General features: G+C 38.2%; 2 protein-coding genes across 3 annotated transcripts; both read right to left on the minus strand.

Annotated features, from left to right (window-relative positions):
- Window positions 1–526: 526 nt before the first annotated feature.
- On the minus strand, window positions 527–35,136 carry GTF3C3 (general transcription factor IIIC subunit 3). Its single transcript, NM_001257564.1, is given in 18 exon segments — window positions 527–798; window positions 2,355–2,507; window positions 5,727–5,851; window positions 7,548–7,738; window positions 8,731–8,968; window positions 10,868–11,003; window positions 11,758–11,859; window positions 12,183–12,385; window positions 14,196–14,367; window positions 15,867–15,970; window positions 20,160–20,232; window positions 20,756–20,903; window positions 24,205–24,370; window positions 24,882–25,073; window positions 26,668–26,791; window positions 28,221–28,411; window positions 33,199–33,310; window positions 35,011–35,136. Coding segments are annotated over 18 exon segments (2,655 nt in total). The 5' UTR covers window positions 35,113–35,136; the 3' UTR covers window positions 527–675.
- A 3,964-nt stretch (window positions 35,137–39,100) lies between these two features.
- On the minus strand, window positions 39,101–47,986 carry C2H2orf66 (chromosome 2 C2orf66 homolog). Of its 2 annotated transcripts, XM_077955989.1 has the most exons (3): window positions 43,925–47,986; window positions 42,131–42,329; window positions 39,101–40,094 (listed from the first exon to the last, which is right to left on the minus strand). In XM_077955989.1, exons 1-2 carry the CDS (start codon window positions 44,096–44,098, stop codon window positions 42,150–42,152), a joined length of 354 nt encoding a protein of 117 aa, XP_077812115.1. In that variant the 5' UTR covers window positions 44,099–47,986; the 3' UTR covers window positions 39,101–40,094; window positions 42,131–42,149. The 2 variants fall into 2 exon arrangements, with proteins under 2 accessions (XP_077812115.1, NP_001177670.1); NM_001190741.1 differs by lacking the exon at window positions 39,101–40,094 and having other exon boundaries at window positions 42,150–42,329; window positions 43,925–44,098.
- Window positions 47,987–60,902: the final 12,916 nt, after the last annotated feature.

Consider the following 60,902-nt stretch of genomic DNA (forward strand, 5'->3'; position numbering starts at 1 on the left):
CTTATATTCTTTGTGATCTTGAAATGGAAGCCATGTCCTGTAATTGAACAAGCTCTTCTCTATTACCACAAATATAGATGAAGCATTTTTTTATTTGCCTTGGAGCAATATGTTTTGAATTAAGCCCAGCATCCCATGTTTCAGTTGAGGTAGCTAAGATACATGCAGGTGAAAAGTAAAAGACTAAATTATTTGTCTTCCACCTACGACATAACTATTTTAAATAATTTTCTTAGGTGCTTAGTTATCATGGTCATGACATCATCAAGAGTCCCACTTTGTCTTCCCCTTAATAATAAACAACCTCTGTTTATACGTATTTGAAAAACTGCCTCATGTGATACTGACAGAGCTATAGTATTAAATACAAAGCTAAAGTGAGTTAAAAATAGTGTATTCAACTGCAAGCTAGCTCAAAGGCTTATATGTCCATTTCAGCATTGGGAACAATTTCACTATAGAATGCGAAAGGAAAATGACAGAATATACAAATTTTTGTAGGAATAATTTTGCATGTATACCACAAGATAATTATTACATATTAAAAATAAATACAGTGTTAGGTAATTCTGAAATTGTCATTTCTGTTTTGGAGTTACGAATAATAAGCCCTGAGACAGAAGATACTGGTCCTCACACAGCAGCTGCCATTACTCCATTCTCAGTTGCGGTGCTTTATATAGAACAATAGGTATACAGAAGCCTTTGAGCCATTCCGGTATTCCCACTGCTCTGATAAATGAGAGACAAGTTGTAGGCAATATCTCTTCGTAAGTCTAACTGGTCAACTTCTATGCCCTAGGGAGAAAAAGATACCCTTATGTTTAATATTTCCAACTGTCAATCAGGACAATTTTATGGCAAATTAATAGTTATAAGTGTAAGTTTTCAAAAGCTATTAAAGCTCATATACTAAAAAAAATAATAAAACTATGCATATACCTTGGATCAATGCTGATTCAGTTAACAGTTATTATCAAATATTTTAACTGTCTAGCCAGTAATTTAAAGTCTCACCCACAAACTACAGCAGAATAAACGCCAGATGAATTTTGGATTTAAGAGTTAAAAAAAAAAAATCCATAAAAGAAAAAATACAATGGGATAATATAATCTTGAGTAGGAAAGGTCCTTTTCATGATAGCAAAAGTAGCAACTATAAAGGGAAAGATATGTATGACTTCATAAAAAACTTCTCTGTGTAAAAATAACATAATATTAAATGAACACCAATGACCAGATGGGAAAAAATTCCTATGCTATTATGGAAAGGCATATAAAGTGTAGGTTTAGGAGGGATACAACAAATTGACTACAATATTACCTCAGGGGTATTACAGTTTTTCCCACATATATAACAAAGCAATGAATTCAATGGAATAGATTAGACCTATGTTTCTAATCTTCCCCAATACAAAAACTTTGGGTCAACTAAAAAAAAAATCTGCAACAATTAAAAATGATACCTATAAAGCTCAAGTAACAAGATTTAACAATATTTATGAAATAACACTGTATAAAACAACCTTTAATAAACAACCTCTTAGGTGTATTTGAAAAACTGCCTCAAGTAATATTGACAGGGCTAGAGTATTAAATGCAAAGATGAATAAATGGTGTGAGTAAACAATAGTGTTTTTATACATATAAAAAAATGTATATATGAATATGCATATATACCTATTTATACATATACATATGCATATATAATATAAAATATGTATGACATACATATATAAATATGTATACAATATGTAAATAGTATATATATAAAAACAGCATCACTATAAAAATATATATTCATTTGTTTAAACTGAACAGTAATAGAAAACAATTGTGAGGGAATACAGGGATTATGAGTTTTTAAAGTTTTTTCTAATACAGTGCTATGTTAAAATATATTTAAAAATTAACCTATTTCAGGATTTAAAATAAAAATCAGACTTTAAACATAGATCATCATAGTACTGGCAACACTACCCTATCTTAAAAATAAACTACATTAATACTGGTCTTTCATCTTTATAAAGAAACATGTGAGTTACACTTGGAAACAGTCACAATATTCTTCAATATTCAGACTTTATGTCTACCAGTTCCTGTCTGTAAAGCATAGGAACTACCTTGGGAACTAAAATGCTCACAGCCACAAGCTGTATATGTTCACATGGTTGCTGGTCAAGTCTTGAGGCTCAGATGTGAAAGATCTAACTGTTGCTGAACATAATTACATAAATGTACTGAATAAGAGAAAATACATTTTAATATAGAAACTATTATTTACTGTCTGGAATTAGCTAACTGCACTTATCTACAGACAGATGAAGTGTCTCAGTTTTAAAAATGTACAATACCTCTACCACAAGTGGAGGGAGCTCCAGGGCCTTCTGGTAATAGTGGATTGCAAGATGAATCAGCCCCAACTGATGAAGGCCACGGCCCAAATTGTAGAATGATTCCTGGCAGGGCCCACGTAAACTGAGGTATCGATTAAGAAAGGAAAAGCCCTAACCAAAAAGAGAAAGATAATTCAATATTTCACTGATTTGACAACGACGTACTAGACCACTGCATTACTAGGTGCTGAAAATACAAATATTTTTTAAAAACATATCTGCTTAGTGTCCTATTACTGTATAGTATTCCGGTATAGTTAGGTGTCAACATTATAGCTCTTTTGAAGATGTAAGAATTTTTTTTAGCCAGGGATAAATATTCACAGAAAACAAAGCCAAACGTTACAACTAGCTACCAGAGATTCATAATCTACAAGTACACAAAACTTTTAAAAAATAATTTCAAGTTGGCTTGTGCTGTTATAGGCCAATAAACTTTTTGATGTGAGATTGATGCCTAAAAGCTTGAGCAAGATATAAAATAATGATAATGTACAAAGGTTTCCTCTCAGGAGCAAATTCACTTGAGTATACTTAACATTTTAGGGTAAATTTTACCTTTTATAAGTTACTTCTCAGGACTTTAATAACCTCTTAACCTAAAAAACTGGATTTTTTTTCTCCTGAAAGCTTCTGAGTCAAAGATTTATGGAGAAACTATTTCAGAGCACAGCTACAATGACGCTGACTCCCTGTGGGTCACACAGTCCAAAAAACAACTTGTTTCTTTACCTCTTCTCATATTCACTTTCCCTTTTAATACAGCTTCCGCTTTTATCATCCACTGAAATTACAAATTGCAAAGGTCCAAGAGTCCTAACTGAGTAATCAAATATATGACCAGATAATTAAGAATAAATCAACTAATTTATGAATATAGAATATAAAATGTAATTATTCTCTAGATGATCTGCTATATAGTTAAGTGGTCACAAATTTTCCTTTATAAATAGGTAAATAATAAAAATGAATTATTTAGGGGTAGTAATACTCATGGTCAGTATACAAATCATACTTTCTGCATAATAAAATAACCTATTTGTGTGACTACGACCTCTATTCCACTGAAACACACAGCTCTCTTAAGTACCAGCAGACTATCTGACTGTTAATTGCAAAGAAATATCAAGTCTTCATAGTTAAAAATGACAAGACAAATTTAAAGACAAAAATATGAGGAAAAAAGGAATAGGAATCTCAGATGAATTGTTGTAATGCAAATGAACCTCTAGGTCCTCTAATACAATAATGGAATTACTTGCTGCTCTTTAAGAAATGTTTAACAAATTCAAGGGGATAATCTGAAAGACTATTCAAATAATATTTAGTGATTTTAAAAACTAGACAATGTGGGCAACCACTTTACTTTCTAGATATGGTGAATTATCAAATTTAAAAACTGCAAAACAAATTCTATTGTTCTATTCTGTTCTGTTCTCCCAGATGGAGTCTTGCTCTATCACACAGGAGTGCAGTGGTGCGATCTCAGCTCACTACAACCTCCACCTCCTGGGTTCAAGTGATTCTCCTGCCTGACCCTCCTGAGTAGCTGGGATTACAGGCACACGCCACCACACCTGGCTCATTTTTGTATTTTTAGTAGAGACCAAGTTTCACCATATTGGCCAGGCTGGTCTCAAACTCCTGACCACAAATGATCCACCCACCTCGGCCACCCAAAGTGCAGGGATTACAGGTGTAAGCCACCGTGCCCAGCCAAAAACACACAGTTTAAATGGAAAAGAAAAGAGTTATTTTGACATTATGTTACATTTCCAACATTTTGTTATATTTCAAACATTTAAATCAAATTAATCACTAAAGGGCCCAATGTACTTACTGTCTATATAATATTAAATAAAGGTAGAAGTGAGGAAACATGAATGATTTTACTTTTAATACAATATAAAGGTAAGAAAGATAATAAACCATAAAAAAAATTTTTTTAGGTAGTGTAACAGAAAACTATAGTCTTGTAGCAGGAAGAAAGATAAATAAGAGAACAGTTTCAGAAACGACGCTATTTACAATAAAATCTGCTTCTCAGAAATTTTTATGGAAAATGTTTAACATACACAAAAGAGATTAGTCCAATGAACTTCCATATACTCATTACCTCTTGTTTCATCTCTACCTCCAACCATTTGAAACCTATTTAACTATAGAAGTAATTTGAAATTTAGCTTCCATATTACCTTGAAGTACATGAATTTTTGTCCTATAAAGCCCAAAAACTACATCTTTTACATATTTAATGAGTTAATCCATAAGATTTTCCTATCAATTTTTGCCAGAATTTTATGAGGGCAAGAAATTCCACCTGTGTACTTACTCACTGCTATGTCCCCAGTTCCTGGCACAAAATAAGCACTCACTACATTTAATTTATACACAATCCTACATTACTTAATACAGCAAATAGTATCCAATAAGGAAGAAAAAGAAGCTTTGAGGAAAAGGTAGATAGAATACAAAAAAGGAAAAATTTAGAAGTTTCTGTTTTTCAGGTTTTTAAAAAAACTTATTATAGAAATTTTCAAATATACAACAGTAAAGAGACCACCTTAATGAACCCATACCTAGTTTCAACTGTCATCACCGTTTTAATGCAGGCTTTATTTTAACCATTTTACTGTAAAAGAAACAAAAGCCCCTTACTAGACCCTGCAACTCCATTCGAGTCAACATTTTCTTTCCTTTCTCACCTATTTAATAAAAGACATGTCTATACCATATCATATTTTGGAAACATCAAACATACAAAAATGAAATCATAGAAATGTAAGTGCTGAAGGCAGAGTAGTGAACAAGACAGACAAGATTTCTGATCTCTTGGACTTTATACTCTTATTAGAAGAGACATGCTATTAAAGTAGATAACAAGAAACATAATTTGAAATTATGATAAGAACCACAAAGAAAATTTTAACAGAACAATTTGTTGGTGATGGTGTAAGGAAACAGGCACAATCATATTACTGGATGTATAATTATTTTGTTTAAACTACTTTAAGTGAATCTTCAGTACCTAAGATGGCTAGAGACCTTGAGACACCAGACATACGGAAGCCTGCCAGTGCATTCCTCCAGATTCTGCCTGTGTCTTTGTCCCTAAAGATCTGGCTGTGTACCTTTACTATATCGCCGTAGTAAGTCTTAACCATGAGTATAACTATGCGCTGAGTGCTGAACACTGGGTAAGTGCTGGGGACTCCCGTCATGTGTACTGAGCATTGTGTATTACTTTTGAAGCAGGATTTTTAAAAAAAAGTATTAAGTATATTCATTTTTAAGAAACAAATCAAGTAACGAGAAATTTGAATGAATTACCTGTACAATAAGAGCATGTCTCCGTAACACATACTTCTGAGATGCCATATGAATAAAGGTCAGGCCTATACAGAGGCTATAGAGAGGTTCATCAGGGTGAGTGCGAAAGGCTTGCACATACTGTCCTGGAAAACGAGCAGTGGTGTCAGACGGTGTGACAAGAACAGAGTTCTTTATTTCTTCAACACTTTTAAGGCTAAACAAACATTACTGATTTTAACATACATAAGGTAGACATTCTAAAATATCAACCAGAGACCTATTAATCTGAATTTTAAAACAATGTATAAAATATAATTAGAACAAGTTCCCCATGAATGTATGCTGACCATGAAGATTAATATGAGGAACTAAATTAACTTTTTCTAGGCACAGCTAGACATTTCCATGTAAAGTAATACTTCCAAAATAAACAATTTATCAGCTGCAGTCATTAAATCTATTTTATAACCTTAAATCTATTTTGAAAATAGAGGATGTGTGTTTTGGGGAACATTTTCGTAGAATCAGTTGATCTGTTTTATAAATTCAAATGTGGTGGATCATGGAGGTGAGAAGAGGAAAGCTTTGTTTTGTTTTTTAGACTACGGGTGTTGTTTTCCCAAATGTAGCAACTATTTTGTTTTTTCTGAAAAAGCTAAATGTATCCAATAACAGAATAAGAATTTGGGGTTTTATGAATTACATGTATTCCATATATACAATCATCTCTTGTCAAAAGCCTAATCATATGCAGTAGGGGAATTTAAGCAAGTTTTTCTCATAAAGGAATAACATATAGTGTATCACATATAGATGAAAATTTCTATTCCTTCTGGCTTCTATTCTGGAAGGAACGGCACCACAGAATCTCTAAGGCAGCAAAGATGGTACACTGCCGTTTGTCTGTGATTTTAACCTTTTGTAAAAGTTTCTAATATAGGAAAATAAAATATTTATATTTTCTTAATATAAAACAATTCCACAAAGCACACACAAAAGAGGAATGTTTCAACATCTGATGTTTGAGGTTACTGGATGAACAATGATAAAAATACTAGCCATACACAAGGAATCATGAAAGTATTAAATAGCCAAAAACCATAGTTTACTCATAAGAAGTAAATCTGGCAACACCAGCTTTTAGGCAGTCGGACATGCATGCCTAATTTTAAGTTTAAACATTTAGTTATTTTTCCACTTGTTTGCTGCTTTTTTTTTAAAGGAGACTCTGCAAGTAATACTTGTTTACTTCTGATTCCTTATTACAGAAATTCCTTATTATAAATGACTAATGAAGTTTCCTTGAGTTTAATTAGAATTAGTAAGCACTACATAAATAAACCTTAATATAGACTTATCTCCTAAAGGAATGAACTTTCAGCAAATCTTGAACACGTTTTGCATATAGCAAATTAAAATCAGGTGACAAAAGCATCCATAATTAACAAAAATCATTTTAAAAATAAATAGGCCTAAGAAGGGAGAACTGACCTTTAAAATGAATTTTATAAGACCTATATCAGCCTTTTACAACCAAAGCTTAATAAGAATAACAAATATTAATATTAGTAATTATTATCATTTTTGCTACTATATCCACTTACTATATGTGCCAGGCACTGTTTTAAGTTCTTTATATTGACTCATTTAATTTTCACAATAATCTACAAAGTAGGTCCAATTATTATCTCCATTTTAAAGATAAAGAAACTGAGACAGGAGGAGGTAGAATAATTTGTCGCAGTGGGGCTGCTAATTAACCCAGACAGTTCCACTCCAGAGGCTAGGCTCTTCACCACACTATTTATGCGCTACAAAGTCACGTGCCAGGACACTTACCAAGCGCATGCTTAAAACTACCAGATACAAATGCATTGTGTCCATTTAAGACACACAGGGCATGATTTTCTGGGTTTTTCAGCATCAAACGGAGACAGAAGCGATGATGTCGTACATCTTGGGAGTGCATGGTAACTTGATTGAAAATGTTCCAGAGCTGGGGTTTATTGACATTTTCCATTACCATTATCCTAAAATTGCAGGAAGAGGGTAAGGGAGAAAATAATGTAAAAATCTTCCTGATTTCTAAAAATGAAACCCTTCAGTGCTGTCCTACCAGCACTGAAATGTACCATCCTCTAACAAGGAAAAGCAGACAGTTTCAATCTATTTAAAGCAAAACTCTCCTACGCAATAAAAGATTTTTCCCAGAAAATGTTGCTTTAGTGTTTCTACATCTTATTTCTACTTTCAACAAAACTTTTAAACTAAAACAGAAGCAAGTGGTTTAGGTTTCACTTTTTCTCTCCTTGCCCACTATAGCTGCAGTACTGAATAGTAACTCATAATGATATTTGTCAGGCATTGGCCGGGCACGGTGGCTCACACCTATAATCCCAGCACTTTGGGAGGCCGAGGCGGGTGGATCACCTGAGATCAGGAGTTCAAGACCAGCCTGACCAACATGGAGAAACGCCGTCTCTACTAAAAATACAAAATTAGCTGGGCCTGGTGGCACACGCCTGTAATCCCAGCTACTTGGGAGGCTGAGGCAGGAGAATCGCTTGAACCCAGAAGGCAGAGGTTGCAGTGAGCCAAGACCATGCCACTGCACTCCAGCCTGGGCAACAGGACTGAAACTCCATCTCAAAAAGAATAATAATAATAATAATAATAATATTTGCCAAGCATTGTTAGAAGGCATAACAACTCCTTTAACCTTCATCATAACCCTATGAGATGGTAGTATTATGATAACCTTTTATAAGTGGGAAGACTGTGGCACTAGAGATTACCTAACTAGCCTAAGGTCACGTAGCCAGTAGGCATCAGGGCTGGGATTTGAACCCAGAAAGTCTGGTCCTAGAGTGCATCTTCTCATATACTGCCTCTTGAGAATCACCAATGAACTGAATTAACCAGTTTATTAATAGGACAGCCAAAAGTAAAGTAGCTTCTAAATCAAAGTACATTTACTTACTCTATTAAAGAATCTAACTAAAATAAATAACTGGGAAGTCACCTGATATAGTTGTATGCCTTTCTGAAATTTTTGTCCAGAATTGCAGCAGACAGACCAAAGTATTCTAGTTCTTTGCGTTTTTGCCTGTCATCATAAAATGAGTAATATTCCAATGAGGAATCTACAAGCAACTCAGCCTCTTGAAATCGGGATAGGTCACATAAGGAGTATATGGCCTTCAACAGAAGATTCCACCAGTCATCCTTTGTCAAGACGCTTGTAAGCACAGCAAATATTGCTAAAATGAGACCAATGAAAACCAGTTAGGACACTGCATTTCCAGAAATAGTATTAGAAAAATTCACATAATCAATTTTAAGATAAGCTTAATAACCATGAGCCTAAATTGTTGCCAGTGCTCTCTGGACAAAGATGAGAAAGGGTGGTTGCTTACACTCCTTCAATACTACCTCTTTCTACTCTGCCAGTTTAACCACCTGCATTCCCAGGCATCTGATTCGGACTTGTTCTCTACAAGTTCCAGCTAGTTCCATCTGCATTTCTCCATGCTAGCTAGGATATATCTCCTCCAGGGTAGAACAAGTGTACTTTCTATGACTGCAGTCCCATAGAGAAGTGGTCCCAACCTTTTTGGCACCAAGGACCAGTTTCATGCAAGGCAATTTTTCCATGGACCGGGGATGAGAAGGATGGTTTCAGGATAATTCAAGCACATTACATTTATTGTGCACTTTATTTCCATTATTATGTTGTAATGTATAATGAAATAATTGTACAACTCACCATAATGTAGAATCAGTGGGAGCCCTGAGCTTGTTTTCCTGCAACTAGACAGTCCCATCTGGGGGTGGTGGGAGACAGTGACAGATCATCACGCATTCAATTCTCATAAGGAGCATGCAACCTAGATCCCCCGCATGGGCAGTTTACAATAGGGTTTGCGCTCCTATGAGAATCTAACACTGCTGCTGATCTGACAGGAGGGGAAGCTCAGGTGGGAATGTTCGCTTGCCCACCCACTACTAACCTCCTGCTGCGCGACCCAGTCCCTAGCAGACCACGGACTGGTACCAGGGTTGGGGACCCCAGTGATAGAGGATTACATACATACAGGCATTCAAATGTTTGCTTAGCAAAAGACTTCAAATTCATACTTTGAGATTCAAGTTGTTATCTTTTTCTGATCTCAATTTTCTCTGCCTTAAAATGTCTCTTTAACAACCTCCTTCTCTTCCTTAGTTCTCTGTAAAAAGCCTCCCTTTTATAGCCCTTAAGAAATATCAAAAGCCATAAAAAATTTTACTGTCTTTGATCCAATAATTTTCCTTCTGAGAATCTATCCTAAACAATCAAAATATGGACAAATCTGTATCTATGAATATGCTCACTACATTACTGCTTATAAAAGAAAATTGTCAAAAGTGATCATATGCCAAAAAATAAGAAAATGATTAAATAAATTATGGAACCACTATCCAGTGGAATATTACACAATCCTTAAATATAATAACTGAAGAGAACAGAGCAAGATGATGAAATGTCTATCCTGGTACACCAGTGTAATGTGATCCTCACCATGATAAAATTTACAAAACAAAACAAAACCTTATGAGCCTACGAAAAACTAACCATGGACCTCCAGTGAGGAATCACTGAAAGAAAACAGGCAGATCACACAGAGAGAAAAATACAACATAAGAAAACATGGTTGAAAACACAAGCTGCAGAGGTAGAAGCTGTCGTCTTTTAAAGTTATATTACTTGAGACTAGGTCTCACAGCAACTTATTTTCAGAGTTTCTATGACTATTGCTACATTTGTTAAAAATTATTTCATAGAGAATGGAATATATATAAGTGAGGTCTCTGGACAAATAATCTATACTGTCATCTAATCTACACAAATTTCTTAAAATATATTTTCTTTTTAAAAAGTCAAAGTTTTGTTTTACTTCTTTCACAGGAAGATCCAAGCAGATGCTTTCCTTTGAATTTTTTTAACTTAAAGTATTTACATTTAGCCTTTCCTTTTTAACAATGAATGAGTTTATTACACGTGAGAGATTTAGATTAGAAAATCTCATTTTATTTGAAAAGGGTATTTTCAATTAATTACTTCATGAGTCTTTTTCAATTCAGCCAAATTTTATATAACATAATGCAAATGAAGTTATTACCTTTTGCATCACAATTTGCTGACTCTTGGTCATTGCTGTCTGATATTTTGTCTCTCGATACTTTAATAAGATAGAGATGCCTCTCTCCAGACTTGGAACTGGATATCAAACAAACTTGGGCTCGATTCATTGCTACCTGAATTAAAGATGAAAATTTCAGATTTTTTAAACAATAACTTTTTTGTTTAGAGACAAAGTCTTGTTATGTTGGCTCAGGCTGGATTTGAACTCCTAAGCTCAAGCGATCCTCTCACCTCAGCCTCCCGAGTAGCTGGGACCACAGACACACGCCACCATACCCAGCTCTAAATAATAATTTTTTAAAGAAAACCTATGGGTCACAGGTGCCACAAGACTGAAAGCTCCCTCAGTAAGAAAAAAAAAAACCAAATTACTACATTACAAAGCTAAAATTAGAATGAACTGACTTATTTTTTTCTTACCAAAGGAATTTTGGTCACATTCCTCACCTCAGAAAGAAAAAAGGCAATTCACATTACCATTATAACATGTATACACACACATCCCCAGAGACACACCCACAGAGCTACCTCCCTGCAAATAAGCCAGACTCAGAAAGAATATTAGATCTGGAAAATACTTTTGCAAAGTGAGTAATTTTGGCACATAGTTCTGTCTACAGGGCCAATATCTGATAGTCCTATAGTGCTCACTTTTCTAAATATGTACTAGGGAAGATTTTCACTTAAGCTACTGTCAAGAACTTTCAGTCATATACCAATAATCTCTAGCTTTTTTTTATCTTTCACTTTAAAAAGTTTGAGTTTAATGAAGTAAAACAATTATCAAATAGTATAAGCTATGTTTAAATGAAATACTAAACATTTTAAAAGTCAACAAGGCTAACATGAAGAAAGATCATTACCCACCTTTAAAAGCATGGCTAACATAGTAAGTAAGGTATCCACATAACCATACATTTTGCCTTGTGAAAACAATAGAGTAGAACGATGAAGCAATAACTTCAGCTCCTAAACAAATAAGCACATGATGATGAGCCTAACAAGATTCCTTTTCTATAAATTGTTTTATTTGCATAGAAACATTTTTAAAAACCAAACTTTAAAAACATTTGCTTTATGGTCTTTCACAATAATTAAGAGCCAATATTTTAAAAACTGTAATTTGTAATAAGTGGCTGAAACCTAATACTTAAAATCATTTTTCAAAAACATTGAATTTAATACACTAAAATAAAATTTTGGATATAAGCTGTAGAGACATCCTTAACTGAGGAGAAAGTTCTAAAATATAATGTACCACGAAAAACTTCCCTCTATGTGACATGGCCCACCTGCTGTGCAGCATTTGCATCCTGTGCTAAAGTATCTGGATCATACATTGGTTCCAGAGCTTCCAGGGCTTTCTCAGGCCGGCCCAGCTGCTGCTGAAGGGTAGAAAGTGAAATCCTTGCATCCAAATGGAGTGGGGCCAGATCAACCACCTTGCCATAGCTTTCGGCAGCTCGCTCCATATAGCCTAAGGCCTTTAAACATTCTAAGATGATGTTAAAATAAAGCATAAGTATGAACTACAGATTTGTAAACTGGCCAAAATTACTTTCCATTTTTAAAGAAATACAGCAATGTAAAAAATTATAACAAGAAATGAATGCGTATTTCTAGTACTTTAAAACTATCCCTAATCTCTATTAATCAGTCGATCTCTCATAAATTTAAATTGCTAAGGAGTAATCAGTGTATACATATAATTTAGGGTTCTGCTTTATTCATTGAGCATTACATTTTAAACACTGTCTTCACTGGCATCTTGAATGGTTACATAGTAATCAAATTGATTATTTAATTATATTATTTGCCATTTAGGTTGTTTCTAAACTTTTACTCTAATAATACTACAGTAAACATCTTCATATATATAAACCAGAGCGCACAATTGGCAGACCAGTGTAACCCACAGGTATGTTTTATTAGCCCATTTTACTTTAAAATAATAATTTCATTATTATGATGACCATCATCTTTAGGTTAAATTTTGATAATAAAGGAAGAACACTAATATGGATGGATCATCACAGTGACATTTCTTACATTTTCTCATTTTTCACTTTAAAAACATTTTGTTATTTTGTTATGTTACAAGCACTGAATTCCTCTAATTATCTTTCTTATATACTGATCCCAAATTTCTTTACAATTTTTAGATGACTGAGATTTTACCTTTCATTCATCTCAAGCCACATGGGCTCAAAATGGAAACAGCATTTATCAGAATCATGACTAAATAGGATGTTTAAAGTACATACTATTAGTAACACAGGAGCAGTTTCAATATCACAGCCCTAATTAGAAAGGCAATAAAAACTCAAATATCCTGCTCATGTCTTTAAAATTCAAATTTCACAAATAATGCAACTTTTCATGATGGTATTACATTTGTATTCATATTCATTCATCTAAACGGAAAAGTGTTATCTTAATCATTAAGTGCTCTCTTTCCTAGTTCATATCTATGATGTGAGTGCACTACTGACCCAAAATGCCAATCAATGCTTCTCTAGTTATAGACAACTTTCTGTCATCATATAATACTTAAGAGCCATTAGAATTTTCTGCCATCACACAGTATTTGAAACCAAAACTATTCGATTTTTAAAGCGTCTTTTATGTTGACTCAATAAGAAATCCTATTAGAATACTTTTTGCTTTCATGTAAGAGCCATTAGAGTTTTCTGCCATCACACAGTATTTGGAACCAAGACTATTCGATTTTTAATGCGTCTTTTATGTTAACTCAATAAGAAATCCTATTAGAATACTTTTTGCTTTCATGTATTTCTTCAAAAGATTTAGTCATGTTTCTTAAGCTATTTTTTCCAGTCTAAATGATTCACTTCAGATTACTATGGACTTAGGCACAGTGTAATAAATGGTTGATAAAACCCAATTTTAAGCATGTATGGCTCAAAGAGCATTGAAAAATATATTAATTTTTCCCAAAATAACATATTAAATCTATAAAAACTCTTCAAAATTAGGTTTTGCCCCAAGTCTGATAATCCTTTACTAGAAGCCAGAGCCTATGGTTAAGACAGGTTCAAGACAGGCATTTAAGGGAAATGAGTCCTTCTACTTCACTCTGGCATCATTAAGTAAATCGTTCCTCCAAAGCATTAGTGATGGGGAAATCACTGAGTAGCCTAGCAAGACAATTTAAAACACTGACTTTCAAAAAACTCCCCTGAAACCAGAAATACTTGCACTCTAATAATTATTACCATCTTGGGAAAGTAAGTTCTTGGCTGCTTATAAGATTAAAACTTCTTCCTCCCACAAAAAAGTGTTACCTGCATGACGAAGCCAAACTACTGCAAGGTTGTATCTTTCAGAGCAAACAAGAGCACTGAGGAGGGGAAGTGCAGAATTATATTCACCAACATCCAGAAAAGCTTCAGCAACATCTAGGTATAGGTCTCCCATATCTTCAGGATTCTGTTCTACTAGTGTTGTCAAGAGAGGCTAGACCACAAATAAAAGCCTGAAGTTAAACATTCATTACAAACGTGCACATCTATCTATAGGTTTTTTTCTCTTTTTTTTTGAGACAAAGTCTCTCCCTGTCACCCACGCTGGAGTGCAGTGGCACAATCTCGGCTCACTACAACCTCCGCTTGCTGGGTTCAAGTGATTCTCCTGCCTTAGCTTCCTGAGTAGCTGGGATCACAGGTGCATACCACCAAGCCCAGCTAATTTTTGTATGTTTAGTAGAGACAAGGTTTCACCATGTTGGCCAGGCTAGTCTCAAACTCCTGGCCTTAAGTGATCTATCCGCCTCGGCCTCCCAAAGTCTATAGCTCTCTTTTTAAACTACGTATCAGTTATATGAGGCAAGCTGAAAAGGAGCAGGGCTTAATAAAACCAGCTTTATATGATCAATTTTCTGTTCACTTCTGCATCTTTATTTTAAATAACTCATACCCATTGAACACATTTTGTGGATCTGTTTAAAGACAGGCATTGCAGGAACTAAGACACAGCTAATCTGTTTTGCTCTTCCTCTAACCAGTACAACATCCTGTGCCTCAGGGCTTCTGTGTCTGCTGATGTTTTTGGAAAGCTGTTTCCTTAGATATCCCCATGGTTTACTTCCTCACTTCCTTCAGGTCATTATTCAAATGTCACCTTTTGGTTTGTTTTTTTTTTTTTTGAGACAAGGTCTGCAATCTCTACCTCCTGGGCTCAAGCAATCCTCCCACCTCACCTCCCAAGTAGCTGGCACTACAGGTGTGTGCCACCACACCCAGCTAAATTTTTTGTATTTTTTGTAGACATAGGGTTTCACCATGTTGCCCAGGCTGGTCTTGAACTCCTGACCTCAAAAGATCCGCCCGCCTCAGCCTCCCAGTGCTTGGATTTTAAGTGTGCACCATGGTGCCCTGCCAAATGTCACCTCATCCCCTATTGAAAACTGCAACTTTTCCCTGCCCCCAATATTCCTTATTTTCCTCCTTTTTTTCCAGAACACTTATCACCAGCCAATGTCCTGTATATGTTATTTATTTGTTTTATTATCGAATCCCATTAAAACAAAAAAGCATCCCAACCCATGAAGGTATGGATTTGTATATTTTACTCAATACCTTATCCTAAGGTTTACAAAGTAGATGCTAAGTACTTTTTTTTTTCAATAATATACTTGGTCCAAAGTCAGCAAAAAAGAATAGCTGTCAGAATTAATGTCTAATTGTCTAATGACAATCTCAAATTGTCTAAAGACAATCTGAAATTATGATCTTTAGATTGTTATTTTAAAAGAAAAATAAATTACTGTAAGCCCAATTGCAAAACAATTTTAGTTTTCATAATGTATTCATACAAAATTATTTGATGCCTACTGTTACCTCCCTGGTTATTAAGAAATGTGAAACTCTAGGGTCAAGTTATAGTTTCTTGACATCTAAAGAAAACAGATGGTGCATTTGATCTCAAGTATCTCAAGTACAGATCTTGTTACATACGTTAAGTGGTTCAAGAATGTTGAGATGTACAAGGCAGACCATCAACTTCACTGTGATATCTATTGGCACACCATCAGGTATAGTGCAGGTGACATTCTCAGGAGCTGGGGAATACACAGACAAGAAGCAGTTCCTATATGCAAGCTTAAGATGTGTATCTTCTATGTAAGGCCTCATTTATTTCAATCAAAGCAAACGATTCTACAGTCAATTCTTAGTGTGGTCAACTCTACTAAGTTCTTATATCTCTCTGAGTCTGTCCTTTGGTAGCAAGTATGCTTCCTATTCTATTTCTAACACCTTATGTACTTATGTGAAACTTACTTTCACACCTTCTACTAAACTACAGAGAACTAAAATGACAAAAATAATGAGGATATATGAACCCTCTCTTTTTTTTTTCTTGAATTGAAAAGTCTGTTTTTAGTGTTCACTAGAAACAGGCTAAGAAAAGGATAAAATAATACTGTGTTATTTTCTAAAACCTCATTACAGCAAAATAATTTTTAAAGCCCTGGGAAATTAAAGGAATTTTTATCCACATTTAAAGTATTTTGCAAAGTCTAATAAATTCCAAATAAGTTTACATGTTTTTGCTTCAGAAAAACCTGAAGTATAAAGGACATTACAGATGTAGCGTAAGTGGTGAAATAAAAAAATTACTTCAAGAATTAAATAACTGTATCTGTTTTACAGAACTTGTCATATAAATTATAGTACAGCCAGTCTTCCATATCTTCAGGTTCCACATATGCAGATGCAACCAACTGCAGATCAAAAATGTTAAGGGAAAAAAATATATATATAATATATATGTGTATACATATAATGTGTATATATATATCATTAAATAATACAAACTTAAAAAGCAATATAGTGTAACAGCTATTTACATAGCATTTACATTGTATTAAGTATTAGGTTGGTGCAAAAGTTATTGTGGTTTTTGCCATTAATAAGTAATCTAGAGATGATTTAAAGTATACAGAAGAAGATACATAGGTTATATGCAAATAATACACAATTTTATATAAGGAATTTGAGTATCCAAGGATTTTGGTATGAGGGGTGTCCTGGAGCCAATCTCTCATGAACACTGAGGGGAGGCAATATAGATTGCCTAAAATTGCCAAGTTATAGGAGGATTTGGACAAGTTTAATTAAGAGACTGTTTTTATCACTGAGTTCTAGGACAATAACTGGTATCAGCAATCCAGTTGAGATATTTAGTCTGCTGAATGAGAGAGCAGAATTTACCTACCATGTAAATTTACTCACACTAAGCCCTGAGCTCCATGAGGACAAGAACCATGTCTGACTCAAGGCTGTATCCACAACATATTTCTTCTGTAGACAGTAGCTAAGGTCACCTGTCTAAGGACTAAACACAATGCAGTCATTTTAATGAGCCTTTGACTTTACTAAAATGGGATTCTATCTTTATCATGTATGGGTTCTATATTCCAACTGTATCACTTTGATTTTCTTTCTAGAAATGCTGTTTGCTAACAGTCTGAAATGCTGGTGTCCCACCAAAATACCTGTGTTGAAACCTAACCCCCAAGGTGAAGTTATTAAGAGGTGGGTTTTTGGGAGGTGACTATGTGGGTGGGATTAGTGCCCTTGTAAAAGAGGTCTGAAGAAGCTTGTTTGTCCCGTTTGCCACGTGAGGACACAGCAAGAAGGCACCATCTATGAGAAAAGGGCCCTCACCAGACACTAAATCTGCTGGTGCCTTGGGCTTCCCAATCTCCAGGACTGTGAGCAATAAATTTCTGTTGTTTATACATTACCCAGTCTAAGGTCTTTTGTTATAGAAGTCCAAACAGACTAAGATACTGTTCAATAAAATATATTTACGTGTTTTAACTTTCAGCAAGAAAAGTATATGAAATACTTTAAATCTCAGCATAGGCCTTAAAGATATAGTGTGTATAGATGCATAAGTCTAAACCCTGCTTTCATATCAAATCAGAAAGTAAAACTCAACCTTATGTTGAATACAAGATGTGTGCCTAAAATCAAGTGATTCAAGAAAGCTGAAAATGAAAGGACAAAGGTATAGCAGGCAGGTACAAACAAAAAAAACAGGTGTCACAATCTCAATATGAGACAATGTAGAATTCAGACCAACTATATTTAAAAAGGTAAGAAGGTCACTTAATAATGCTACAGGGCAGTGCTACTCAAACTATAGTCTGGGACCTGTGCAGGTACACAAACTGTTAACAGTTCAAACAGGTAAGTATGGAGATCGAGAGTAAGTATTTAGACACTTTAATGGCAATTTGACAATGCTAAGGAAAGTAGTATATATATTTATAGCCCCTACAGCTTATATATTATTAACTAACATTTAACAACACCATCTTTTAAAAAGCTTGTCTTTGTGTCACTGATACTTTGTTTTCCAGAACTCCCATTAGGTCTTTCATATTTAGAAGAATTTAAAAATGTGACCATCAACAGAAAATGCATAATCTACCAATAAACAGTCTCCTTTTTAAAAATGCATACTAAAAAACTACCTTTGCTCACTTTGGGGGATTTGTTTTAATTTCCTAGTCTTCTGGACATATCTTTTTCTTTAAAGTTATTTCATCAACTCTAAGCTGCCAGATTTCAGATGCACCATTATTTTACATACTAAAAAACAAAGAAGCCACTACTTAAACTCTAACTTGTTGTTGATTTATGTTAATATGTACCAGGAAGGAAGGAAGGGAGGGAGGAAAGTAAAATATATTAAACAACAAAATGATTATAGCGACAGTTAAAACTTGAACAGAACTTGATATTTCTCTAATATTTTTCAAAACAAAGCACAGATTTTTAACACAATTAAGAAAAATCTTAAACAGAAATTATGGCAGTAAAATAATAACTTAATTGGGCCTTGGCTTGTACCTAGGCCAGGTCCTAATAAAGTATCGAAACTGGCAAAGCCTCCTTCGCGTGCCCTAATCCATGCTTCCATCTGCAATTTCTACTCCTTATTCTACTCATTCACACCACCCTGATGATCAACAGCCCCAACCACAGACTGCGATCTGGTCCTGCTCTTCCAAGCAGAACTCCTACACCCTGTGACTCAGTCTGGATCACACTCTCCATGGGTATCTGCTTAAACTGGGCCTCTATAAACATCTTCTGATCCTTGTACACTGCCCTCTATTTTTCCATAACATCAACTTTGCTACAGAAATTATCACACAACTCTTAAACTGTATGCACTTCATCTGAACGCCTCTTCACCCCTCCATTTCCTTGAGAACAGGAAATGTCATACTCATCTGCGTATTCTCCACACACCCAGCAGTCCCTTACAAGAAACTTATTGAACTGGGTTTCCCTTCCACAACAACTGTCCACTTTAACATTTATCTGTCCCACATCTCACCTTGGGCCTTACTCTCTATGAATTAACACAGACTGGCTTGTGTAAGTGAATTACTACTCGCCATTAGGATGGATCATATTTTAAATAACAGTTTTTGTTTTTGAATAATTATGCCTTAGCGCAAAGGATTACATAATGATGGATTTTTAGGCATGACAGGCCAGGGAGAGAGCTGTTTTGAACCAGGCAGGACTCAGTACCAGCTCACTTGCCCCTTCCGCAGATTCCATCAAAATCCTCACAGGGTAGGGGTTGAAGGTACTATCCAGTAATTCTCTTACAAGAGCCGGGTTATATATTCTGCTCATAGAGATCAGTTTTGCTACAACTTGATATAGGGTCTTGAATGTTAGTATTTTTACAGAGTAAGTTAATGAGTATGGTACAAAGAGACTCTGCAAGCCACACTTAGGTATAACTTTCTAACCCAATCATTAATTACACATTTGAGTTTTCTAACAATGTAGGGTAATCATATTAGCTTCTAATTATTATATGAATGCTTAAGCTTAAAGCAGAATGTTTTAAATAAGAGCATTTTAGGTCCTATTTGAAAATCAAATTGCTTCAGTGTTAAAGGTTTTTGATAAACTTTAGTAATTTGTTTTCTTTCCTATAAAAATGAATGAAAAGGACTGTCAATGAAAAATGCCATGTTCAAATGGACATACTAAGAAATAAAAGGGACTCAAAACAAATTTTTTTAAAGATTACTTGCAAGTCAATACTCACAAGATATGAAATCTCTCAGAAAAAAATTCTTCTTGGGAAAACTTATTATGAGAACATTAACTATCAACTCACCACAGTATGAAATAAATTTTCACCATAAAACGCCACCTTATGACCAAGAGAGGATTATATACACTTTCCTAAGCAGAGGAAACTACAACCTTTATTCTCTTCTGAGGTGCCGTCTTCTGAAGTTTTTTTTTCCAGCACAATTCCAGAAAAATCTGTAATTACCTAAAAGAATGGGACAGAAGAAAGGAAATAGTTATGTATGAAAAACCTTTTCATGATGCGAAGATTTGTACAGTTATTTCAAATAATCCTGAATATAAAGATGGGCTATAAAAAGAAACTAAGTCTTCTAAAAATGAGAAACCCTGTGACACATTAACATTTTAATATCCTATTAACTAATGCAAACTCAATGAATATAACTTCTCTATATCAAACCAACCTACTTTCCCCCAACCAGCTTAAGAACCAAATCACAGCAATTCATCTGACTGTTGAGTCCTACTACCCTGAAGTACAGACATACTTAGCACCTGTGATAATGGCAATATTTTTTATTATGTAACTATACTTCATATTTCATACTGAATTGCTATAGAATCTAGAAATCACTTGTTTCTATATGGAGTTTAAATATATACATAATTTAATATATAACTAAAACGAAGAACTGCCAATTTTTAAGAATTTCTAGAACACAGAAACACGTTCAAAACCTAACAGAGAAACACATAAGCATTCCTACCTCCAAAGCTTTGTCATACTGTTTGTTAGAAATATATAGTTCAGCTGCTATGTTAACATCTTCCATAGAGACTAGGCCCTGGTGTTTTGAGAAAGCTTCATCAATTATGTTAATAGCAGAAGTAACATCATTGGCTTCATAGTAACTCCTAAAAAAAAAAGTGGCAAAATGGATGAATATTTACTTAATTCCAATTATAAAACTCATTTCTTTGCTTAGGCTATCTAACAATGAACAGTGATTTTCATTTTCTTAGAATTTGAGAGGAATGTATTTTCTTAAAATCATAATCAAAACTGATCCAGAAAAAATGTGCAGTGTCAGTAACAGTGTTATAATTTCAAGCATCTCACTCTCCAAAAGCTACCTCCTATCATTCCAGCTCATTCCCTCTTGTAATCCAATACCAACCCTTCTACCTCGACAGATCTACAAAGCATAGGTCCTACCACTTTTTCACCATCGCCTACACCCTGCCTAGGCTCACTTTCTTCCTTCTCCAAGGCCCAACATTATAATTATTCCTTTGCATACATCCTCAGTCCTCTTGCCCTGCTCTCCCTTGATCAAAATCATTCAATAACACCCCAAGCCTGGTTAAAATACAACTATATCTACTCTTCACCACCACCTGCCCAGCTGACCATGTCGACTGGTCTCACTCTAAATTGATGACCAATAGCCTCAAGCAGGTCCATGGTACTGATGAGCAGTATTACTAGTTACCTATTCAGTACTTCTCAAACTTGAATGTGCATATGGATCAACTGGCTATCTTGTAAAAATGCATATTCAGATCCAGTAAAGCTGGGGCAGGCCTAGATCCTGCATTTCTGACAAGCTTCCAGGTGATGCAAATACTGCCAGTCTGTGGGGCAGTAATGTCCTAGACAACTATTGACATCTTCTCTCTCTCTTCAAACTGCCAGCAGTCTCCCAGTCCTACTCTCAGTTGATGGCCTTGCTTGATATTTTTACCAAGAAAAGAGAATTAAATCAGAACATCCCACATATTTCCAGCACATCTACCTACCATTCTCTTTTTAACCTAATCCAATCAATTTTTCCTCTCCCCACTCTGCCAATATTTCTAATCTCCTTGTTGCTAAATCTGTCCATTCTCAATGCTCATTTTATGTGATCTATTTGCAGTATCTCACACAGATGATCATCCCTCCTCCTTGAAGTGCTTTCTTCAATTAAATTCTAGAACATCATGCTGTTCTCAGTCTCCTCCTACTTCATTGGCCATTTCCTTTTAGTCTCCCAGCTGTTTCTTCTTCCTGACTTGTAAACATTGAAGTGCCTTAGGGTTCAGTCCTCTACACCCTGTCCACCTCCCCAACCCACCCCTCATATTCAATACATCAGAAAATCTTGAGAGCTCAGCCTTCAAAATACATACATAATCTGATTACTTCGTACCAGTTCCTGCTGCTTACATCCTGGTCCACGTTACCATTTTCCCTTCTATGTATCACTATAATAATTTCCTAACTGGTCTCCATGCTTCTGCCCTTCCACTATTCAATCTGTTCTCAAAAGAGCAGCCAGAATTGATACACTTAAAATTTAAGTCAGACTATGTCACTTTTCTACTCAGAACCCTCCAGTGACTTCCAAACTCATTCAGAATAAAAGCCAAAGCCCTTACAATAGCCCAAAAGGGCTAAAGATCTATTCTTCTGATATCTCTCTGCACTGCTCCCCTTAATTCTTCAGCTTCCCTAACCATACTTTGTACTTGCTATTTCTTTTACCTGTGATACTCCTTCCCTGAATATCTGTTCTCGTACCTACTTCAATGCACCTTTAGTCAGTAGGACCATAAAACAGAGAATTAAGTCCTTCTCTAATCACTCTATCTAAAAATAACACACCCCCACCCCAAACATCAAATTCCTATCCCTTTTTCCTGCTTTATTTTTCTTCATATCACTTATCAACATCTGATGTACTACATATTTAGCTGTTTATTTACTGCCTCTCTCTCTCACTGAAATGTAAGCTATACAAGAACAGGGGATTTTTAAACCTTGCTCAACAGTAGATACCCTGGTTTCCTGTACAGTACCTAGTGCCAAAGATATATTCAATAATATTTCTGGAGGGAAAGTAGGGACCAAAGGGAAAGCCTAAACAGAAGTTACAGTGATAGAATTCCATGTAGGAAAGACCTCAATGGCAGTGGCAGAACTGACAATCATCACTCTTTCCCAAAAAAGTATTATATCTAATAGACGTGGAAAACCAATTTACTATCATAGGCCACCTAACATTTCACAAAGTCAAAGGCTACTGGACTAACCACTGTGACAGCTACAGATTTAACTAACAGCAAATAACCTGAGAAGACCCTCAGTGCTCATGGTATTCCATCAGGGATCAACTTAGGGTTGCCTTGCCTCAGCAAAATTCCTAGAAATGTTTTCTAGTAGTCCTATGCAACCCATCCCTGGGAGGGTAAGGGACAGTTTCACAGCTAAGCATCATTGTGATAAAGGCTGTGGAATTAATAGGGTCACCCCTAATGTACCCTGATGGAGATGGTTACTCCTAGAACAAAATATCATCTGATATCCCTAGAATAGAAAGCATATCACAAGGCATTACTCAGCAAAAATGTTTCCTACTTTGTTTTGCTGTGCAGCATACCTGAGAAGTAAATGCAGTAGGGTATATTTTAGAATAAAATATATATCACAGTCAATAATCTGCCAACTGTAAAAGAGAATTTTTATAGTCTTAAAATATATACTGGCTCAAGATAAAATAATAGAAGATCCCAAACCATTAACATTTCATTGGCAAATCTGCAATAAAAAACACTTTTTTAATTATTGCAAATATACACAATTTCGACTAAGTTTGGAAACCTGAGAACCTACTCATCCTTTTAGGACGTGTCCCATTTTTAAACCTCTGAGCACTTGAAATGTAACCTTATATACACAATTTTTCTAAGCAATGACACAGTTGACTTGGAAACAGAAAAGTACTGAAAATTCGGTACAACCTAAAATACAGGGCTGGGCATGGTGGCTCGTACGTATAATCCTAGCACTTAGGGAGGCCAAAGAAGAAGAAATGCTTGAGGTCAGGAGTTCGAGACCAGCCTGAACAACACAGCAAGACCTTGTCTCTGCAGAAAAAAAATTAAAAATTAGCCGGGTGTGGTGGTGTGCACCTGTAGTCCCAGCTACTCAGGAGGCTGGCTGACAGGATCACTTGAGCTCAGAAGTTCACGGTTGCAGTGAACTATAAACACGACATTATACTCCAGCCTGGGTGACAGAGCAAGATCCTATCTCAAAAAACAAAACAATAAAATACATAAGGCAAAACACTTCTTGAACTTCAATGAAAAGTACATTCTATTCCAAATATATGCTTTGATTTGCAAAATAAGATTAACAGCAGCAACTAGATATGTTTCACTCCAAACTTACTTTGCCATATCTCTAGCCAGCTGCATAAAACGTTCGCCATCAGATGGAGACAAAAGGTTTAAAATACGCCTATAACCATCCATGGCCATTTTATGATCACCCATCTGTTCGTAAAGGCTTGATCGCTCCCACAGATAACGGACATTAGTAGGTTCATATTTAAGAGCTAAAAAGAAAGAAATACAAATTATTTACCACAAAAAGGGGTGCATGGTACCTGGGTGTGATCCATCATCATCTCAGAAAATTTAATAAGCAAACTAATTCATCAATGAAACAAAAGGAGTTATTCTGAATAAATGTATTTTCATAGGAACTCTTGACTAGGTTTGATGTAAGACCAGATAGAATCTGAATCTCAACAGTAATCTTCTTCTTAATGTGGTCAATCTAGTCTGATGTTAATCCTCAAGGAACAGCTTAGAACCAACACTGATCTTAGTGGGAAACTGAAGGTACTATTCATCTACAAACTTTTGTGTTGTATTATCTCACAACACTCAAAAAGTCCCTGACAAACATGAGAACAGAGGAACCCCAAATACCTACCTCTAGAATAACAGACAATAGAAACAAATTTATCTCAGCCAAAATAACACTCCAGAGTAGCAAATACAATGATCAAAAAACCTACTATGTAACATCTTATAAAAGTGAGAAAAAAAAATTTCAATTACCTTTTGTATAGCAAAAAATAGCCTGTTTAATATTGTCTTGTTCCAGAGACATTTCTGCCAGTCTAACCCATTCTTCTGTGTCACTGGGATTTAAATGCGCAGCAATCAACTCAAACTGCAATGATTTTTCCATGTCACCTTGGTCCTCATATATCATGGCAAGAGTAGAGAATGGCTCATAAGCCAGAGGAGCTATAACAAATTAAAAAAATAAATTCCATTGGCTAAGAGAAGAGGCTTGAGTTGATGTCAATCCCATGGTTCAAACTGTGTGTCTTTTTTTAAATACCTAAACTCTTCAAATCACTCTAGCAGAATTATACAAACTGCTTAAGACAAGTTAAAATAAATGCTAGATTATATCTGCTTTATTTTCATACATTTTTAGCATTTTTAAAGCATTGCTTTCTCTAAGCAAGGTATAATTTCATGAAAATCCTAATCTCTACCACATCTTCCTCATGAAAATTCCCCTTTGCTCAGGATAAACATGGCTCGGTATCAGCAAGTTCATCCCAATAAACACCAGCCACATCAGTGGGGCTGAATCTTCATGATTTAGCTCCCACACCAAGGAGTATGGTATGAATGAACAGATGATCCCTAAGCAGCAGCTAAATGGATATCAAAGTGACTGGCTAATCTACATTTCTGAAATACTGTTTCTGAAACAAAATTCAAAGATTATGAGGTATTAAAGTCAACGATTTTTGTCAAAAACAACTATAAACTAAAATAAAGGGAACAAATAATACTGGAAAGTAGGAACCAAATGAAATATACTAAAGGAAAAAGTCTGTTTAATCTTAGGCAGTAGCCTCAAATTACCCTAATGAATAATCCGGGAAATTATAGTAAGACTTTTTTTTTTTTTTTTTTTTTTTTGAGACGGAGTCTTGCTCTGTCGCCCAGGCTGGGGTGCAGTGGCCGGATCTCAGCTCACTGCAAGCTCCACCTCCCGAGTTTACGCCATTCTCCTGCCTCAGCCTCCTGAGTAGCTGGGACTACAGGCGCCCGCCACCTCGCCCGGCTAGTTTTTTTGTATTTTTTAGTAGAGATGGGGTTTCACCGTGTTAGCCAGGATGGTCTCGATCTCCTGACCTCGTGATCCACCCGTCTCGGCCTCCCAAAGTGCTGGGATTACAGGCTTGAGCCACCGCGCCCGGCCTATAGTAAGACTTTTAAAAGGACCCTAGTCTAACCAAAAAGAAATGCCAAACTATTGAAAAGATGAAAGTTTACTGTATTACAGCTATCCAAACCACTCTGCAGAGCACAATTTGGCAACACATCAAGGAAAGAAAACAATAAATATAAGTAATTAGTTAAAAAAAAAACCACACTGAAGGTATCATTCAATATGCCCAAGACGCATCATTTAATTGAGAGATAAGATGACAAGTTTAAACTGTCTTTTACCAAAAAATAGATAACATAATCTAGTACTGCATGATCTAGAAAACAAAAGGAAAAAAGAAAGCTCTTCAAGTGGTTTTAATATAATGTATTTCCCATACTGACAATTCAAAAGTCTAAATCCTTCAACTGAAACATTTAAAAAAAAAAAAAAAAAAAGGTAACTGTGAAATTCAACAAATATTAAGGACATCTCATTGAATCATACTCTGAGATTTTCATTTTCTTGTGAAAAGTGGCAATTACCATTACCACAATCACCCTTAAGCTTCTGAACATATTTTCCAAATAGTACTGTGAAGTACTACCCTATTTGTTTTAAGTTAGACTATTAAACTGCTATTATTAATAAAATCCCCACAGAAAACACCTTGTCTTATGATTTCCATGCACATCAATATCGCTTCTTCACGTTCTCCTCGAGCAAAACGAATGTTGGCTTCACCCATGAGACCTCTCAGAGCTCTGGGAAGTTTACTCCGAGGTCTTTTCTCCTGTATGGAAGAAAAATGACATTTAGATTAAAATATAGTGAAGTCTTAGATTTCACTATATTTTAAAAATTAATTCCAACCATATTAATAAAAATAGAATATAATAAAACTGAAATTTCCCTTTAAAAATTTTCAGTTTTCGAAACTCAGAACTAAATAGTTGCAATTCCAATTGACTCTTTAACATTAAAATTTATAAAGTCAAAATTGGCCATTCTTGTAATCCCAGCACTTTGGGAGGCTGAAGCAGGTGGATCACTTGAGGCCAGGAGTTTAAGACCGGCCTGGCCAACATAATGAAACCCATCTCTACTGAAAATACAAAAAAATTAGCCAGGCATGGTGGCGCACACCCATAATTTCAGCTACTTGGGAGGCTGAGGCATGAGAATCGCTTGAACCTGGGAGGCAGAGGTTACAGTGAGCCAAGATCACGCCACTGCATTCCAGCCTGGGTGACAGCTCAAGACTGTCTCATTAAAAAAAAAAAAGTCTAAAACTCAATTGCAGAAAAAAAAGGGTCAGGAGTTACTAAATTACTAATTAGAATAATAACAAATATAGAGCTGGATGCTGCAAAATGGATTTATATTCCAGGATTATGATGTAATCTACTGAAGATCCCCTTTCTTTCAAATTTATCCACTCAAAATGAACTTGTTTAAAAAAGTATCACGTTATAGTATGGACATGGACATATGTTTTAAGACAGAGTCTCACTCTGTTGCCCAGGCTGCAGTGCAGTGGAGTGATCTCAGCTCACTGCAACCTCGATTTCCCGGGCTCAAGCATCCTCCCACCTCAACCTCCAGGGTAGCTAGGACCACAGGAGTGCACTACAACACCTAGCTAGTTTTTTAAAAAGTTTCTTGTAGAGACAGAGCCTCACTATGTTGCCCAGGCTGATCTTAAACTTCCTTGGCTCAAGCAATCCTCCTGTCTCAGCCTCCTGAACTGCTGCCATTACAGGCATGAGCCACTGTGCCTCACCAGTATGGACCTTTAAATAGCAAACCCGCAGTCCATTTTCACACATGCAATAATTAAGGTTGTGTTTGTGTGTCTGTTAGATTCCACCTTTCTAGCATCTCTCAGAAAATAAATGGCCCGATTGGTTTAAATGAGCCACTTTGCTTTGACTTTATTTATTGTATTGTATTTATTTTTTTGAGACAGGGTCTCGTTCTGACACCTAGGCTGCAGCCTTGACTTCCCCAAGCTCAGGTGCTCCTCCTACCTCAGCCTCCAGAGCAGCTGGGCTACATAAACATTATCTAATAGGAAACATAATAAACAAATAACAGTTGTGTCATAGTATTTCCTTTCATATAGTTTGAATTGTTTCCCAGGTATAACTTACAGACTTCTTTTTCAATTACTATGTCACTTTCTTCATTGTTTATAAATACCAAAATAAGTAACAATTTACTTTCATCATTTTCTTGGTTTCACGATTGAGAACCATCTCCAATACAAATACATCGCCAGCAGTGGGTTGCTCAGGTGTTTCTTCCTCCTCCTCCTCCTCTTCTTCCTCTTCCTCCTCATCATCTTCATTCTCTCCAAGCATGGAAGCAAAGACCTTGTGAACTGACTTACTCACTCCATCTGATGTTTCTCCTGAGAAAAGAGACATTGATGATGGGGGGAGGGGAGGAAGCTGCAGAATTCTCTGTGAAAAACAAGTACTTTCTAAGTATAAATTTTTACCCCAAGAACACCAAATTTGAAAGTAAAAAATAGTAAATGAACACCCTCAAAAACCAAACCAAAGAAGAAAGTTATCACAAAGCCACGTATTTTATTCTACAGGAATAGCTGACTCATCCTTTAGGCCTCATCCAGATTTATAGGCAAAATTAACCAAAAAATCAGAAGCACATACAATGATAGAGAGGAAAAAAAATAGAAGAATTATAAGACATAGACCTAAGAACTAAACAAGACTAGCAGTATGGAGCCCTGGTGGTATAGCATAGTGGTTGAAAGTGAGGGCTCTAGAGCCAAGCTGCCTGGTTCCAAACTTTATCTCCATCTATCACTAGCTGTGTAACCTAGGGGAAATTACTGAAGCTCCTCTATACCTCAGTTTCTTTTTGCAAAAAGGGTTAATAATAATTTATAGGGCTACTCTGAGGACAAAATGAGTGTGAGTGTGTCTGTGTACATATACACTATGAATGCCTAGCATATAGTAAACACCCATTAAATGATATTATTAGTATTAAAATAGCTTTATTATTTCAGGAATAAAATATATGACATAGTTCATTTGTATCTCATGATACCACCATAGTATAATATAATGATTTTTGAGTGTCAATAATGATGACTTTGAATGATCAAGAAAAAGTTAAATTCAGAGGCCAATTTTCTGTTAAAGCAGAGGCATTGCTATGGTTTGAATATCTGTCCCCTCCAAGTCTCATATTGAAATTTAATCCCCAATGTGCCAATACTGAGACATCTTTAAGAGGGGGCCTTTAAGAGGGACTGGGTCATGGGGCTCCGCTCTCATGAATGGATTAATCCATTCATGATTTAATGGGTTATCACGGGAGTGGGACTGGTGGCTTTACAAGAAGAGGAAGAGAGACCTGAGCTAGCATGCTCAGCTCCCTCACCATGTGATACCCCATATCGTCTTAGGACTCTGGAGAGTCTCCACAAAGGTCCTCAACAGATGTGGTTCCTCTGCCTGGGACCTCTCAGCCTCCCTAACTATAAGAAATAAATTATTTTTCCTTATAAATTACCCAGTTTCAAGTATTCTGTTATAAGCAACAGAAAACACAAAGATAGACATGTAACATATTTCTGGAAAAGTTCCAACAAAATAGTTAAAATTTTAAGTATATATATAGAGATATAAATATGTTCAAAAAATACATATTTTCTTTGAGATGAAGTTTCACTCTTGTTGCCCAGGCTGGAGTACAATGGCGCAATCTCGGCTCACCACAACCTCCACCTCCCAGGTTCAAGCAATTCTCCTGCTTCAGCCTCCCAGGGTAGCTGGGATTACAGGAATGTGCCACCACACCTGGCTAATTTTGTATTTTTAGTAGAGACGGGGTTTCTCCATGTTGGTCAGGCTGGTCTCAAACTCTCGACCTCAGGTGATCCACCTGCCTTGGCCTCCCAAAGTGCTGGGATTACAGGCGTGAGCCACCGCGCCCAGTCAAAAACCTTTTTTTTTTTTTTTTTTGAGATGGGGTCTCACTCTGTTGCCCAGGCTGGAGTGCAGTGGCACGATCCCAGCTCACTGCAGCCTCCACCTTCAGGGTTCAAGTGATTCTCATGCCTCAGCCTCCCGAATAGCTGGGACTACAGGCATGAGCCACCACATCCAGCTAATTTTTGTTTTTTTTTTTTTTTTTTGGAGACATAGTCTTGCTCTGTCGCCCAGGCTGGAGTGCAGTGGTGCCATCTCAGGTCACTGCAGCCTCTGCCTTCTGTGTTCAAGCAATCCATCTCAGCCTCCCAAGTAGCTGGGACTACAGGCGTGTGCCAACACACCCAGCTAATTTTTGTATTTTTAGTAGAGACGGGGTTTCGCCATGTTGGTCAGGTTGGTCTTGAACTCCTGGCCTCAAGTGATCCACCCATCTCGGCCTCCCAAAGTGCTGGGATTATAGGCGTGAACCACTGCACCCAGCCTGTGTTCAAAAACTCTTATGCATACTTACTTATGTGAAATGCTTCAAATGCCAAAGATGATGTCTAAATGAGATAATCAATGTTTAATGAAGAACAGATTTTAAAAGCTGCATGTTCTGAGTAATAAATATTATTTTGAAGTCATAAGGATCATATTCAAGAATTCTGAACATTCAAAATAAAGATGAAAAGAAACATGTAAAATTTATCAGAGGAACAAAAGAGCAATCGTATGATCCATTCTGATAGAAAGAAGCATTTGATAAAATCCAATACCCATTCCTAATAAAAATTCTTAGTCAACTAAAAATGAAAGGGAGTATCTTTCATTTCATGAAGAGTATCTACAAAAATTTTCCACAAACACAGCTAACGGTGAATTACTGAACGTTACTAAGAATGAGACAAAGTTGCCTACTACCACCACTTCCATTCAACATTTTACTGGAGGTCCTAGCCAATGTAATAAGAAACAAAAGGCATAAAGATGGCAAGGAAAGCCGGGCGCGGTGACTCACGCCTATAGTCCTAGCACTTTGGGAGGCTGAGGCGGGCGGATCACGAGGTCAGGAGATTGAGACCATCCTGGCTAACACGGTGAAACCCCGTCTCTACTAATAATACAAAAAATTAGCCGGGCATCGTGGCGGGCGCCTGTAGTCCCAGCTACTCGGGAGACTGAGGCAGGAGAATGGCATGAACCCGGGAGGCGGAGCTTGCAGTGAGTGGACATGGCGCCACTGCACTCTAGCCTGGGCGACAGGGCGAGACTCCATCTCAAAAAAAAAAACAGGCAAGGAAAAAATAAAATTATCAGGTCACAGATGACATGATTATATACATAGAAGACCCAAAACAAATCTACATACAAACTGTAAGAATAAATTAATTTAGCAAGGTTGCTGAACACAAAGTCAATATATAAAAATTATAGTTTAATATATCAGCAAATGAATTGAAAATGAAATTAAAAGAAGATCCTATCTTCACAGTGTGTAAGAACAGTGTGAAGAGCAAGAATTTAGTGGTGTATTTAGTACTGTCCAGGGGAAAAGGAACGATTAGTGGCCATATATTTCAATTACCTGACTGCCAAAGCTTGTTCAAAACTGACCCCTTCTGCTCTGAATACACGCTCATACTCAAGAGTCTTGGTAGAGTCCTGGGACAATTCCTTACTAGGAAATTAGGAGCTTCACATCTTAAAAGGATGGATGAGATTATCTGAGCTGAAGCCAGCCAGTCCTTGTGGGCCTGACTGCTCATGGTGAGCCTGAATTGGACTCAGTTCACTCCTTTTTTAGGGCCTGATGGCTAGCTTTTGGGAGCAGCTTTAAACAGGACTGACAGGCACCCACCCACTTGTGCCTGCTGCTATAGTAGCCACTCAAACACCTGAGGACAGAAGAGCAGCTCCTCCCCTCAGCAGATAAGGAAGGAGAACAACTTCAGTCAGCTGCCTTTTTTTCTTCATCTTTTAAATTCAGGGGTACATGTGCAGGATGTGCAGGTTTGTTACATAGGTAAACATGTACCATGGTGGTTTGCTGCACAGATCATCCCATCACCTAGATATTAAGCCCAGCATCTATCAGCTGTTCTTCCTGATGCTCTCCCTCCCGCAACACCCCTACTCCGAAAGGCCCCAGTTTCTGTTGTTTCCTCACCCCCTTTTGTCCCTGTGTTCTCATCATTCAGCTCCCACTTGTAAGTGAGAACATGCGGTATTTGGTCTTCTGTTCCTGTGTTGGTTTGCTGAGGATAACGGCTTCCGATGCCATCCATGTCCCTGCAAAGGACATGCTCTCGTTCCTTTTTATCAGCTGCCTTTTCCACCCCACTTTCCTGGCAGAATAAGAAATCGTAACCCCCAGTTTTCCCTCCTCTTTCCCCCTTTTTCCCCACTTGGTCCAGGAAGATAAGAACAAATCTTGTTTGTCTTCTGCCCATGCTATGACTGTCTGTTCTCTGTGTGAATGCTTATTTGTTTCGAGGGAAAAGAACCAAACTGTATTTCTAAACCATAGAACTAGACAGCTGTTATCAGACCCTATACATGAAGCTACATTCTAATGGACAGTTTAGCATCCCAGTTAACTTGATATGGTAGTAAATGGATACCGTGAGATATTATCAGCATTCTGATCCCTGGAAAAGGGTATCAATCACTGAAAATTAATAAATTTGCTTACTAGTTAATTAGGCTACAATGAGTTTAATTACTCTGGGTGCACTAACCGAATTTAATACCTGGACATGCAAAGCTAAGGACTGGATGCTAGAATGACGTAGCCTACCAAGACACTGTGCTGTGTGTGAAGTTCCATGAGGGCAACCAACATGCCTTCCACACTAACATTTCTATCTTTTCTCCCTGTAACTAAGGCAGTGGTTTGGAAGTCACTTTATATCGAAGTGTAATTCATTATAATTTGAGGGACTATAGTCTGGAAGTGTTTAGTTACCAAATGAGAGGGCCAATTTAAAAAATAATCTTAAAAAGCACCCAAATACTGATGTCAATTTAAAACACTTTTCCAACACCAGAGCTCACAAAAAATAACCATCAGGGTATTCAATAACTCAACAAATATTTATTAGGCACCTACTACACAGCCAAGCATTCTGCTCCTGATAAACCACATAATCAACAGAAAATCACTGCAATGAAAATACAGTGTTTCACTAAATTACTCTGCTTACATACTCCAAACATTCATTGCAGGAAGCACATAATTTTAACATACCTTCATTGACATCTTTGTCTTGGGATTTGGTAGAGTTAATTCCTGATGACGATGGAACTTCAGAGTCATCGGCATTTTCTTCAGCTGATAACTTTCCTTTTTCCTGAAGACTCTGTGATTGGAAATTAATTAATGATTCCAAAAAATAACGCAGACTTAGCTCTCCCCAGCCACAGAGTATCTGGTTCTAGTCCTAGCTTTGCCACTCAGGCATTTTGTGACCATGGGTTGGCAGTTTATAGAATAGGACATTTGCCTCATTTTCTAGTCCTACAAAACTTGAGCTGTGAACACATACACAGTAGGTGGAATCTAAGTTTGAATACTGTCAAAGCATTTCAAAGTACTTAGATCTTACCCTTCAATCTGTCATTTGTAAAACTAAAAATAAAAAATCTTAATAATCTCATTAATGAACACATTGTATGCTAACATTTTAAATAAAAAGATGACTTGGTGGCTCACGCCTGTAATCCAACTACTTTGGGAGGCCAAGACAGGCGGAACCCTTGAGCTCAGGAGTTTGAGACCCGCCTGAGCAACGTGGAGAAACCCCGTCTCTACAAAAAATAGGCAGGAGAATGGCGGGAACCCGGGAGGCGGAGCTTGCAGTGAGCCGAGATCGCGCCACTGCACTCCAGCCTGGGCGACAGAGCGACACTCCGCCTCAAAAAAAAAAAAAATAAAAAAATAAAAATTAGCAGAGTGTGATGGCTCACACCTGTGGTCCCAGCTACTTGGTGGCTGAGGCAGGAGGATTGCTTGAGTCCGGGAGGCGGAAGTTGCAGTGAGCCGAGATCGCGTCACTGCACTCCAGCCTGGGTGACACAGCGAAACTCTGAAATAAAATAAATGAAAAGATGAGTCCATACTAGTCGCATGAATTATTAAATAATCTGCCGGCCAGGCACAGTAATCCCAGCATTTTGGGAAGCCGAGGCGGGTGGATCACGTGGTCAGGAGTTTGAGACCATCCTGGCCAACACGGTGAAACCCCGTCTCTACCAAAAATACAAAAATTAGCCAGGCGTGGTAGAAGGCGCCTGTAGTCCCAGCTACTCGGGAGGCTGAGGCAGGCGAATGGCTTGAAACCAGAAGGCCGAAGTTGCCGTGAGCCGAGATCGTGCTACTGCACTCCAGCCTGGGCAACAAGAGCGAAACTCCGTCTGAAAAAAAAAAAAAAAAAAAAAGAATCTGCCAGCGAACTTAAAAACGTTTCATTACTTTTATTTTCTCTTGGACTTGAAGTAAGCAAGAAGATACAAAAAGTTCAGATATTTCTAAGTATGGGGAAAAAAAGGTATGGGTGAAGATTATCTTCTTATCGGACAATACTTTTTCATGGACTATTACTTCACACCAGCGGAGACTCCTCAAAAACAGGAGCTCAATCGTTCCAGTTCAGAAAAGGAGACACTGGGGCCTAAAGAAGAGAGGTGAGCTACCCACCCACCGTCACAAAACGACTCAGTGGCAAAGCTAGGACTGGAACCTGAGACTGTAACTCCAAACTCTTCTCCCCACCTCCCATTTAACTTACCAGCGTTAAGCTACCCTGAAATAAAAACGTAGTATTAGGGGGAAAAAGAAGAGGTTACCACCAAGACGAAAGGTTTTCGGTGGGCGAAAACGTTTTAAGGATTTTAGCACAGGGATGAGGGGTGAAAACCGGAGTTTCGGTAAGATAAGGAAGAAGCTGCTGAAAGTTCCCAGCCCGCCCCCATCACGGTGAAAGCGGTCGTCTGGGTCCCCGACACCTAAGTGTATTAGCGCAACGAGAGTGAAGGGCACCGAGGCCTAGCATCGCCTCACTTTCTTCTCGCGGGTTTTTCTCTCTTCTCTCCGCCGTTCGAACTCCTCGAAGGAGATTTTCCCTTCCAAGTAGTCGATGAGTTCCGGACTGAACCCTGACATGTTTGCAGGGTCTGTCTGTGCAACCCCAGGAACCCGGACAGAGAACCGGAAGAGCAGCGCTTTCCAGACGCTACCTCACCAGGGCCAGCAAAAGCAAGGAACCGGCGTCCTTCCGCGAAACCCGCCGGGTCTGCGCCGCAGCCGCAGCACTCAGGTTCCGCGTGCGCGCCAGGCCGGGACCTATATATTGGAGGCGCGCCCCTTGCAGACTCGGTCGGCCGACTAGCTCAGCTTTCGGTGTGGAGTATTAGATAGCTCAAAAAAAAAAAGTGCTTTAAATATATTTTCTTTAACCTGGGTGATTTCCCTCAATTCTTCACTAAGTGTTAGTTTCATTCTCCCAATCCATTTTTTTTTTTTTAAAGACGGAGTCGCGCTCTGTCACCCAGGCTGGAGTGCAGTGGCGCGATCTCAGCTCACTGCAACCTCCGTCTCCCGGGTTCAAGCGATTTTCCTGCCTCAGCCTCCCGAGAAGCTGGGACTACAGGCACCCGCCACCACGCCTGGATAATTTTCTGTATTTTTAGTAGAGATGGGGTTTCACCGTGTTAGCCAGGATGGTCTCGATCTCCTGACCTCGTGATCCTCCCGCCTTGGCCTCCCAAAGTGCTGGGATTACAGGCGTGAGCCACCGCGCCTGGCCTCTCCCAATCCATTTTCTTTCCTGAAGGTTCTTTAAATTAATTTGGTCACTGCTGTGTGATATTTTTTTCTTAATTGAACCATTTGCTCTGCCACGTGCATGTTTCACTCTCCAGTTCTCCCCTGCCACAGAAAGCTAAAACCCTCCCCCAATGTATGCTTTAAATTTCACTCCCGCCATTTCTCCCCCACCCGCGCCCTGCTCCCACCCGAAATCCTCAAACTCTCCCTTTCCTCAAGCACCTTCTCAGTCTGTAAATACGTTCACCTGGGCTTCCTGTTCCACCTCTCCCACCCAAGTTTTCTTCCTTTCCTAACAGCAAACTTTCAGAAAGAACCAAATACTTGGTATGGTTACTACACACTGTTGCCCGTATTAGTGTATAATAAATATATAGGCCATCTACTCTTTTATACATATTACATACATTTCTCAAAATAATCCTTTCTTCTCAGTAGGTGTTATTCCTAATGCTATTGTCTCTATCTAATAAGTAGTAGAGCCAGGATTTGAACCCTGGTTTCTGACTCCAGGTCCCATGCTTGGAACTATAATATACTGCCTTCTCTGAATGGTACGGTTTTTCAACTCCACATTCCTGTGATTTATATTTTCCCTTATAATTATCCATTTGTCCAATTCTAGAGACACTAGCTGTAAACATCTTGACAACAGCCCTAACTGATGCATCATTGTAAACCCTACTGTATGGCCTAATAATTTGTGCTGAAAACACATTTGTGAATTATATTGGATGGAATTGAAAGTGCCTTTGGAACCTGGGGCAAGGGAGCTGGAGTAGGGAAATGAAGCTCAATATGAAGCTAAGGTTAAAGACAAGTTACAGGGAGAGTATCACCTAGCCATCTTTATGACAATCCTGGTGAGGATAAACAGCAGAAGGATGGGAGAATGAGGGGCCAGGACCTGCAAGGACAGGACTGCCAGGTGAGAAAATATATATATATATCTTTCAGCTAGAAGTCATTCCCTTTCTCATGAGGAAGGATCCTCAGAGTCCTACCTCCGTATAAAATATGGAAGGTGAGCAGGGTGGAGTATGTTAAAGCAATCCACTTAAACCACTTACAGGGAAATTCTCCTCTAAATTTTTCCAGACAGTGGAGGAACTGTGTCTAAGTGGAATTTAGGAATCTTGAGTCCTAACTCTCCTAGGGGAAAAGAAGAGAAATCAAGTGAGGAGGGATGGTTACCTATAAGGAGAATACTCTCCTAAGACCCAGATGACTTAGACTATCTTGTCTTATTGTTGGCTATCTGAAATATGGGAATAACAATTCTGGAGATATAGATTCATATTATGAAGAACAGGAAGCAGTGAACAAGGGGTAGGAGGGTGGTTTTTTTGTTTGTTTTGTGTGTGTGGTTTTTTTTTGGCTATGGAACACCTTAATGACATGAAAGTTATTTTAGCAGTCAGACTGTTGCAACATATCTTGAAATTTCAATCTTTCTGTTTTTCTTTCCCCCTCTTCCTTGGGAGAGATTTGTCTCCTGATGAGTCAGAGGTATCCACATTACCTTGGGATGAAGTAGAATGGTTATGGAGATGAAGTGGAAAAATACATTCAGGCTTGTTTTGAAAATCAAAATGGAAAGTCTGAAGGAAGCAGAACATTGAATTTTTACCATGACCATGTAATTAAAAGCATACATTCTGTCTTCTTGCCAGGGAAAAGAGCCAGGATGGGCTGGGACCCTATGTGGGAGACTATTTTTCCATGACTTTATTAATTGTTCTGAAAAAGCTTGTGATAGCTTTGTTCTAGGCTAGCCTTTCAAGGCTGTTTTCAAATCAAACAGCCTTGCAAGGTGGAGCTATTGTCTCTTTCTGGGGCAGGGAACAAATTTTTTTTCCGAACAGTGTAATAAATGTTTCCCTCTGGGCAAAGTTTGGGCGTATTTGCTAGCAGTGCCATTAGAAGAGTGGGGATTGCCTAAGGTTGGAGTTCCTCAGCTTTGACACAAACCCACTGTGCACAGCATACACCTGGACGCACATTCACATGGCCCCCTTGATACTTGGGGAGTAAGGAAAACTGATGTAAATGTAAAACTCATGTCACTACCTGCCATGCCATCAGTAAGAAAGTCAGTTGTCTCAGACATAAGGTGTCTCATGTATCTGCCAAGTTTGATAAAAGTGTAGAAAGCTAGTGTGTAGCTTGCAAGTAGGATAAAAGCTCACACTCTTAACAGTTCTTGGCCACCCTAGATCTGGGACAGAGGACAATAGGCCAAGTGCTGGGGAATGAGACACTCACTGAAGAGGAGCAGAGGCTCCTTTCAGTGTTGAGAGATTGCCAAGGACCTATATAGGGAAGTATCAGAGACTCCTCCAGAGCCTAAAACACCTGCAGAACATTTATTTGCATTGGAACAAACACTACATACACTTCATCTATGTTCTGGCAGTAGTTCTCAGCCAAGAGCAAAATCATTTCCCTAGTGAATTTTAGAAATGTGTGTAGGGAGGTTTTGGGGTTTTGTTTGTTTATTTGTTTGTTTGAGACGGAGTCTCGCTCTGTTGCCAGACTGGAGTGTAGTGGCACGATCTCGGCTCACCGCAACCTCCATCTCCCGGGTTCAAGTGATTCTCCTGGCTCAGACTCCCGAGTAGTTGGGACTACAGGCGTGAGCCACCACGCCCAGCTCATTTTTGTATTTTTACAAGAGACAGGGTTTCACGATGTTGGCCAGGCTGGTCTCGAACCCCTGACCTCAGGTAATCTGCCCACCTCAGCCTCCCAAAGTGCTGGGATTACAGGGATGAGCCACCACGCCCAGCCCCCAGGAGGTTTTGATTGTCAAAATGATAGGGCAGGCTGGGTGCGTTGTCCAAATGTCCCATGTGGACGCCCTTCCTTTTCAATGCCCTGAAACTGGTAAGCATTCCCTTTGTGGAGGTCTTAACACTCAGAGCAGGGACAGTATTAAGAAAGGGAAAACCAACCACTAGTACTTGGAACTCGACAGAAGTGAAAAACTCCCTACCACTCTACCATTTATATGAATAAGCTATACTTTTATGAGGAATAGCTCATCAAGAATTACTTACATTTTTTAAATGGCAAGAAAAAAGTTTTGACATTAACTAAAAGGAGCTTCCATTACTGTGTGAAGACTGGATGAATAGCACATGTTTATTTCAATTCAACAAGTATCTATTGAACAATTGCTCCATGCTAGGCATCGTACTAGCTGCTGGGGAAATAAAGGTGAATTAGATATGGTCTCTGCTCACAAAGACCTCATGACTCTTCAGGGGAAACAGACACATATACGACTAATTACAATAGAACATCTTAAACCAGACACAAAATCTGTTCTTGCACAAATATTTTATTCTTCATATACAATATCAATAACCCACCAAAAAAAAAAAAAAAGCCACAGTAAACTATTTTGAAATGCACAGACTAATGTTAGGACAATGTTGCATTTTAGTGCAACATTCCTTTTGCAGGAATCATAGAGAAGATGATGCAGCTATCTATAAAGATACAGGAAAAGCAGCTATTCCAAATGTGAATATGGGAATCAGAATAACTCAGCATGAGCTAGAGTAAGGAGGGCAGGGGCTGGTTGGAAAGAGAGGAAATCACCTGTTTCTACTTTTCCTTCCTGAGGAGGTTGTGTATGAGAGCAAGGGCTGGGGCATTGCTAGAATATTTGATGTGGCACAATGTCCACCTCTGAATATTCTGGCAAAGAGCATCTTCAGAGGCATTGACAACTTCTAAAATCCCATGTTTGTTGTGGTTGTTTGCTTCCATTTTAACTTAATTGTGGCTGTTTATCACTTGCCCTCATTTCTTATGAAACTAAAACTGTGAGGTCTTTTAGTAGTGTATGCGGAACATGGGAATGCGTCTTCTTTTTAGGAAAGGAAAACAAATTTTAAACCCAACCCCCTATCACATATAATGAATTTTACTATACTAAAAGTGAGCATGTCCCTTAAAAAAAAAATTGGTTGATAAAAGATAATAAACTTAAAAGACAAGTTTTAAAAACAAGCTTAAAGAAACATCTAATTTAGATTATAATCTTTTTTCAGTTTGTGATGTTTTTGTAACTCCTACAAATGCATGCACTGCTCTACATCAATATTTATGGTTGTACAGGAAAAACACTCCATAAATATGCATAGAAATCATAGTTCCAGCGATTTATATGTAAATATGGAAATGTGGAATAAAATCATTACAAACTGAAAAATAAAAGTGAGGGGGAAAGAAACTCCACGAAAGTTTAGCTACAACAGTGGTTGAATTTTTCTAATGAGAGGCTTCATCTGTAGTTTTACTACAGACACCTGAAAGAACAAGACAATGTTATAATTAAATAGAAACTGAAGACTACACAGTCAAACCAACGACCCCCAAATCAACATATTTTAATGAAAACTCTTTTTTTCATCATTTTCTCACCAGAGATGTAAGGAACATAGAGCTCATAATTATGAAATATACTCCAAATCAGAAGCTTTGTGTGTGTGTGTTTTTTTTTTCCATAAAGGTGAATAATTCCTGTTCTTTTACAATACCACCAACTGGGTGCTTTATCAGTTTCCTGCCCTTAATTATTACCTCATTCCATGCTCACATGAAAGTATTTATTTGATATTTTCTATGATACTTTCTGTAAGGTAGAAACTAGTATCTGCAATTTACAGATGAACAAACTGAGGCTTACAAGCAATTTATCTGCCTTTTACTAAGAGAGGTAGTATGCCATTAATAACTATTCTCTGATACCCTAAGGCCTAAGTGTAAAAAATAGTAAAGAGAAAACTTCATTAACATCTTACTGTTTCTTCTATTTTATTTTCTCATTTTAGAACAATATCCAAGGGCATATTCCACATGGTAAGTTATACGTTCTTTTTAGAATAGCAATCATTATTTTTTAATCATCACATTTAAAAGAACTAATAATGAAAACCCTTTCACAAACACCATGAAGCACAAGAAAGACATGCTTCCTCAGAATTTCAAAATTACACTTGTGGGAGAAGGGGAAAAGATTTTAATTATGATTCCATTCCCTTTATCATTCAGCTAAACAAAAAGCTAATGGATTGAAATCATAATGTATTTGCTTGGAATTCACCATACTTGTTCTTTTTTTTTTTTTTTTTTTTTTTTGAGACGGAGTCTCGCTCTGTTCAGCCCAGGCTGGAGTGCAGTGGCGCCATGTCCAGTCACTGCAAGCTCCGCCTCCCGGGTTCACGCCATTCTCCTGCCTCAGCTTCTTGAGCAGCTGGGACGAAAGGCACCCCCCACTACGCCCAGCTAATTTTTTGTGTTTTTAGTACAGACAGGGTTTCACCATGTTAGCCAGGATGGTCTCGATTTCCTAACCCCGTGATCCTTCTGCCTTGGCCTCCCAAAGTGCTGGGACTACAGGCGTGAGCCACCGCGCCTGGCCAATCATATTTGTTCTTTTTAAATGGTAGGTGTTGGTTTGATAGGAATGCTAAAGTAATAAGAGTAACGAAATTCGCTGGGTGTGCTGGCTCATGCCTGTAATTACTTTGGGAGCACTTTGGGAGGCTGAGGTGGGCAGATCACAAGGTCAGGGGTTCGAGATCAACCTGGCCAACGTGGTGAAACCCCGTCTCTACTTAAAAAAAATAAAATTTATCTGGGCATGGTGGCGGGCACCTGTAATCCCAGCTACTCAGGAGGCTGAGGCAGGAGAATCCTTTGAACCCGGGAGGCGGAGGTTGCAGTGAGCCAAGATCGCACCATTGCACTCCAGCCTGGGTGACGGAGTGAGGCTCCACCTCAACAACAACAAAAAAAGTAATGAAATTCAAATCTTAATAAATGTTTAAGTTTTTTCTATGAGAAAAATGCCATTCTTACTAATAGTCAACCTTTTCTTTGTATAGGTGAGGAAGTTCAAGTTCAAATATATGCATAATACTTTATCCCCCAAAGAACCATTCTTTTAATTTTTAATTCCCATCTAATCCAACAACTCAATTTGACATATGTCTTTATGTAGATTTTCCACATAACTTAGCTATATCACTTGGTCTGGAAAAAGATACAGGTAAGAGTGTGGCCATGTTATTAATTTAATAATCCTATTAATAGGATTTTAATATGTCTCTGCCTGGATAACTATGCTTAAAAAATAAAAACTGTCATTTCTTTTTAAAACAAGACTGTAAAATACCTTAACCAAATCCAAATACTTAACAGTGAGGAGTATAAGCAGAACTGAGCACTTATTCCTAGGAGGAAATAAAATTATTTTTTCAAATAAATACTTTCAAAATATCTACTTTATGGCTGACTTGTATGTTTAGACAGATCCTGCGAATAAAGGGCCAACTTTTACCTGAGCTCAGAAGAAAGTTTCAGCCTTTGAGATAATTGTGAAAGGAGTTTTTCTGCTCTTCATAATCTGCAGATGCAGAAGCAGTAAGTTCTGATTGGAAAGAGAGAGGTCTAGGATTCTCATTCGTGGGGAAAGGATTTGGAAATGTTCCAAGATCAAGACCTCTGCCCTTGAAATATGCCTGAAGGCTTCTGAAAAACTAAAGAGAGAAAGAGAATGGTCAATGCCAGATATAAATGAAACACCAAAAATAAAGGTGATTTTTTTCCCTCTGTTTTTCCCCTGAATTGACTTTAAGGCTAATCTAAGAGGCAAGAGGTTGGAAATCAAAATCCAGAAATACAAGTACATGCTTCAGATACTTCTCCTCCCCTCCCCTGTACCTTCTTTCTGATATTTCAACCCTAACCAAAATAATTCACCATTTTTAGTGAAAATTGAAGGAAGACTATGGAACAGCACCACAGTCGAAAGATTCATTGTGAACTATCTGAGTACTAAGGTCAAAGATGAAAATGAACTCCATAATAAGCAGCTCAGTATCTCCTCTTCCTTAAGATGACATCTCTGTCACTGCCTTCTTCCGTAGTTTCTTTTCAGATTTCCATTAGGAAATGAACACAGAAGATGTGCAAAGTGCTACTTGCTTCGATATGGGCAGGACAGGCAAACTCCAAAACTGGGGCTTAGCCCAGGATGGTTCTTGGCTTTGCCCAGAAAAGAATTTAAGGGCAGGCTGACTGTGGTAACAATCTTTTATTGAAAGATACTGCTCCTGCCAGAACAAGGCTAACTCACAGGTAGTGCACACAGAGTTGACAACATATAGGTTCTTAGCAACTGTGTTTTTATCCATTTTTGAATATATGCAAATTAAGGGATGGGTTAATGCAAATAGAAGGGGGTTATTTAGAGCCTTCTTGGAAAGAAGTGGTAACTTTTTGGTCATTGCCATGGAAAGGAGTGGTAGCTTCCAGGTCATTGCCATGATATTTGTAAACTGTCATGGCACTAAGGGGAGTATCATATCCTAATGAGCAATGAGAGCAGGTCGGGACCACTTTTGTCGCCATCTGCTGGTTTCACCCAGTGTTTTTACTTTATCCTGTCTGGACCAGATCCTGTTTTGGTCAGCAGCTGTGACCAGAAAACAAATCCTGCTGGTCTTTTATCTCAGTTTATTTTAATCCTATGTTTTTATATTTCACATCATTCACTTTAGAAAAACCATATTTCAAAATAGTCATGTCAACATGTTTATTGTATTTGGCATATTTTTTAAAGAGAATGTTTACTGATCTTTTGAATTCTATTTTATAGAATATGTTGAAAATATGCCCAGCAAATTGATACCCATGCAGGGCCAACTTTCAGTTTTTGCAGTTGAGCTTGGCAATTGCTAGTTACATGATAATTTGTTTTATCATCAGTTCAATCTAAGCTATGCACGAGCAATTCCCTGTTACACTCTTGGTTTTGTATATGTATTAGAAGTCAAGGCTACAAAGTCAATGTGTATATAAGATCAGTTACAAATGAAATGCACTCTGTGTGTATAAGATTGTTTCTAAATATAAATTTGTTTCTCTTTACAGAAACAAATGTAAACTGGCCAGAGAAACAATAGGTTGCCAACCACTAGGGTAGTAAAACTCTGGTCCAATCCTGTTGGAGAATCTTCTCAACCCTTGGTAGCCCCCTTTCCACTATGCTCTGGAAAACAGAATGCTGTGTGCATAAATCCAAAGAGGCATTAGTTCTATCCTGAAACCCAGGCCCCAGGTGTGTTCTTACCAGATCTCTGTTTCTGGGGTTGTTGAGTGGCTTCCATTTGTCTTTGTTTCTTAGTGTGGCTCCATTCACATGCCAAAGCAGCACCAGGGCAACACATAGTAGCAGGAGAGATGCTCTGGTCATGGTGGAGTGAAGCTGAGTGAAAGAGGGGATGGGGGAGCTGTCAATGATCATTGAGAGAGATAGTCAGGGAAGAGAGAGAGAAAGAGAAAACATCTATAAAGGCAGACAAGGAAGGAGAAATAGCATATTGGTTCATATAAGTTTTACAGCCATATTTTTTCCAGATTGACTTCTAAATGAGGACCCCAAAATCCAACTGATTAGCTTAAAGTAGCCCATCATGATGAGAATGTTATACAGTGATAAGCAAAACAAGTATGAACATAACATAGAAAGTCTGAGTATGCCTCTTTCATCTTTGAATAAAAAGTACTTTGTTGTCTCCAAAGAAACTGCAATTCTTAAAATAATAACAAAAAACAAAACCTTAAATTACTTTTAAGCCTTAAGACAGCGGTCTTAAAAAAAAAGAAAGAAAGAAAGAAAGAAATTACTTCAGATACCCTGAGCTGAGAAATACACCTTACACACACATCTGAGACAGACAGACACGTACCACAACAGTGTGAGTAGAGATTGTCTTCCACTCCAAGGTGTGAAATGGAAACTGAGACACATCATAGAAAAGGCTAATAAAGCTTACCAGGAGTTTGGTTTTGCCTGGTCCTCCTAGGTAATCCTGCCTACAATTGGCAAGGCAATTCATGGGTACTTATAACCAATGGATTGGGTGCAGGTGGAAGTCACTGACGTGAGCAAGGAAGTTCAAAAATAATTATTTCTTATTCATCCAGAGCACAAGACTCTTGAGAGTCAGATCCTCAAGCTTTTTCAGGGATAAGCTATTTGCCTTAGAAATGCGGCAGCCGTTCCTTGAACCACTAAATATTTTATGGGGATTTTATAAAACACACAAAGCACTTCCACACAGCAAAGTGATTTTCTCCTTTTTTACTTTTAAGGGAAGGGATATACATAGCAGCTAGAAATATGATGATGATGATCCCACCTATTAGAATGTTCTTTGAGAGATACCACTTTTTCAAGTTAACAGCATTTTTTTAAACAGAAAATTCTTTTGTGAGAGACAAAAATTACTCTTTTTGACCTATATCTTGTACTTTTTCTGAGAATCCCAAGAAGCTTTACAAGTTTTAAATAGTAGAATCGTTTATCATAATATCCCTTCAAAATAGAGCAAGAAGATAACACATGTTTCATGGAAAAAAGAAAAATTACTATACTTACAACATTCCATTGCTGAATAAATGCCATCTGTAGAAAACGGGAGGCCGAGAAATTGGACTTGAGTTGTGACGTTGCTTTGGTTCCAGTGATTTAGAACAAAATTTAGGACAAGATATTTATTCAGAAGGCTGGTGATCTGGGCTGGAAACTATAGTCTCAGCCTTGCCATCTTGACCCTGGGCAAGTTACTACAACCTCTGCCCTTCATTTGTGCATTTCCTCTGTTTATTCAGTCAGCAGACTTTTAGAAAGTGCCTACTGTGTGCCAGGCACTGCAATAGGCTTTGAGGATGAAACGGTAAGAATAATAAATACAGTCCTTGCCCTCATTAAATAGAGTAGTAGGCAAGATAAATATTAATCAAATCATTATACAACCAAATGTGTACATATAAGTCAACAATCGTTTTTATGAAATAGCGAGTGCTATGAAAGTACAGAAAAAGGAAATTTGACTTAGTCTGAGGGCCAGGGAAGGTTTCTGTGATGAAATGACCTTACATCCAGTCAATTGAATAGGAGTTGCCTAGGCAACCTGAGGAGGACAGAGGGAGAAGCGTGTCAAACAAGGTGAACAGCTGTGCTAGGAATGGGACACATTAAAGGTACTGAAATTATACCAGGCATAGAGGGAGCAAGTGAGGAGCCTGATGCAAGATGGGGCCAGAGAGGCAGTCAGATTATGATCTTTCAGCTACAAGAAATGCTTACTAATTAAAAGGGTTTTAGGCATCTAAGCAGCTTGATAATACTTGCATTTATTCTGGTTGCAGTGGGAAGGACAGACTGAGCTAGAAAAGGGGGCTGCACAAAGCCAGTTGGGTGGTTACACAGTAGTCCAGGCAGGAAAAGATGTTAACTTGGATTAGGATGGTGTTAGCACAGATGCAGAGATTATAGGTAGATCTGAGAGAGATTTATGAGGGATTGTTAATGTACTGGATACTATGGGGTGGGGGGCTAAGGAGACGGGAGTTTCAAAACCAATTGCTAGGTCTGTGTGTTATGCAGGTGAGTGGGTTACAGTGCCATTCACCAAGATATCAAACCCAGGCATGGAGGAGTGAAGATCATCATTCCATTTGAAATGTGTTGAGTTAGAGGAGGCTTTGAGATTTCCTCATGGGGATGGAGAGTATGCAATACTCTGGAGTTCAAAGGAGAAATCTGGGAAGGAAATGCAAATTTGGGAGTTGTTGGTATAGAAGTGAATGAGATTACGTCGGTAAAGGTTAGAATATGAGGAAAAAAGGAGGCCACAAACTTGAGCTTTGAGAAATGTTAACATGTAACAGCAACATACAGGAATCTACAAAAGAGATCCTGGAGTTGAGAGAAAATCAGTAAAGTATGGAAGCAAGAGAAGAAAGTGTTTCAAGAAGGGACACACTGGATAAAATGGGTCTATGGAGCATTTGAACTGTTTTGGTAGAAAGTTATATTAGAAAGGAGTGGATATAGAGCAAAAAGATTGAGTATAGCAAGCTCTTAGAAACGCAGCTATGAAAAGAAAGAAGGTAGTTACTAGAGTGAGAAGTAGAGTCAAGGAAAGGTGTTGTAGTTGTTAAAATGTTAGAGGCTTGTTTGTTTAAATGTCAGTGATTAGGTGAGTAAATGAACACCCCGGAATTTTATTACATCACTCTCTTTAAAACCCTAGGACTTTAAAGTTAAAGTATCTAATAATATTGAAACATTAAATTTTTACTGAGGTTCAACATATACAAATCAATAAATGTAATCCATCACATAAACAGAACCAATGACAAAAACCACAACATGATTTGTCTCAATAGATGCAGAAAAGGCCTTCGACAAAATTCAACAGCCCGTCATGCTAAAAACTCTCAATAAACCAGGTATTGATGGAACATATCTCAAAATAATAAGAGCTATTGATGACAAACCCACAGTCAATAACATACTGAATGGGCAAAAACTGGAAGCATTCCCTTTGAAAACCGGCACTAGACAAGGATGCCCTCTCTCACCACTCCTATTCAACATAGTATTGGAAGTTCTGGCCAGGGCAATCAGGCAAGAGAAAGAAATAAAGGGTATTCAATTAGGAAAAGAGGAAGTCTAATTGTCTCTGTTTGCAGATGACATGATTGTATATTTAGAAAACCCCAACGTCTCAGCCCAAAATCTCCTTAAGCTGATAAGCAACTTCAGCAAAGTCTCAGGATACAAAAATCAATGTACAAAAATCAATGTGCAAAAATCACAAGCATTCCTACACACCTATAACAGACAAACAGAGAGCCAAATCATGAGTGAACTCCCATTCACAACTGCTAGAAAGAGAATAAAATACTTTGGAATACAACTTATAAGGGATGTGAAGGACCTCTTCATGAAGAACTGCCAACCATTGCTCAAGGAAATAAGAGATGACACAAACAAATGGAAAAACATTCCATGCTCATGGATAGGAAGAATCAATATTGTGAAAATGGCCATACTTCCCAAAGTAATTTATAGAATCAATGCGATTCCCATCAAGCTACCATTGACTTTCTTCACAGAACTGAAAACGACTACTTTAAATTTCATATGGAACAAAAAAAAGAGCCCACATAGCGAAAAATACAACAAAAAAGAAGAAGGAAACAAACAAACAAACAAACAAAAAAACAAAGAACAAAGCGGAAGGCATCATGCTACCTGACTTCAAACTATACTACAAGGCTACATTAACCAAAACAGCATGGTACTGGTACCAAAGCAAATATGTAGACCAATGGAACAGAACAGAGGCCTCAGAAATAACAGCATACATCTACAACCATCTGATCTTTGACCAACCTGACAAAAACAAGCAATGGGGAAAGGACTCCCTATTTAATAAATGATGTTGGGAAAACTGACTAGCCAAATGCAGAAAGCTGAAACTGGATCCTTTCCTTACACCTTATACGAAAATTAACTCAAGATGGATTAAAGACTTAAACATAAGACCTAAAACCATAAAAACCCTAGAAGAAAATCTAGGCAATACCATTCAGGACACAGGCATGGGCAAAGACTTCAGAACTAAAACACCAAAAGCAATGGCAACAAAAGCCAAAATTAGCAAATGGGATCTAATTAAACTAAAGAGCTTCTGCACAGGAAAAGAAACTATCATCAGAGTGAACAGGCAACCTACAGAATGACAGAAAATTTTTGCAATCTATCCATCTGACAAAGGGCTAATAGCCAGAATCTACAAAGAACTTAAACAAATTTAGAAGAAAAAAGCAAACAACCCCATCAAAAAGTGGCGAAGGATATGAACAGACACTTCTCAAAAGAAGACATTTATGCGGCCAACAAACATGAAAAAAAGCTCATCATCACTGGTCACTAGAGAAATGCAAATCAAGACCACAATGAGATACCATCTCACCCCAGTTAGAATGGCAATCATTAAAAAGTCAGGAAACAACATATGCTGGAGAGGATGTGGAGAAATAGGAACGCTTTTACACTGTTGGTGAGAGTGTGAATTAGTTCAACCATTATGGCAGACAGTGGGGTGATTCCTCAAGGATCTAGAACTAGAAATATCATTTGATCCAGCAATCCCATTACTGGGTATATACCCAAAGGATTATAAGTCATTCTACTATAAAGACACATGCATACATATGTTTATTGTGGCACTGTTCACAACAGCAAAGACTTGGAACCAACCCAAATGCCCTTCAATGATAGACTGGATAAAGAAAATGTGGCACATATACACCATGGAATACTATGCAGCCATGAAAAAAGACATGGATTTGGAGGGACGTGGATGAAACTGGAAACCATCATTCTCAGCAAACTAACACAGGAACAGAAAGCCAGACACTGCATGTTCTCACTCATAAGTGGGAACTGAACAATGAGAACACATGGACACAGGGAGGGGAACGTCACACACCAGGGCCTATTGGGGGTTGAGGAGCTGGGGGAAGGATAGTACTAGGAGAAATACCTAATGTAGATGACGGGTTGATGAGTGCAGCAAACCACCATGGCACTGTATGCTTTGTAACAAACCTGCATGTTCTGCACATGTACCCCAGAACTTATAATCAAAAACAAATAAAAAAATTTTTTTACTGATATTATAGCAAAAAGTCACGACACTATAAACTCCTTAGACAGTGCCCACCCTCATATTCCCAGTGCCTAATGTTGAGCCCAATATGCAAGCATTTTTAAAACAGGAAACACTGCCTGAATAAATTAGAACAGATTTTCATAGCCATTTATCTACAAATAATTGATAGTTCCATTTGTATAAAAACATAGCTCATTTGTTCTTTTAAGAGCTTCTTACATTTTTAAGACATATTTAAAGTTTCTCAAAGGAACCAATGAACCAAAGGTAACATACATACTATAGTCTTGTTCCTTAACACTGGAGTTTCCTTGATAGAACATAGAACTATATGTTTAAGTTAAAAAAATTAATTCCTTTGTTTCTTTTTTAAGAGACAGGGTCATACTCTGTCACCCAGGCTGGAGTACAGTGGTACAATCATAGCTCACTGCATCCTCCTAGGCTCAAGTGATCCTTCCACCCTAGCCTCCTGAGTAGCTAGGCCTACAGGCACACATCACCATGGCTGGCTCTCTTTTTTTTTTTTTTTTTCTTTTTTTGTAGAACCATGTCTCACTATGTTGCCCAGGCTGGTCTCAAACTCCTGGCCTCAAGTCATTCTCCTGCCTAAGCCTCCCAACGTTCTGGGATTTCATGCATGAGCCACCATGCCTGGCCACTTTCTTAATTTTAAACTTCTTTTTTAAAGAGCAGAAGGTACCATTGATAACGTTGATTATGACATTTCCTTCAAAATGTATCAACACAGCACTAAGTAGTTTTTTTTTTTTTTTTTTTTTTTTTTTGAGACGGAGTCTCACTCTGTCGCCTGGGCTGGAGTACAGTGGCCGGATCTTAGCTCACTGCAAGCTCCGCCTCCCGGGTTTACGTCATTCTCCTGCCTCAGCCTCCCGAGTAGCTGGGACTACAGGCGCCCGCCACCTCGCCCGGCTCGTTTTTTGTATTTTTTTTAGTAGAGACGGGGTTTCACTGTGTTAGCCAGGATGGTCTCGATCTCCTGGCCTCGTGATCCGCCCGTCTCGGCCTCCCAAAGTGCTGGGAAGGTAGATATTTTATAATTATTTGGTTAATAGGTTCAATCGAGAGAGAGAGAGAGAGAAAAAAAAAATACCCCACAATATTTCAGGTTCTCAAACCATTAGTTTCTGGTCCAAATCATCTCATTTAGCCTCTTCATTAAGTAGTGCGTTTGTAAAAGTAGCAGTTGGGACAAAAGAGTGTGGTAGCAGGCGAAAAGGTGCTTCTGCACCCAGAGGCATTTGAATGAAATTCTTTGCTAGCATTTCTCAGGTGGAATTTGTAAAGAAAATAGAGTACTCAGCACAGAACCACACACATGAAAGAAATCCAAATATGTGTTGATTGAATTACAAATTGAAGTATAATATAAATGCAAACACAGGGTAATTGTGGGGAAAGCATACTAAATAAAGAAGGTAGGGAGGAATCTTTAAACCATTTATTGGACTATATAACCTTTTCAAACCCTTCTTGTCTCTATTAAGAAAAAAAAAAAAACCAGAGCTGATACAGCTTGTTAGCTGTGTCATGAACAGGGACATAAAAATTTAATCTCTTTTTTCTTACCCTTGGCCTAAGTGAATAGGAAAATTATTATTTATAGAGTGCCTCCTCAGTGATGATGAGGACTTCAAAAATAAGGGAAAGTTTGCTCATATGATTAATAGAGCAGGCTAGGCAGCTTTCTGCTCATAGCAATAACTGCTTTTTTTGTGTGTGGCAGCAGACAGATTTCAGTTTGAAGGTGGAATAAAGAGAAGGAGGAAGAAATAAACCTCTTGTGATACACAGAACAGAAGCAAAGAGCTGTGGGTCAAGGGAGCCATACTGAATATGATGGACAGGAGAGTAGGGGCTCACCCCTCATATTCTGGGGGCACAAAAATCTTCCAGATTCTATGAGACCCAGAGGAGGTGAGGGATGGCACAGAAACTATTGAAGTTGAATTTCCCTCCTCCCCCATTGGTATAGGAGCTGAGAGTCAAACAAAGTTGGTTAAAAACACACATGACATTCTCAAAAACTTCCACAGTAGGATGAACCATTTGTCCTTTTCAGCAGCATCTATACTAAGTGTAAGTATAAAGTTGACCCTCAGAATTCTGTATTTATTCACTATGGAGAAATCTGTTAAGTTCTTTGCTATCATCAGTTTTGTTTTTTAAAAAATGGCAAAGTAAAGATGGCAGTAATAGAAACTGGGGACTATTAGAGGGAAGGAGAGAGGGAGGAAGGCAGGGGTTGAAAAACTAACTGCCGGGTACTATGCTCAGTACCTCAGTGATGGGATCATTCATATCCCAAACTCTGCATCATGTAATATACCCAGGTAACAAACCAGCATATGTACCCCCTGAATCTAAAATAAAAGTTGGAAAAAAATGTTAGAGGGGTATATTAAAAAGGATAAAAGATTTTCCTCTGTTTAAAATATGTTACAGCTGTTTTCACCTAATAGGGCCAAAGTGTGTGCCAATTCCAAAAGCCTGAGTATTGTGGGAACCTGCCCCCAATATTTCAACATAGGTTTCTTCTATTTTCCGTAAGTGTCGGCCGGCTGAGAAATAAAGAGAAAGAGTACAAAGAAAGGAATTTTACAGTTGAGCCACCACGGATGACATCACATATTGGTAGGACCGTGATGACCACCTGAGCCTTAAAGCCAGCAAGTTTTATTAAGGATTTCAAAAGGTGAGGGGGTGCAAGAACAGGGAGTAGGTCACAAAGATCACATGCTTCAAAGGGCAAAAAGGAGAACAAAGATCACATGCTTCCAAGGAAACAGGACAAGGGTGAAATCAGAAACTCCTGATAAGGGTCCAGCAAAGATCACAAGGCGAAGGGCAAAAGCAGAATTACTGACAAGGGTCTATGTTCAGCGGTGCATGTATTGTCTTGATAAACATCTAAACAACAGAAAACAGGGTTGGAGAGCAGAGAACTGGTCTGACTTCAAATTTACCAGGGTGGGGTTTTTCCCTACCCTAGTAAGCCTGAGGGTTCTGCAGGAGACCAGGGCATATTTCAGTCCTTATGTCAACCGCATAAGACAGACACTCCCAGAGCAGCCATTTATAGACCTCCCCTCAGGAATGCATTCCTTTCCCAGAGTATTAATCCGTGCTAGGAAAATAATTTAGCTATATCTTCCCTACTTGCACGTCTGTTTATAGGCTCTCTGCAAAAAGAAAAATATGGCTCTTTTTGCCTGACCCCACAGGCAGTCAGATCTTATGGTTGTCTTCCCTTTTTCCCTAAAATCGCAGTTATTCTGTTCTTTTCCAAGGTGCACTGATTTCATATTGTTCAAACACACATGTTTTACAATCAATTTGTACAGTTAACACAATTATCACAGTGGTCCTGAGGTGATGTACATCCTCAGCTTACGAAGATAACAGGATGAAGAGATTAAAGTAAGACAGGCATAAGAAATTATGAAAGTATTATTTGGGAACTGGTAAATGTCCATGAAATCTTCACAATTTATGTTTCTCTGCCGTGGCTCCAGCCAGTCCCTCCATTCGGGGTCCCTGACTTCCTGCAACACCTGAGACCACAGAGGAAGGAGGCCCTGTGCCAAGTAGGCTGGCCATGCTTCCTCCAGCATGTGAGGCAATTCTGGAAGCCTGAGCCTGTAGAGAAAGGAGGCCCCAGGCCAAGTGGGGTTGCCATGCTTCCTGGAGAGCACTGGCTCTCAAGTCCAGGCTGACCTCACAGCTGCTGCTTCCATCAGGTGTTCATGATCAATTTCTGGGACTTGGGCAACAGCCTCCCTGTCTCCTGCCCCTGGTCTGTCTTCCTCACAGCCACCAGCCTTTCCAGAGCACAAATGCCACAATTTGGGCCAGTAAGAGAGAGCCAGCCAGCGCATCCCTTTAAATCCTGCCCTAAGTACAAGCCATTTCTCCTACAGCTAAGATGGAGGAGTAGAGTCAACAGAGGACAAAAATCATGATAATCATGCTTGAGTGAAAGCCAGCTGGGAGAAACACAGTGAAAAACTAGACATCCGGATTTACACACCGACTGAGACATAAACTGAACTGAGAACTAGGTTCCCAACCCCTTCTCTCATCAGCCCCTACTGATATCTCCAAAGTTATCAGAGGAGTAAAATATTTTCCCTAAAATATAGAAGGTGGAATCATTGCTTACAGTTTTGCAAACAGGTCTTTGGCAGGCAGGCTGCTTTTGTAGCAGAGAGCCTGAGGGCAGACAAGGTCTCACTGCTGAGGTAAAGCTCACATGCATCACATCCCCTTCTCATGGTATCTGGATGTCCATAAAATAAAGTCTAAACTCTTGATTATGATGTAAATGCTCTTAATATGACCCAGTCCTACCATTCCAGCCACTTGACCTCCAGTGACCACCATTGCACTTATGCCTGAGTGCCTTTGAAATTGCTGTTGCTGCTGTCTGGAATACCTTCTCCAACCCTTGTATGCCCTCATAACTTCTCTCTGTTCTTCAAAGCTCAGATCAAATATCACTTCTTTTGTGAAAAAGAAACCACTGAGTCATTTCAACAGTTCTTGCCAGGTGAAATTAATGTAATTGACCGAATGATTGTGTCCCCCCAACCCCAAATTCATATCTTGAAAACCTACCCCTTGATGTGATCCTATTAGGAGGTGGAGTCTCTGGGAGGTGATTGGTTCATGAGCATAGAGCCCTGATGAATGGGATTAGTGCCCTTCTAAAAAAGACCTCAGGCCGGGCGCAGTGGCTCACGCCTGTAATCCCAGCACTTTGGGAGGCCGAGGCGGGTGGATCATGAGGTCAGGAGATCGAGACTATCCTGGCTAACATGGTGACACCGCGTCTCTACTAAAAAATACAAAAAATTAGCTGGGCATAGTGGCGGGCACCTGTAGTCCCAGCTACTCAGGAGGCTGAGGCAGGAGAATGGCGTGAACCTGGGAAGCGGAGCTTGCAGTGAGCCGAGATCGCGCCACTGCACTGTAGCCTGGGCGACAGAGCGAGACTCCGTCTCCCCCACCAAAAAAAAAAAGAAGAAGAAGAAGAAGAAAAAAGACCTCAAAGAACTCTCTTGCCCTTTTTCTGCCATGTAAGGATACAAGGAGAAGATGACAGTCTGCAATCCAGAAGATGGCTTTGCCAGAACCCAATCTGTGCTGGCACCCTGATCTTAGACTTCCAGTCTCCAGAACTGTGAGAAATAAATGTCTGTTGTTCACAAGCCACCCAGTCTATGGTACTTTGTTAGAGCAGCCCAAACTAAGACAATCAGGATGACTGCATTTGTTACCACTTGGCTCATGGTACGCAAGGTGCTCTCTTGAAGGAGGCACCATGTCTTTTTTATTATTGATTCTTCAGAGCTTGGTCTTGTCTTCAGAGGTTGGTATAATGCCTGGCACAGTGTAGTTATATCACAAATGTTTATGGAATTAAAAATTCTGTAGGTAAAATTTGAACTTAGATTCTTATGTTATTTCAGCCTTGTCACATTTCTATTTTGTATCATTCACCAGAGATTTACATAATGTCATATTTTAATAAGGAGGGGAGAGATAATTGTAGTTGGCCAATATTTGTCAATTTTACTTAAATAGTCAATAGATCAGTAAAGTGTAAGTTAATATTTGATCTATCTCTTGCACACAAACCAATAGAGACTGGGGAAACTGTGGCGTATTCATGACCACACACACTTTTCTATTTTAATTGTTCTGGATTTGAGGGGGTGGGGCAGAGCTGTTTTGTCCAAGTCCTGAGCTAACTCAGATGGGGAAGCCCAGTCAATAAGAAATAATCCATATTAAATATGGTAGTCCCCAGATCACAACATGGGCCTGCTAAAGGAGTTAAAGGACATTAGAACCATCCAGAATAATTATTATTAGTACAGCTTTCTCCCCTCCTTTCAGAAGCAAAGCAGTTCTTATTTATTTATTTATTTATTTATTTATTTATTTTTCCCCTCCAAGGATATGGAAACTTCGGGCCCTATTTGGTGCATCCTGCCCTGAAGCTATCCAGGAGCCTAAAGGCCCATGGGTCATAGGAGATATCTCCCATTAGTCATCCATGAAGGGCACCTTGGGATTCCTCTCCTCTCCCTTTGTTCTTTTTAACTGATTATTTAGATTTCTGGCTTACTAGCAAACTTTAAGGATGGCTTGCCCTTCTGATGTAGGATAATAAGCATGGTATTTATTGAATACATACTATGTGTCAGGGCCTCTGCTTTGTCACTTATCATTGTTAATTTTCACAACCCAATGTATAGACCATACTCTTCTCAATTTATACATTGGAAGTGGAGGTTATAAGAGAGACTGAGTTTTCAAGACTGAGTTCCTAGCGTGTTACTTAGTATAAATCTAGATGTGTTTTCTTAGGAGTTTAGGGTTAAGACATACTTATGAATAAGAATTCTGTGAAAGGATTCTGAGATGATCCTGGGTTGCAGCAAACCTGGCAGTGCAGATTTAAACCTTAAATTCTCTCTGAGGATTTCAGCCTCCTAAGATCTATATGGCCCAAAGTAGTATGAGGCCTTAGAAGATATGGTAGGGTGAAAATGCCCACCCCAAAGACATTAAGCCCTAATGCTTGTAAATGTCACCTTATTTGGAAGAAAGGTCTTTGTACATGTGATTAAGTTAAGGCTCTTGAGAAGAGACTATCCTGATTTATCAGGGTATGCCCTCAAAGCAATCAGTTTGATCGCTTGTCTTTATTTAAGAGAGGCAGGGGGAGATTTCACAGGCACACATTGGGAAAGGCAATGTGAGCACAGAGCAGAGAGAGATTTGACAATGCTGGCTTTGAGGGCTGGCGTGATGTGGCCACAGGCCAAGGAATGCCAGCAGCCAATAGAAGCTGGAAGAGAAAGGGAACAAGTCCTTCCATATGGTGTCCAGAGGTGGCGGTGTGGCCCTGCCCATGCCTGGATTTTGGCTCAGAGGTACTGAATTCAGACTTTCTGGCCTTCAGAACTGTTAGAAAATATATTTCTGTTGTTTTAAGCCATCCAGTTTTTGGTAATTTGTTACAGCAGCCAAAGGAAAAGAATACAGGGGATGTTGAGACATCAGGCCAATCATGGAGAAAGACTCATGACTCACCACAACTGCTTTAGGTTCTACTAAACAGACTAAGCTACAGTAGACCTAGATCCTGGATTCACATTTTTTATTCCCTTTTGAGGAAGGCTGAGCTTCTTCTGTCATCCAGATCACAATACAAAATGGATTTGGATTGAAATATCTATTATGAACCTGAGATTTTACGTAAGTAAAGCTATAATTGAATATCTTTTTGATACAAAAGGGATGAGAAAAGGGGCCACGTCAGAATATTAAACTAGATAAGACCCTATCCATGAGTCACATAATTTTGTAGTGAACCACATTTTAGCTTATTAATAAAGTTATGTAAGTATTTGAAAGAAATACCATTCTTAAAATATAACTTAAATTTCCAAGTACATATTTTGTATGATAAAAGGAGTAGTTTTCAAGAAGAGAAAAAAATAAGGACAATTCAGATGGGTAATTCTTTGGATATTTTGGGACATAATTGGGGAAATGATTTTCTTTTAGTGGTATTCATCAGTTGTGAGCTCTGAAATAGAACCAGTGAGCTTTTTTTTTTTTTTTTTTTTTGGAGACAGAGTCTTGCTCTGTTGCCAGGCTGGAGTACAGTGGCATGATTTTGGCTCACTGCAACCTCCGCTCCCAGGTTCAAGCGATTCTCCTGCCTCAGCCTCCCGAGTAACTGGGACTACAGGCATGTGCCACCAAGCCCAGTTAATTTTTGTATTTTTAGTAGAGATGGGGTTTCACCATGTTGGCCAGGATGGTCTCAATCTCCTGACCTCAAAATCCACTTGCCTCCCAAAGTGCTGGGATGACAGGCATGAGCCATTGTGCCTGGTCATAACCAGTGAGCTTTTATCCTAAGGGGAGAAAAAAATTAACAAAGAACAAAAACAAAAATAGTACCCCACTTCCAAAATGATAGTTCATTCCTAGCATGCTGAGAGCACTGTAAGTACATAAAATGTTATCCAATTATTTTAAACAAAATAGAATAAATAGCAAACATTTATACTCCCCCTTCAAAAGTGCATTCTGTAAGTCTGGCTCTGGAAAAATACATGAGAAATCTCAGAACCTGCTTCTTTACTCCAGAACTTTGTTCTTTAAAGACCAAGATTACATTCTCAACTAGAAAACTGCAATTTGGTTCCATCACATCCTGACTACTACCGTGTAGTTTTGTCTGTTCTTTCATTTCCCCCTTCCTCATTCCTTTATTGTACATAAAGTAACTGGTCTATGTGCACAAGCATTTTGCATTTTTTTTTCAACTAAACGCCAATGGTATGTTTTGATTGACATCAAGTGGAGACAGGATGGGGAAAAATACTGATTCTGTGAAAACACCCCCTTTCTCCATTAGTGGCATGCTCATTCAGCTCTTATCTTTATATTCCAGTAAGTTATTTTGCTCTGTTTTAACAACAACAACAAAATCCTTGCATACCTTGTACAATTGGAGAATGTTAATGTTTTTCATTTATCACTGTAAAACCAAGGACAATTTTATAACTTTTTTGTATGTAGCTGTTACATGTAGGGCAATCTGTCTTTCGGTAGGGATAAATTACCCTAAAACAAAAGAATCCTAGATAGTTTTCCCTTCAAGTCAAGCATCTTGTTGTTTAAATAAACTTCTTAAAAAAAAACAACTAATGGGATTATAAAATGCAGGACAGAAGGGAAGTGAGTGAGCAAAGAAGGGAGACGATTTATGAAGCTGCTATAAAATTTGGAATAATAGTAATGATGGTCTAAACTAGGGTGGGAGCCAGAAAGGGTGACCCTAAAGAGCTAGACTCTTTAAGGCTTAACAACTATGTAGAAGTAGTAGGCAAGTAAGAAGTTGTCAAAATGAATGTTAAATAGATTTTAAACTTGTGTAATTGAGAGGATTTAATAGAAATTTGGAAACTAAAAAGAGCTGCTGATTAGGGCGGGGAAGAAATTACTAGGGGCTGAGCATAGTGTCTCATGTCTGTAATCCTAGCACTTTGGGAGGCTGAGGCAGGTGGATGGCTTGAGCTCAGGAGTTCAAGACCAGCTTGGGCAACATGGCCAAATCCCATCTCCGCAAAAAAACACAAAAATTAGTCAGGTGTGGGGGTGCATGCCCATAATTCCAGCTATTTGGTGGGGACTGAGGCAGGAGGATCACTTGAACCTGGGAGGTAGAGGCTGCAGTGAGCCGAGATCACGCCACTGCACTCCAGCCTTATGACAAAGTGATACTCTGTCTCAAACAAAACAAGAAAACCAAACCAAAGAAAGAAATTATTATGTTAAATTTCAACAGTAATTTGAAACTTAGTTTGTCTAGTTCGGTGAAGACTGGTTTAGAGGGCTGGAAAGAACGCACGTATCTTTCTTGAGAACCTACTATGGGTCCGGTACATTATCTCATTTAATCCTCATCCAAATTTTGTAAGATGGATATTACTAGCTACAATTTATCAATGAAGACACAGACTCAGGCAAAATGTACTGCCATTGACTCAGAGATACTTAGATATGGAACTGAGGAAGCAAATCTGTCTGACTTGGTGAATCATCCACCAAGAATATAACATTGAAGTCACAGAGTTGGCTGAAATATCTAAAGGGTAACAAGGAAGGTTGTGGATATATAATTAGAAACAATTTTTTTTCAAGTTAAGAGTAACAACTAGTATGGTCAGAAAAGATTTTGACAGTGTAGGAAGTGAACTAATATAATTACATATTTCAGGTCTTCATTTAAGAACACCCTTTCTTAGGCAACCTGGCTTGAATTCTACTATAGGCAAATGACTTAATTTCTCTGAGCCTACATCCTTTCTTATGGTATGGGGATAATAATCCTCCTTATAAGGGTTTTCTCTCTCTCTTTCTCTCTCTTTTTGAGAATGAAATGATAAGCTGAATGTGAATGTGTCTGGCACAGATTTTGTTGTGACAGGTGCTCAATCCATCTGCTGAAAGGACAAAGTATACATGAAAAGGAAGTGTACAAACCCCAAAATACCGTCTGGAAGATTTTATGAAAAGAAACTGCTTACCTCTTTTAGTTTTTTTCTGATTTGTTTTTTGTTTTCTTCAAAGTTGAATTATAGCATATATTTCTGATTAAGGTTTTCAGTTAGTTATATTTGGTACTTAAATATCTGACTGCACTATACAGTCTCACTGGAACAATAAACTTTTAAAAATTTAAAACTGTAAGGTCCAGCAACAAGACAAAGAAAGAACACAATGGAGATTCATAACACTTGCTCTCCATACCCTTTGCTATCGTTAAGTAATAATAGCCAGGTTCTGATCCGGAAACCTCATTTTTGCTTTCAGGATAATGTAAGTATATACAGATATTAGAAGCTTCACTTTGTATCACTATACATAGATATAAAGGCAGCCTCACTTCTGCACGCAAAAGAAACAATCAACAAAGTGAAGAGACAACCTACAGAATGGGAGAATGTATTTTCATAGACCTGATAAGGAGTTATATCCAAAATATACAAGGAATCCAAGCAACTCAATAGCAAGAAAATAACCTCATTAAAATATGGATAAAGGGGCCGAGCGCAGCGGCTCACATCTGTAATCCCAGCACTTTGGGAGGCTGAGGCAGGTGGATCACCGGAGGTCAGGAGTTCAAAACTAACCTGGCTAACACAGTGAAACCAAGCCTCTACTAAAAATACAAAAATTAGCCGGGCATGGTGGCATGTGCCTGTAGTCTCAGCTACTCAGGAGGCTGAGGCAAAAGAAGTGCTCGAACCTGGGATGGGGAGGTTGTAGTGAGCCACAGAACTCCAGCCTGGGCAACAGAGTGAGACTCTGTCTCAAAAAAAAAAAAAAAAAGTAAAGGACTTCAATGGATATTTCTCAAAAAAAAGACATACACATGGCCAACAGGTATATGAAAAAATGATCAACATCACTAATAATCAGGAAAATGCAAATCAAAACCACAATGAGATAACACCTCACATGTTAGAATGAGTATAGTTAATAATACTATATTGCACACTTGAAATTTGCTAAGAAAGTAGATCTTTTTTTTTTTTTTTTTTTTTGAAACGGAGTCTCGCTCTGCCGCCCAGGCTGGAGTGCAGTGGCCGGATCTCAGCTCACTGCAAGCTCCGCCTCCCGGGTTCACGCCATTCTCCTGCCTCAGCCTCCCGAGTAGCTGGGACTACAGGCGCCGCCACCTCGCCCGGCTAGTTTTTTTTTTTTGTATTTTTAAAGTAGAGACGGGGTTTCACCGTGTCAGCTCACCACACACACACAAGGTAACTGGATATTACCTTGCATATGCTAATTAGCTTGATTGTGGTAATCATCTCACAGTGTATATATACATTAAAACATCATATTTTACAGCTTAAAACTGTGTATTTTTTACTTGTCGATAGTATCTCAGTAAAGCTGTTGGAGGGGGAGACAATCTCAAAAGGTTACAAGATATATCCTAAACTAAGTTTCTCCAAA

Source organism: Macaca mulatta, chromosome 12 (assembly GCF_049350105.2).
Source record: "Macaca mulatta isolate MMU2019108-1 chromosome 12, T2T-MMU8v2.0, whole genome shotgun sequence".
Classification (NCBI taxonomy): Eukaryota; Metazoa; Chordata; class Mammalia; order Primates; family Cercopithecidae; genus Macaca; species Macaca mulatta.

Excerpts from the sequence above, each read along its gene's own strand:
- C2H2orf66 (XM_077955989.1), bottom strand. The coding sequence starts at position 44,098 with ATGATCATTGACAGCTCCCCCATCCCCTCTTTCACTCAGCTTCACTCC. Across the intron at positions 42,330-43,924 it reads ACCCCAGAAACAGAGATCTG|TTTTTCAGAAGCCTTCAGGC; the intron begins GTAAGAACACAC and ends TTCTCTCTTTAG.